General features: G+C 42.1%; 1 protein-coding gene across 1 annotated transcript; it reads right to left on the reverse strand.

Moving 5' to 3' along the window:
- Window positions 1-16,414: 16,414 nt before the first annotated feature.
- Window positions 16,415-42,943, reverse strand: LOC132397707 (G-protein coupled receptor 83-like). Its single transcript, XM_059976478.1, has 4 exons — window positions 42,557-42,943; window positions 31,768-31,893; window positions 19,009-19,142; window positions 16,415-17,039 (listed from the first exon to the last, which is right to left on the reverse strand). The coding sequence occupies exons 1-4, from the start codon at window positions 42,941-42,943 to the stop codon at window positions 16,415-16,417; spliced, it is 1,272 nt and encodes a 423-aa protein (XP_059832461.1).
- Between the last annotated feature and the right edge of the window lie 29,146 nt (window positions 42,944-72,089).

Raw genomic sequence — 72,089 nt, forward strand, 5'->3', positions numbered from 1 at the left:
TGGGGCACAAAACTGCTCAGAATACTGCAGTGCTTTATAAAGACTCAACATTTCATCCTTGCTCTTATATTATAGTCTTTTTGAAATGAATGCTGATATTGCATTTGCCTTCCTCACCACAAACTGCATCTGCAAATTAACCTTTAGGGAAAATTGGACTGGTCAAAGAACACTGAGGCTGTCTACAAGAAGGGTCAGATTCGTCTCTACTTCCTGAGGAGACTGAGGTCCTTTAACATCTGCCGGACGATGCTGAGGATGTTCTACGAGTCTGTGGTGGCCAGTGCTATCATGTTTGCTGTTGTGTGCTGGGGTAGCAGGCTGAGGGTGGCAGACACCAACAGAATAAACAAACTCATTCGTAAGGTCAGTGATGTTGTGGGTGTGGAACTGTACTCTCTGACGGCGGTGTCTGAAAAGAGGATGCTGTCCAAGTTGCATGCCATCTTGGACAATGTCTCCCATCCACTCCATAATGTACTGGTTAGGCACAGGAGTACATTCAGCCAGAGACTCATTCCACTGAGATGCAACACTGAGCGTCATAGGAAGTCATTCCTACCTGTTGCCATCAAACTTCACAACTCCTCCCTCGGACTGTCAGATACCCTGAGCCAATAGGCTGATCCTAGACTTATTTCCACCAGGCATGACTAACTTATTATTATTATTTAATTATTTATGGTTTTATATTGCTATATTTCTGCACTATTCTTGGTTGGTGCAGCTGTAACAAAACCCAATTTCCCTCAGGATCAATAAAGATGTCTGTCTGTCTGATTCATTCTCTTGCAGGGATTTAGCAGAAAAACAAGGGATACAATGGAATTTACCGAAATGCTGTACATAAACACTCAAAAACTAACAACCACCATGCAAAAGAAGAGGCCATGCAGGGGGTAGTTCAAAGGAGATGTGAGAGGTCTGTTTTTCACAGAGAGAGGCGGTAGGTGCCTGAAATGTGCTGTTCATGTCATGGGGAATTAGAGGCAGATACACTAGGGACTTCTAAAGGATGATTAGATAGGCACAGGAATGTGAGGAAAATGAAAGGATATGGACATTGTAATGGCAGAAGAGTTTAATTACTGATGTAGTTGGTTTAGCACAACATTGTGGGTTGAATGGCCTGTTCTTGTCATGTACTCTTCTACTGAATGTTCTACTTTTATGTTCTAATGCTTTAAAAATAATATGGAATACATGAGTTGTAAAGAGATATTCAGAGATCTGTCATCAGCACTCAGCAAACTGGAGCTATCATTTTTCAAGGCAGTCTGAAATCCATTTCAGAGGTCCATTTGGACATCAAATAGCCAGAAATGAGTCACGTTCTGGAGTCTTGTTTTACTTACTGCAATTAGTGAAAATACATTAAGAGTAAGGATTAATTTATGGATTCCAGAGTCAGCAGGAGGTCCTGTTGATGCCCTTCAGCTGAAGTTTTAGGAATCATGGGAAGGATATCTCATCTGAATGCAGTCCTTGCTTGCTCGTCTGCCGTGTGTGTATCTTTGGCATTGAGCAGTAGGATGACAAATCCACTGTGGTTTGGTTATTTTCTTTAGTCTCTCCACCCACCTGAAAAATCTGTAAAGTGCCTCAATTCAGAGAATGTCAAAACACTGTAGATTGATATGTGAAAGAACTTTGTGACAGGAACAATGCTTGGAACTGTCATATCTGGGATTGATTCAGCTCTTGCTAAATTCTCAGAGAGAGATCCTGCTCCACGTCTAAGCAGCCAGCATACCCTGAAGCTAGAAAAAGAGATGGCACCAAACTATCTGAGTGCAATTAAGGGATTAAATTTTGAGTCTAAGTAAATGCATTCAGAAAAGCTGGAGTTAACATGTCTCTTGATTTGTAGGGAACACCCAACTCTTGTTAGTCACTCAAATCAACCAACATAGTTTCATCATGAGTGCAGTGGTGATGTGGTGTTGCACAATGTCTTTGCAAAGTTTGCCAACAAATTTCAGAGAATGTTTTCACCCCTCTTCACCTCATCCTTGCAACATATGCTATCCACCCCATGCTATATTCTAACCTCACCCGAAATGCATCTATTTTCAACTTCTTGAGGTATGTTTGAAGATTCTAGGGTATTCTTAATTGACACATTGGTAGCTATCTTATATTTATATCACCTATTACATCTCTTTTACATTCAGTTTACTCTTTAGGATTTTTGAGAATCCATCATCATTATGTGCCATGTCATATGACATGGATGATCAAGATCTCCCTGACCATGGTTGTCCGTGGCAATTTTTTCTACAGAAGGGCCTTCTTCTGGGCAGTATATTTACAAAACAGGTGACCCCAGCCATTATCAATACTCTTCAGAGATTGTCTGCCTGGTGACAGTGGTTGCATAACCAGGTCTTGTGATGTGCACCAGCTGCTCATATGGCCATTCACTATCTGCTCCCATAGGTTTACGTGACCCTGACTGGGGGGGGGGGCGGGTAAACAGGTGCTACACTTTGCTCAAGGGTGACCTGCAGGTTAATGGAGGGAAAGAATAGTTTCACCTCCTTTGGTAGAGATGTATCTCTATCCCATCACCCAATTAGTGGAGTCATAAAGCAAAGAGACTGGCCCTTTGGCCCAAATGGACCATGTCAACCAAGATTCCCATCTATGTTCATCCCATTTGAATGTAGTTGCCCCTTTCCTCTCCATGTGCTACTCAATGTACCTTTCAAATGTTGTAAGGTACTGTAACCACTTCCTCTGGCAGCTCATTAAATATACTGACCATTATCTGGAATGAAAAAGTTGCCTCTCAGGTTCCTATTAAATCTTCTCCCCCTCCCTTACCTAAAGCCTGCACCTTCTAGTTTGATGACCCAATGCTGGAAAAAATGACGTTGTACATTGAAAGTTTGAGGTAAATTTCTGATTCTCATAATTGTCTGTGTACACTTTGATAAGATTATTCCTCATTCCTTTAAAAAAGTCCCAACCTACTCAACCTCTCTTCATAAGCCTATCCCTCAAGTCTGGAAACATCCTCATAAATCTCCTCTGCACTCTTTTTAACTCAATGGTATCTTCCTTATAGCATAGTGGCAAAAGCTGAACACAATATTCCAAGTATGGCTTTTCTGTATACCTTTAAATATTCAGTATGTCATGTGAGTCATTACCTTCAATGTATTACTGCACCAGCCACTACTTCATTCGAGATGTATGTTGGTAGCAATATTTTTGTTATGTGTCTGAACATCAGCAACAAACAAAACATGGACACTGCCATGATCATGCGTTCGCTGAGTTGTTGCTGAATGGATTAAGAGGGCCATAATAATGGTAGAACAGCGATTATGTCAGGCATTGGATGTGACAGTGAGCTTGCCAGATATTGCTGGTTACCAGTAGGGAATGGGTGGAAGTGGTCTGAAGGGTGTGCAATATCATCTAGGTCAGGACTTCCCAGCCTTTTTTATGCATGGACCAATACCATGAAGTAAGGAGACCGTGGACCCCAGGTTGGGAAACCCTGATCTACGTCCTGGGGGACGACCTGGAACAGAGTAATACAGCAATAGGTGAGGATGGGAGGCTGAATAAGTTGCACCTGCTGCTGGACCAAGGACAGATTCGATGTTGGTGGTCCTACGAACTCTGAACTATGGATGAAGGTGGCAAAGCTCCCAGATCTAGTGAGTCAGGTTCAGTTCTGACCTCTGGCACCATCTGTGCAGAGTTTGCACTTTCTTCCTGCTTGGATTTCCCTGAGATGCTTGTGTGAGTTGGTGGCAGCTGTGGTTCAAAGAGGTATAATTTTAGAGTTTTGCTGCACAGAAACAGACGCTTCAACCCAACTTATCCATGCTAACCAAGTTGGCTTCTGGAACTAGTTCTATGTTTTCCTCATATCCCTCCAAACCTTTCCTAACCACATATGTGTTCAAATGTATTTTTAAACTTATAAGCATCTCTGGTAGTTTGTTCCAGAAACCTATCATCCTCTATGTGAAAAAACTGCCCCTTTAAATCTCCATTCAATGCAGGTTGGCACTTGATTGGTATACTGGACGTTGGACTACCTGACTGGCAGACTACAGATAGTGTGGCTTCAGAGCTGTGTGTCAGACATGGCTATAGGCAGCAATGGGGCCCCACAGGGGGTTGTATTGATTCCTTTTCTGTTTACCCTGTATACCTTGGACTTTAATTACAACACTGAGTCATGTCAACTGCAGAAATTCTCTGATGATTCAGCAATAGGAGGGAGGATGGGAGGATGAATACAGGCCCTGGTGGAGGACTTTGTCAAATGGTGCAAGCTGAATCATCTGCAGCTCACCATCAGTAAGACAAAGGAGACGGTGATGGACTTTAGGAAGACCAAGTCTGCACTGCCTTCTGGTAATGACATCAACATGGGTGATGCCAATAGGGTCAATACACTGATTAGAAAGGCTGGCTCTGTTATAGGAGTCAAACTGGACACAGTGGAGGGTGTGGTAGAACAAAGGACCCTACGGAAAATCCTGGCAATTCTGGACAATGTTTCTCACCCTCTGCTGCCACCTTGGCTGAACAGAGAAGCGCTTTCCGTAATAGACAAGACAACTGCACTGCTCCAACAAGTGCTACATGAGACCATTCTAACCCTCAGCCCTTAGGCTCTTTAATGAGTCAACTTATAGCCGGAGAAGTGATGACCCCCTCCTGTTAGACTGTTTGAGGTAGTTTTTTAAAATTTTTTTTACTTTTCTTCTAACATTTGTATATCTGTGCACTTGTAATGCTACAGTGACCCTGTAATCACCCTTGGGATCAATAAGGTAACTATCTATCTCCCCTCTCACTCCTTATGCTTTTGCCTTCTAGTTGTAGACTCCGTGCCCCACGTGATTTTATATACTCCTATCAGGTCATCTCCCAGGAGAAAAAGCCCCATCTTATCCTGAACTCAAGTTGCTTTTATGTAGGTGAATGACAGAATCTGAGGAGAGATGATGGGAATGTAGGGAGAACAAAGTAAAATCGGTGTAGGATTAATGTGAATGGGTGCTTGATGGTTACTGCTATCTCAGGTGGGCTGAAGGCCCTGTTACTTTTCTTTAGAGATACAGCACAGTAATAGGCCCTTCCAGCCCAACGAGCCCCAATTACACAAATGTGACCATGTTACTGCACTGTCTGAAGCTAGGACTCTTGTTCTCTTAGGAGGAAGAACAGTTAAGGGGCATTTTAATCAGAGATTTTTTAATATTACAAATTTGGCACATGTAGCAAACATCAGGAAGGAAAAGGTGATGAATATGTCACAGACAGCAAACATCAGAATCAGGTTTAATATTGCTGGCATATGTTGTATAATTTGTCAGCTTAGTGACAGCAGTGCAGTGCAATACATGATAATATAGAAAAGAAAGTAAATCAATTACAGTAAGTAAATATTTGTATATTAAATAGCTGCATGAAAGTGCAAAAATACAAATAATATTAAAATAAATGAGGTTGTGTCTATGAATTCAATGTTCACTTAGGAATCGGATGGCAGAGGGTGAGAAGCTGTTCCTGAATTACTGAGTGTGTGCCTTTAAGCTTCTATACTTCCTTTTTGATGGTAACAATGAAAAGAGGGGATATTCTGGGTGATGGGGGTCCTTCTTAATGGACACCACCTTTCTGAGACACTGCTCCTTGAAGATGTTTTGGATACTACAGAGGCTAGATGGAACTGACTAATTTTACAACTTTTTTAGCTTTTTTTGATCATGTGCAGTAGCTGGCCATCCCCTCCCTCCCATCTCACTCCCACAGTGATACAGCCTGCCAGAACATGGTACATCTGTAGAAGTTTTTGTGTGTTTTAGGCTGACAAAACAAATCTCCTCCAACTTCTAATGAAATATAGCCACTGTCATGCCTTCTTTTTGCTGCATTAATATGTCGGGACCAGGTTAGGTCCTCAGAGATCTTGACACCCAGGAGCATGAAATGCTCATTCTCTCCACTTCTGATCCCTCTACGACAACTAGTTCATATTCTCTGATCTTACTCTTTCTGAAGTCCACAATCAGCTTCTGACATTGAGTGTGAGGTTGTTGCTGCTACACCATTCAATGAGTTGGTATATTTCGCTCCTGTATGCCCTCTCGTCTCCATCTGAGATTCTGCCTGCAATGGTTGCATCTTCAAATGGCTTTTGAGCTATACTTAGCCACACAGACATGGGCATTGAGAGAGTAGAGCAGTAAGCACCAGTATTGATTGTCAGGGAAGAGGAGCTATTATTATCAATCCACATAGATTGTGGTCTTGTGGTTAGGAAGTCAAGAGTCCAATTGCAGAGGGACATTGCCCAGGTTCTGTAGCTTTTCGATCAAGACTGTGGGATTGATGGTGTTTAACGCTGAGCTAACTTGATGAATATGTAGTCAGGCTTAGGAGACTAGGTGAATGGCACATTATTGGTCCGTGTGGGAGAGCTCAGTCTGCAGACTATGGAATGGGAGAACCCTGACTAGAAGTACCGTATTTGTTGTTGCTGGAATCAATGTTCCATGGAGCATGCAAAATACCCACAAGAACACAGGTGGCACTAAAAGTGAGATATAGTTTCATGCAGAACCTGGTTCTGAAGTACAACCGTACAAGCCACAGAAATGGCAACAGTGGAGCCGAGACACGAACAGCACTCCAGCACAGAAACATCTAGTCCGTGCTGAACTATTATTCTGCTTAGTCCCATCAACCTGCACCTGTGCTACAGCCCTCCCTACCCCTCCCATCCTTGTACTTATCCTAATTTCTGTTAAATAGTGAAATAGAATTTGTATCCACCACTTCCACTGGCAGCGTGTTCCACACTCTCAAACACCTCCTCAGTGAAGAAGTTCCCCACATGTTCCCCTTAAACACCTCATTTCTCACCCTTAACCCATGCCCTCTAGTTCTAGCCTTACCCGACTGCAGAGAAAAAAAGCCTGCTTGCATTTACCCCCATTGATACCATTCATAATTTTATGTACCTATAACAAATCTCCCTTTTCTTTTCTTATGCTCTAAGGCCCAAGAAAAAGAATAAAGATGTGGACTCAGAATGCCCAGTAAAAATGGCCCAGTTCCAGAAGAGTCACCAGTGAGGACATATTACACTTAAGTCTAAGCTCTTGAAGAAAGCAACTACCTGCAAATCCACAAACATGGGAAAAGCTGCAGATGCTGGAAATCGAAAGTGTCACACACAAAATCCTGGAGGAACTGATCGGGCCAGGCAGCCTCTATGGAAAAGAGTAAACAGTCGACGTTTCAGGCCGAGACGCTTCTTCAGGTCTTCTACAGTCTTGAAGGAGGATCTTGGCCCAAAGGGAAGACTGTTTACCCTTTTCCATAGATACTGCCCGGCTTGCTGATTTCTTCAAGCATTTTGTGTGTGTTACCTGAAAAGCCAGGAGCCTTTGTTTGTCTCTAATACAAGGAGTAATGGCATGAGTTCACCATACATTGTAAAATCAGACAACAAATTGGGAGACTGGCACTCTGAACAGTATTTATTACACATCCAGAGGATGATCAAAGTAAATTTAATTATCAAAGTACATACATGTCAGCATATATAACCCTGAGATTCATTCATTAGACATCAGATTTGTATCCATCTCATTTACTGAGAGGAAAATTATAACTATCTATCATAAACACAAGACGCTCTGAAATGCTGGAAATTCAGAGCAACAAACACAAATATAATGTTGTGTTATTTGTTCAGGGTGCATATTTAAAGGCAAAATGGTCTTGAAACTATATTCCAGTGATTCTCAGTTGTGCAGGTGGAAAATCATGGATTTAGTTGCCTGACATAGTTATGAGCCAAGAATTTGGTCCAATAATCATGGACAACAGTAGGTCATTTAGATTAGGTAAAAATTAGTTTGAGAGGACCAGAGCTTCTGATATTGAGGATATTCGGGACCAATCAGTGGTTTGAAGTGCATGACTCAGAGAAATCATCTATTAACACAGTTTAACGAAATCTGCTACACTCTCCAACAACTGGGGTTCAACTGAGCATTTCAAAGTTGAGTTAATATCTTTTTGGCAGGTGGGGGAAAAAGGATGGCATGACTAAGTCAGATAAATAGAGACATAGGTACATGTCACCGGTAATGTAACATCTTCAGCTGAATAATTTGCCCCTCCTCCTCTGTTTACATTGTCATTGTGAACATTACTCATCATGCCCACAATTTAAATTAATTTTGGACTATAAGACATTGGAGCAAAATTAGGCTATTTGGCCCATTGAGTCTGCTCTGCCATTTGATCATGGCTGATCCATTTCCCTCTCAACTCCATTCTCCTGCCTTCTCCTCATAATCTTTCAAGAACCTATCAGCCTTCCCCTTTAATACAAACAATGACCTGGCCTCTATAGCCGCCTGTGGTAGTGAATTCCACAGATTCACTACCATCTGGCTAAAAAAATTCCTTCTCATCTCCATTCTAAATGAATATCCTTCTAATCTGAGGTTATGCCTTCTGGTCCTAGACACCCCTCCCCACTACAGGAAATATTCTCTCCACATCTTATGGGACTATAGCCTTCCATACGCCTACCTTCCATGTACCTATCCAAACTTCTCTTCAACATTGAAATCGAGCTCACATACACCACTTGTGCTGGCAGGTCATTGTACACTCTCAAGATCTTCTGAATGAAGAAGTTTCCTCTCACAGTCCCCTTAAATGTTTTACCATTCACCCTTAACCCATGACCTTTGGTTGTAGTCCCACCCAACTTCAGTGTAAAAAGCTAATCTATACCGGTCATAATTTTGTATACCTCTATCAAATCTCCTCTCAATTTTCTATGTTCTAAGGAATACAGTCCAAACTTATTCAATCTTTCCTTTAAAAGTAAGTCCTCCAGACCTGGTAACATCCTTGTAAATTTTCTTTTACTCTTTTAACCTTGTTTATATCTTTCCTGCTTAGGTGACTGAAACTGCACACAATACTCCAAACTAGATTATACCAATGTCATAGTCTATATGACTTCAACATAACATCCCATCTCCTGTACTCAAAACATTAATTTATGAAGGCCAATGTGCCAAAAGCTTTCTTTACAACCCTATCTACATGTGACACCACTTACAATGAATTATATATTTGTATTCCCAGATCCGTTTGTTCTACAGCACTCCTCACACTTGTCTGTATTCAATTCCATGTGACATTTTTTCAGCCCATCTTCCCAGTTGATGCAGATCCCTTCAAAAGCCATGATATCCTTTCTCACTGTCCACTACACTCCCAAACACTGATGTCACCCTCACTGACCTACGATTTTCTGGGTTATGTTTAGAGCTTTTCTTAAACAGCAGAACAACATTGGCTATCCTCCAGTCCTCTGGTACTTCGCATGTCACAAAGGATGATCTAAATATCTCTGCTAGGACCCTGGACATTTCTGCACTTGCCTCCCGTAGGGTCCAGGGGAACACCTGGTCAGGCCCTGGGGACTTGTCTACCCTGATACGCCTCAGGAAAGCAAACATCTCCTCCTCTGCAATCTGTACAGGGTCCATGAATTTGACGCTGCTTTGCCTCACTTCTGTAGACTCCGTGTCCATCTCCTGAGTAAATTATGCTGCAACAAATTCATCTAAGATCTCACTCATCTGCTTTGGCACCACACCTGAATTACCATTCTGGTCTTCCAGAGAACCAATTGTCCTTTTGATCTTAACATATCTGTAGAATCCCTTAGGATTCTGTTTCACCATGTCTGCTAGAGCAACTTCATGCCTTCTTTTAGCCCTCCTGATTTCTTTCTTTAGTATTCTCTTGCATTTCCTATACTCCATAATCACCTCATTTCTTCATACCTGCCTATACCTGCTATGCACCTCCCTTTTCTCTCCTAACCAGGCCCTCAGTATCTCTTGAAAGTCAAGATTCCTGCACTTATTATCTTTATTCTGACAGGCACACACAAGCTTTGTACTCTCAAAATTTTGCATTTGAAGGACACCCTCTTACCAAGTACACTTTGCCAGAAAACAACCTGTCCCAATCCTTACTTGCCAGATAACTTCTGATACAACCAAAACTAGCCTTTCTCCAATTTAGAATCTCAACCCGCGACCAGCCTATATTTTTGCATATTTACTTTGAAGCTAATGACATTGTGGTCAGTAGATGCAAATTGTTCTCGTACACGTACTCCTGTCACCTGCCTCGTCTCATTTCCTAATAGCAGATCCAGTATTGCACTCTCTCCAGTTGGGACTTATACATATTGATGAATGAAACTTTCCTGAACACATTTGATAAACTCTATCCCATCTGTTCCTCTACAGTATGGGATTCCCGGTCAATATGTGGAAAGTTAAAATCACCTACTATAACAACTTATGCTTCTTGTTAGTCTGCGATCTCTTGACAAATTTGTTCCTCTAAATCCTTAGGACTTTTGGATGGCCTGTAATATAGCCCCATTAACATGGTCATACCTTTCTTATTTCTCAGTTCTACCCAAAATACTTCACTAAACGAGTTCTCCAGTCTGTCCTAATGGAGCATTGCTCTGACATTTTCCCTGAGTAATGACACCACCCTTCCTCCTTTAATCCCTCCTGCACTGTCAAGTCTAAAACAACAGAAGCCTAGAATATTGAGCTGCCAGTCCGGTCCCTCCTGCAACCAAGTTTCACTAATGGTTACAACGTCATAATTCCAGGTGTTGACCCATACTCTGAACTCATCCGCCTTTCCTACGATAATTCTTGCACTGAAATTTACACAACTCGGGACACTAATCGCACCATGCTCAACTTTTTCATTCCTGACTCTGTCTGAGGTCTTTCAACATTTGTCTCGACTAACTGTTCTGGCACACTAGCTCCCATCACCCTGCAACTCTAGTTTAAACCCCACCGTGCAGAATTAACAAGCCTTCCTACTAGGATATTAGTCCCTCTCCAGTTCAGGTGTAAACTGTCCCTTCTGTACAGGTCCCACCTTCCCTGGAACATATGCCCTCCCTCCAACACCAACTCCTTAGCCACCTGTTAAACTGTATAATCTTCCTAGTTCTGGCTTCACTAGCACTTGATGTGGGTAGCAATCCTGAGTTCACAGTCCTGGAGGTCCTGCCCTTTAACATGGCACCTAACTCCCCGAACTCCCTCTGTAGAACCTCGTCACTGGTCCTACCCATGTCATTGGTACCTACATGGACCACGACCTCTGACTGTTCACCCTTCCACTTAAGAATGCAGCCCAAGCCCTCACCTGCCACCCCACCAGCTTCTGTGTCCAGCACATAATTCTCCAAAACTTCTGCCACCACCAAGCACAGGGATTCACCACCACAGTTTTTCGCAGGGATTGCTCCATACTCGACTTCCTTGTCCATTCATTTCTCCTTCCTGGCACTTATCCTTGCAAGCAGAATTAGTGCTACACCTGCCCTTACACCTCCTCCCTCATTGCCACCCAGGGGCCTAGGTAGTCCTTTAAGGTGAGGCAACACTTCACCTGTGAGTCTGTTGGGGTCAGGTACTGTGTTCGGTGCTCCCGGTGTGGCTTCCTGTACATTGGTGAGACCTGATGTAGATTGGGAGACAGCTTCACCAAGCATGCACGCTCTGTCCACCAGAACAAGCAGGATCTCCCAGTGGCCATCCATTTTAATTCCACTTCTCATTCCCATTCCAATATGTCTGTCCACGGTCTCTTCTACTGTCGTGAAGAGGCCATACTTAGGTTTGAGGAACAACACCTTATATTCCATCCGGGTAGTCTCCAACCTGATGGCATGAACATCAATTTATCAAACTTATGGTAATGGCCCCCACCCACCTCCCCCCTTCTCCATTTCCAATCCCCTTTTCCCTCTCTCACCTCATCTTCTTGCTTACCCATTGCTTCCCTCTGCTTCTTCTCCCCCCTTTTTCTTTAGTATAGCATAGTATAGCCCTTTTTATGGTAAAGTAACGCACTTATGTCGATAGAATGGATTACTTTAGTTGAGCATTTAATAACTAGTTAGTATGGACAACATTTTGGGCTGCAGGGCTTGCTCCTGTGCTGTGTAGTTCTCTGTTCTGAAGAAGCAGATAATTGAAGGCAAAGCTGAGATTGGTAGTTGGGGTTGAAGTGATGCCATAATGGTTCAGATACTGCCCACGCATATGCACTCACCACGGTCTTGAACTGTTTCAGATATCAAAATGATGCAAGGGTAAGTGTCTGGAAAGTTAAAACTTGTGGGTGTTCTGCAGAACTGCCAGATCGGTGCGTAGATCAGAGCAAGCTGCTGAATATTTCACCCCTCTGGAACTGTGCACCCAGCTGCTGCCCCTCTGGAACTGTGTGCCCACCTGGTAGCTCCCCTCTGGAACTGTATGCCCAGCTACTAGCTCCCCTTATCCTCACGTGGCTAACCATCTATTCAGCATCTTAAATAACCATCGTATCCTCTGGCCCTCCTCAAACCCAATCAATGCTATTAGTGTATTGCACAATGAAGTACACCCAATTCTGAGCTTTTACGTAGCTCATCCAAGTTAAAAATACTGCATAAGCAAAATGTTACACTATGACTTCTTGATGTAACAGAACATAGAAGAAATAACTGATAAGGAATGAATGCAAGAGAACAAGGGGAAATCCTCTAGGTAATACGATGACATGCTTTTTCCCCTTCAAGCTGGATCTAGAAGTTATTGGTTTAGGGTGAAAGATGAAATAGTTGCTGGGACCATGAGAAGGAATTTCTTCCCTCAGAGGATGATGTAAGCGTGAACAAGCTGCCAGCGGAAGTAATAGATGTGAGTTCAATTGTAATGTTTAAACAAAGTTTGGATATGAATGGGAGGGTTTTGGTGCGATATGCTGGTAGATAGAACTAAGGATATGGACCAATATGTCTTTGGACTGTAGGAGGAAACCAGAGCACTCAGAGGAAACCTGTGCAGTCACAGAGACTCCTTACAGACAGCGGTATGAATTGAACCTGATTCTCTACTACGGTACCACCCCATTGTAAACCACTTTAACTACATTGTTTGTATGAAAAGTGCTCAATAAATAAGTTGTTAGTATTATAGGCTGTCAAATTTTACACCATCTTTAGACTTGCTAGACATTATTGACCTTTTCAGCAGTGGTTTCCTAGAAGCCTCTGAGTGAAGAATCATCTCCGTTACAGCAATGTTTTCATCACCTAGTGATTAAACTGAGATTTCCTTTACTTTTTTTCATCTCAGTTCCATAGAATAAACACCCACTAACCATCTTCATTGGAATTCTTTGTGTTGTTTCAGGGATTGAAACGGCTGGTACTGATTAATTATAATAATTGAGTCTGAATCTTTGCAGATCACCCATGCAATTTATTACAATGGATGTTAAATTAACATATTGAATAATCAATCTGCAGATATAGAACCAGAGCACTCATGTATAATCATGCTGAGGTGTTTTAGAAAAGCCTGTGAATCCTTTAATAACATTTCCAATCTCCTATTAAGAATAAAACTATGGTGTCAGTTATCCCCATCTTCAACATACTCTCAAGGTAGCTAAAACTAATCCTATGAATGGCAGGGGCAGATTGACCTTCCTTAAACCTCTTGGACCTTTGAACAAATGACCCCCCCCCCCCCCACTAAGATTACTAGGTGGCATGATAGCATAGTGGTAGGTGCAACAGTGCTACAGTGCCGGCAATTTGGGTTCAGTTCCTGCCGTTGTCTGTAATGAGATTGTATACTCTTCCTCGTGACCACATGGGCTTCTTCTGAGTATTCTAGGTTCCGCCCATGTTCTAAAGATGTACGAGTTAGTAGGTTAATAGGGCAGCATGGTCTTGTTGTCCCAGAAAGGCCTGTTATCATCCTTTATCTCTAAATAAAAATAAAACTATGCCTCGCCAGTCTTACAAAGCCAGAAGTGGGTCAGCCATTTGGGACCGAGCAAAGGAAATCCCTTCGTACAAACGGTTGTGAATACTTGCAATTTTCTACCTGCCTCCCCAGTAATATGGATGCTCATTTGCTGAGCATATTCACAGCTGATAGCAATGAACTTCTTCAACACCAAGCAACATGGGTATCAGAGATGTGACCTTAAGGTAAAGAATCAACTTTGATTTCATTAAATGACTGTACATGTACTTAGCTAGAGTAACAATGTATTAGGTGGGATAGCTCAAGGCTTTATGCTATAACCCTCAGTTCTAAATTTATATGAAATACAAAGCACAAAATTACATCCCAAATTGAGCAAACTCACAAGTGCTTGAGCTTGGCTACATGCAGCTTGAAAAAAGAGAAGTCCCAATATTTCTTATATCTTCAAATTAAATCAGTTTATAAATGATATTTATCACTTCAGCTTAGGAAATAATAACACTATAAAATTACTAAGATATGAATTTGGAAACATTTTGAATATAAAACATGACACATTGGAAAAATTAAATCCTTGCCCCTCCTCTTTGAAACTATGAGAGCACGCCTGAAAAGCTTTCTGCTGTCTTGCAGCGTCATGTGGTTTGTGGAAAAATGGTACTTATTGTAGATAGATTCCGTACCTGTCTGTCTAACAGTCTTGTGGACTGTAGGGTGAGCAAGGAATAAGAATCAGCAAGGCAAAGAGGTAAGGGAAGAATGCTCAATAGTAACTGGCAGCAGGGAGAGCGAGAGGACTAGAAGTGGACAGCACAAAGTGAAGAGGTGCTGGGTGTTGAGCCAGCACACGCGATGGGTAGGATGCACTGTTGTGGAAATGGCAGACTGGGAGTGGATACAGAAGCGTTGTGCTCGGGCTGACATGAAAGGGAGATGTGGCTTAGACGGGCTTGAAAGGGAAACGACAGGGTGGAGCTCAAGGAGGCATGGTAGGTTGGTGGCCGAGCAGACTGTGTAGGGTGAACAGGGGACAGGGAGAGACGGGGCGGAAGGGACAAACAAGCAATGAATGCACTACAGTAAGTGGCCACAGGGTGATTAAAAGTAGGCTGTAAAAAGTGAACAGAGATAAGGCAGTGCTTTCGGGGTAGAGCAAGTGTGACCTTTGGTGGGAGGGGAATTGGAATGCCAGACTGGGTGTAGCTCGGGCAAATGTGAAAGGGAGGTCAGTGTGTGGCTTATAAGTGGTCCTGATAGGAAGATGGCAGGCTGGCTCTCAAGCACACATGAATGGAAAAAGGCAGGGTTAGGCTCAAGTGGATCTGATAGGGTGATAGCCTGGCAGACCGTATAGGATGAACCTGGAGCAGAGATAGACAGAGTGATGGGGGCATCTAAGTAAGGAATGAAAAATAGCAGTTGTTTAAAAAATACACAAAAAACCTAAATGTTTTATGAAGGCTAAAACAAATGATGTCCACCATCCAGAGACATAGATAAACTGCATCTCCAAATAATCAATAGATCCTGATGTTAGTAATAATGTAGTTGCAATATATGCTTTTACTGAGAGGTAGAGCCATGTTTAACAAATAAATAATTTAATTACGTTGCATACTCCATCATGTTTAATTGACTCCACAATAGTATTTTTAATTTTAGCCCTGCAACTTTGCCAAATCTATACATTAGCAAAGATAGTACAAGGCTAAGTAATACATTTATATGATAAGCACAAGAGATTACTTTCATATGCTGGAAGTTCAGAGTAACAAACACGAAACGCTGGAGGAACTCAGCAGGTCAGGCAGCATATACATATGGAAGGGAATAAACAGTTTGGGCTGAGACCCTTCATCAGGATTGCAATTTATATATTAGTATGCTCTTCGTACAAATTACTGACAATAACAGCATCAATTCAGATTTTCAATAAGTAAGCTTACAATACCAACATAATTCTGACAAGAAGCACTGGTTCATCTAATAGCCCATTTTACTCTGCGGAAAGTGAGGAATTTCTTGGAATTAATTGAGGAATACATAAAAAAATCCTTTAACAAATTTCCCACAATGTCCCTGAAAACTGGTCATTCTTAAATGGTTGCCAGTCTTTATTATGACCTTCACAGTAAGTGATGCAGTGATCTTGGGTTTATGCTGCGTTATCAGTAATCCATTGGCTTGCAACGTTAAACTCAAATTTGAAACACTGCGTTTTTATAAACATGGACACAAGGCAGCTGACTGATCATTCAACATCTTATTTTTATTTCTACCACAAATGCCACCCAAGGAAGAAACTCTGGTGTCCTTACCAAATTCAGTTTCTGACTGAGCAAGCTTGTGTCAAACAATTGTAGAAACCCATACCAACCTTCTCAGTGCTACTGAACTGCTGCCAAAATATTGGCCTTGCCAGCAATGTTCTCATCCTAAGAATTAGCTTTATAAGCCTGAGAGACCCTTGGACATTTTCTGGTTGTAGAACAATAGTAGTTACAGTGTCTTCGATTCTCTATTTAACCGACTGTCACAATGGGTTCCACAATGGAAATATCAGTCCTTGCGGAGTTTGTGTTGGTGCTAAACCGTGGATTCCGAGTTTCACTGGTCCTCTTGTGGCTTCTCCCATCATTCCATGCCTGCCTGTAGGGAGGGGGGCTGTAGGCAAGTGGCTGCACGTGGGTGGCCCTCCTCCTCCTGCACATACTCAACAAGGATTTGAATTCTGATCGGAAATTTGCGTTCAGCCAGCAGTAGATGAAGGGGTTGTAACATGTACTGCTCATGGCAAACCAGTGGAAGGTGAAGTACAAGGCGTTGTTGGTGTTGATGGCCTTGCTGGAGATGAGCACCAAGTAGCAGTTCAAGGGAAACCAACAGACAGCAAACACCACCACCACCAGCATCAGCATCTTCAGCATCATCTTTTTCTTACGTCTGTGGGCAAAGTATTGCTCCACAGTGATGTCCCCAATGGCATTCCGCAACCACAGCTTCTTTGCCACTGCAGTGTATGCCACGGTTATGATCAGGAGTGGCAGAACATAGAGGAGAATAAAAGTGGACAAGTCCATATACTTCCAATACAAATCTGCTGGCTGTGGGAAATTGTGGAGACACAAGCTTCGCACTCGCTCCTTCCTGGAACACAGAATGTACAAGTGATTTATTGTGCTGATGATTTCACACAGGGAGCAGACTTTCTTTGATTGTTGTGGAAATTGGACTTTATTACATTGGCCAGACAAGGAACATCACCTCTACTACTCATTCAGAAATTCTCCAGTGGAAATGAAGGTCAGGTTGAGAGTGCATTGAACCATCTCTCTAATGTCAGCTACTCTACAATAAATACCTACCCAGTTGTGCACTTTTAAAACTATCTACTGTTCTACATAGAGTGCAACACAATTGGAAAGACTACTTACGTTGAGTTGTAGTCATTGCTATTCACAATCATTCAGAGGTCAATTAATAATTACTTCCCGATAGAGTCATAGAGCATTTCAGCACAGAAACCAGATCTTTAGCCCCATTAATCTATTATTCTGTCTAGCTTCATCAACCCACACCTGGGCCATAGCCCTCCATTTCGCTTCCATCTATGTACTGATCCCAACTTCTCACAAGTGTTGAAATTGAACCTGGATCCATCACTTCTGCTAACAGCTTGTTCCATACCCTTACCGAGGTCTGAGTGAAAGAGTTCCCCCCAGGTGCCCTTTCACCTTTCACACTTAACCTATGGCCTCTAGCCCTCACCTCCCCCAATCTCAGTGGGAAAAGCCTGATTGCATTTACCCTACCTATAACCCTCACGATTTGGTATACCTCTGTTAAATCTCTCCTCATTCCCCTATGCTCCAGAGATATAGTCCTAATCTATTAAAACTTTCCTTACAACTCAGGTCCTCAAGTCCCAGCAACATCCTTGTAAAATTTCCTCTATACTCTTTCAAACTTTCTGATATCTTTCCTGTAGGTAGATGAACAGAACTGCACACAATACTCCAAATTTGGCCCTACCAATGTCCTATATAACTTCAACATAACATTCCAAATCCTGTAGACAATATTTTGATTTGTGAAGGGTAATGTTCAAAAAATTCTTTTACACTTATTTACCAGTGATAGCACTTTTAAGGAATTATGGATCTGTATTTCCAAATTCCTTTGTTCTACCGCTGTTCCAATTTACCTTTTTAACCAATGGTAATCTCAACAGGTGTTGAGATCTATCAGCATTAATTAGGTCACAACTTGCAGCTATCTGAATGGCTCTATGGTGTGGTTTTGTATGATTAGGTCAATCACACAATTTGGCAATGAAGCCAAGACCTTCATCTCTCATTGAATAATTTGTTGAGGCATCAGCAACGCTTGTTCCTGAAGAATCACTTCAACTCATTATTACCTAAATCCATTTTCAGCTGGCAAAGGAAAATGCTCATTTAAGCTTTACACAGGAATTGAAAGTCAACCGACAAATGAAATATCGCAATCTGATTTATTGTCACTGACTTAGAATGTAAAGTTGGTTGCTTTGTAGCAACAGTACAGTGCAAAGTTTCACGCAACCATGCCACTTTGATCTGGCCCACACCTTCATTGACCAGGTTCAACACTTGCCTTTGTCGAATCTTGCCCCTCCTGACATAGGACATCAGGTTTGTGAGGGTCTAGCGAGGGTTAATCGGGGTGTGTTTAGGGTTTGTGGGACTGAAGCCAGGGTTAATCGGGAAATGCCAAGGGTTTGTGGGGGTGTGTGCCCCATTTGGACCTTAGGATTAGGTTTGAGTGTTGGGCTGGTGGATGTATACGTTTGGCTGGGAGAGGTTAGGCTGCAGAGTTTTGAGTGGTGATGTATGAACTGCTATGGTGGATAGGCTGGTATGGGGAAGCCAGGCTAATCTGGCCCATGCCTTTCATTGTCGTGGTACGACACCACTTGGTTCAACGAACCAAGTGTGCACTGGGACACATCGTCAGTAATGCATCCTCGGATCGTCAGGTGTTTCGGGCCTTTCATCATTAGACACCCTCCCTGAGAGAGGAGATAATATACAATGATGGAAACCTTCCTTGTTTGGTAGTTTGATTTTTGTCTCACCTGTATTCAACTTTAAACAACTTCTGGTAGATTGCATGTGGAAGAGAGAAACCTGTAGCCATGATCCAAATGATGATGATGCAGAGGACTCCTTTAGCCTTAGACATCCTCGGCTTCAAGGGATGCATGATAACCTGTGTAAAGCAATAATAAACCATATCAGTGGGTGTCCCATAAAACCTGGCTACACATGCAATATTATGCAGAGACTCTTTCTATAGAGGAAGTGTTATACCAAAGAATACATGACATTGACAATGATTAGTCAGTCCATCAAAATCCATGTTAACTTTGGCAAAGAACAACTAATCAGTCCTATTCTCTGTAAAGTCTAAGGAAGAGAATAGGACCACCTAGGAGAGTACCACCTCTGAAATGTCCTGATAGAATTCATTTTCCTTTGGGTCTAACTCCTCACTTTCTCCCCCTTGTATTTTGCCCGTCACTTTGAATCTGTAGTCCTCAAATCATTCATCAATGGGGGCAGTGTATGCCCTTGTGTGTATCCATCTGATTTCCTGATACGCACCAATGTTCCAAGGAGAAGAGATTCTGATTCCACAATCTAACCTTGCTGCTAAAATTCCCCCTCTTTTGAACCATTCACTCCCAGTAGGATGTTCTCATCTTCCCTCAAGCCGGGCACTAAACTCCAGCGGTGATTTTTCAGCAGGTCAGCACACCTTCATCAATGCTGCTCACGATGCTTCCAGGATCCCTTACGTTTCCACTTCCCTCCCCTGGTTCAGATCCTTTTATCACACTTGAATCAAAACATACCATGAAATGTGCCATATGCATTAACAACCAACACCATCTAAGAACACCTCTTCTATTCCTTGCTCTGGTGTCTCACCTCTTCTCACCTGCCTATCATCTCCCTCTGGGTCCCCTCCTCTTACAGCCAACCCTTCTCTCCTATCAAATTCCTTCCTCTCCAGTCCTTATCCTTCCTACCCACCCAGCTTCACCTATCACCTTCTAGCTATGCTCCTTCCCCCTTTTATTCTGGTATCTGCCCCGTTCCTTTCCAGTCCTGAGGAAGGGACTGAAACGTTCATTTCCATAGACCGGCTGAAATTCTCCAGCATTTAGCGTGGGTGACTATCTGAGAATGTGGTTCTGGCAGCAGCCTGAACCTGTCAAATCTACCCAGGGAACCCCCCTGTGTTGGAGCATAGACCCCAAGTTGCATTTCTTCATATGCCAGATGAAGTGTGCAAAGACTGCTGATGTAGGTGGCATTGTTGGATAGTGACAAGTAGTATAATCTAGCTGCAATTTATTCCTCTAGGCTCCAGGCACTAGAGAAGATTGCAAATTACTCACAAACATCTTCTCTAGTAGGTAATCATGAAGTTGCTTTGGAAAAGAAAAATTTAGGAAGGTACTTCAGAAAGGAAAGCATTCAGCAAGAAAATTGTGTTGTTCACAGCTGCAATTCTAATGGATCCATTTAGTTTTTTACTCAGCACAAGTTACTAATAAATTAGAACTTGAATTTCCTAAAATACAGGTTTATTCCTAATTTCTAAAGATATATGTTCCCAATACTCTGCTTGCAATACTGCACAGTATATTATTGTAAATACAAGACCATGTTTAACATAAAAGTATATTGGTTTAATTCAAGGTGAAATAGTAATGTTGAACATGGTCATCATAAATTTGTCATCCACTTCCCACTTGGAAGCCTCTTTGCAATGAATTTCATTATTTGAAATAAATTTTTAAAAATGTGAACTTTTGGCAAGTGAAGGTGGTTTGATTTTCAGTGAATTACTTCTCATCAGAACAGCACCCTCTGGGATGTGTGTATTATACTTAATGAGTCTATAAACTGATGAAGAGTTTTAAAGGAACTTTTATGTATAAAATAAGAATGGCCTTTTGGTGGGTTTTATAACTGTAACCATTAAAAGTAACGTTTCTGATTAGAAATTGATGAAGGCTCAGATTTGAATCAGAATCAGGTTTATTTTAACCAGAGTTAAAAATCATAGGTCATGAAATTTGCTTTTTTTTTAAAAAAAAATGGCATTACAGGGCAAAATATAACATTTATTATAAGATTACAAAATGTAAATAGTGTAATGAAGTTGTGTTCATTGACCGTTCAGAAATATGATGGTGGAGAGGAAGAAGCTATTGCCAAGACATTGAGTGTGTCTTCAGGCTCAGATACCTTCTGCCTGATGGTAACAATGTGAAGAGGTTATGTCCCAAATGCTGGGAGTCATTAAGTGATGCTTCAAGAAGTTGGCATCGATAATTCTGGAAGATGTCTTCTATGCTGGGGAGGGTTGGGGCATGATAGGGATGGCCTGTGCAGTCTCTCAATTCCCCGCATTGAAGACTCCACACCAATCAGTCAGATGATGAGGTGCAATCAGTCAAGAATGATCTCCACTATACATATAACAATTACAGCACAGAAACAGGCCATCTCGGCCCTTCTAGTCTGTGCTGAATGCTTATTCTCACCTAGACCCACTAACCTGAACTCAGCCAATAACCCTCCATTCCTTTCCTGTCCATATACATATATAATTTTTTTTTTCAATGGCAGTATCGAACCTGCCTCTACCACTTCAACTGGAAGCTCATTCCACACAGCTAACACTCTGAGTAAAGTTGTTCCTGCTCGTGTTACCCCTAAACTTCTGCCCCTTAACTATCAACTCATGTCCTCTTGTTTGAATCTCCCTTACTCTCAATAGAAAAAGCCTATCCACGTCCACTCTATCTAGACCCCTCATAATTTTAAATACCTCTATCAAGTCCCCCATCAACCTTCTATGCTCCAAAGAATGAAGACTTAACTTGTTCAATCTTTCTCTGTAACTTAGGTGCTGAAACCCAGGTAACATTCTAGTAAATCTCCTCTGTACTCTCTACTTTGTTGACATCGTTCCTATAATTCAGTGACCAGAACTGTACACAATACTCCAAATTTGGCCTCACTAATGTCTTGTACAGTTTTAACATTACATCCCAACTCCTATACTCAATGCTCTGATTGATCAAGGCAGCATACCAAAAGTTTTCTTCACCACCCTATCCACATGAGATTCCATCTTCAGGGAACTATGAACCATTATTCCTAGATCACTCTGCTCTACTGCATTCCTCAATGCCCTACCATTTACCATGTATGTCCTATTTTGATTAGTCCTAGCAAAATGTAGCACCTCACACTTATGAGCATTAAACTCCATCTGCCATCTTTCAGCCCACTGTTCTAACTGGCCTAAATCTCTCTACAAGCTTAGAAAACCTACTTCATTATCCACAATGCCGCCTATCTTAGCATCATCTGCATACTTACTATTCTAATTTACTATCCCATCATCCAGATCATTAATGTATATGACAAACAACATTAGACCCAGTACAGATCCCTGAGGCACACCACTAGTCACTGGCCTCCAACCTGACAAACAGTTATCCACCACTACTCTCCGGCATCTCCCATCCAGCCACTGTTGAATCCATTTTACTACTTCAATATTAACACCTAACGACTGAACCTTCCTAACTAACCTTCCATGTGGAACCTTGTCAAAGGCCTTACTGAAGTCCATATAGACAACATCCACTGCTTTACCCTCATCAACTTTCCTCGTAACTTCTTCAAAAAATTCAATAAGATTTGTCAAACATGACGTTCCATGCACAAATCCATGTTGACTGTTCCTAATCAGACCCTGTCTATCCAGATAATTATATACACCATCTCTAAGAATACTTTCCATTAATTTACCCACCACTGATGTCAAACTTACAGGCCAATAATTGCTAGGTTTACTCTTAGAACCCTTTTTAAATAATGGAACCACATGAGCAATATGCCAATCCTCCGGCACCATCCCCGCTTGTAATGACATTTGAAATATTTCTGTCAGAGCCCCTGATATTTCTACACTAACTTCCCTCAAGGTCCTAGGGAACATCCTGTCAGGACCAGGAGACTTATCCACTTTTACATTCTTTAAAAGTGCCAGTACTTCCTTTTCTTTAATCATCATAGCTTCCATAACTACCCTACTTGCTTCCCTTACCTTACACAATTCAATATCCTTCTCCTTAGTGAATACCGAAGAAAAGAAATTGTTCAAAATCTCTCCCATCTCTTTCGGCTCCACACATAGCTGTCCACTCTGATTCTTTAAGGGACCAATTTTATCCCTCACTATCCTTTTGCTATTAATATAACTGTAGAATCCCTTTGGATTTATTTTCACCTTACTTGCTAAAGCAACCTCATATCTTCTTTTAGTTTTTCTAATTTCTTTAAGATTTTTTTTACATTCTTTATATTTCTTGAGTACCTCATTTACTCCATGCCACCAATATTTATTGTAGATATCTCTTTTTCTGAACCAAGTTTCCAATATCCCTTGAAAACCATGGCTCTCTCAAACTTTTAAACTTTCCTTTCAACCTAACAGGAACATAAAGATTCTGTACCCTCAAACTTTCACCTTTAAATGACCTCCATTTCTCTATTACATCCTTCCCATAAAACAAATTGTCCAAATCCACTCCTAAACCCTTTCACATCTCCTCAAAGTTAACCTTTCTGCAATCAAAAATCTCAACTTAGGGTCCAGTCCTATCCTTCTCCATAATTATATTGAAACTAATGTCATTGTGATCACTGGACCCAAAGTGCTCCCCAACACATACCTCCATCACCTGACCTATCTCATTCCCTAACAGGAGATCCAACACTGCCCCTTCTCTAGTTGGTACCTCTATGTATTACTGCAAAAAACTATCCTGCACACATTTTACAAACTCCAAACCATCCAGCCCTTTTACAGAATGGGTTTCCCAGTCTATGTGTGGAAAATTAAAATTTCCCACAATCACAACCTTGTGCTTACTACAAATATCTGCTATCTCCTTACAAATTTGCTCCTCCAATTCCTGCTCCCCATTAGGTGGTCTACAATACACCCCTACAAGTGTTACTACACCTTTCCCATTCCTCAATTCCACCCAAATTGCCTCCCTAGATGAGCCCTCTAATCTATCCTGCCAGAGCACTGCTGGAATATTTTCTCTGACAAGCAATGCAACACCTCCACCTCTTGCCCCTCCGATTCTATCACACCTGAAGCAATGAAATCCAGGAATATTTAGTTGCCAATCACACCCCTCCTGCAACCATGTTTCACTAATAGCTACAACATCATGTTTCCAGGTATCAATCCATGCTTTAAGCTTATCCATCTTTCTTACAATTCTCCTAGCATTAAAATAAATGCATTTAAGAAATTCTCCACCCCTGACTGTTTATCTCTAATGGTGCAAACAACTTTACTAATCTTCTTTTTCTTCCTTCTCCCCTACATCTTCTGTCTAAGCGCTCCCCTTCTCTATCACCTGCCTATCCTTCCTTAGACACTGTCTACAAGCTTTCTCTATTTGTGAACTAACCTCCTCTCTCCTAGTCTCTTCAATTTGATTCCCACCCCCCAACCATTCGAGTTTAAACTCTCCCCAATAGCCTTAGCAAATCTCCCAGCCAAGATATTGGTTCCCCTAGGATTCAAGTGCAACCCGTCCTTTTTGTACAGGTCACACCCACCCCAAAAGATGTCCTAATGATCCAGAAACTTGAATCTCTGCCCCTTGCTCCAATCCGTCTGCCACGCATCTATCCGCCACCTCATTCCATTCCTACTCTCACTGTCACGTGGTACAGACAGTAATCCCGAGATTACTACCTTTGCGGTCCTTCTTCTCAACTCCCTTCCTAACTCCCTATATTCTCCTTTCAGGACCTCTTCCCTTTTCCTATGTATGTCATTGGTACCTATACGTACCACGACCTCTGGCCCCTCACCCTCCCACTTCAGGATATCTTGGAAGTGATCAGAAACATCCCAAATCCTGGCACCAGGGAGACAAACTACCATCCGGGTCTCCTGACTGTGTCCACAGAATTGCCTATCTGACCCCCTAACTATCGAGTCCCCTATCACTACTGCCTTCCTCTTCCTTTCTCTACCCTTCTGAGCTACAGGACCGGACTCTGTGTTGGAGGCACTGTTGCTTCCCTCAGGTAGGCTATCCCCCGCAACAGTACTCAAACAGGAGTACTTATTGTCAAGGGGTACAGCCACTGGGGTACTCTCTAGTACCCGACTCTTCCCCTTCCCTCTCCTGGCTGTGACCACCTTGTCTGCCTCCCGGGGCCCTAGTGTGACCACCTGCCTGTAACTCCTCTCTATCAACTCCTCTCTCCCTGACCAGATGAAGGTCATTGAGCTGCAGCTCCAGTTCTCTAACCCGGTCCCTTGGAGCTGCAGCTCGATGCACCTGGCGCAGATATGGATGTCTGGGAGGCTAGGAGAGTCCAGGACCTCCCACATCCAACACCGAGAACAACAAGCTGCCCTCACACTCATAAATCTTTTGGTTGCATACCAAATCTCTTTAAAATCCTAAAGTAGTGCCTTCTTCATTCCTGCATCAGGATAGATCTAGTCACAAACAAGAGAAAATCTGCAGATACTGGAAATCCAAGCAGCATAAAATGCTGGAGGAATTAAGCAGGCCAGGCAGCATCTGTGCTGAATACCTGCTGAGTTCCTCCAGCATTTTTTGTGTTGTCAGGATAGATCTGAGAAACAGACACCCAGGAACTGGAAGCTGTTCACTCATTCCACCACTGACCCCTCAATGAGGACTCGTGTTATTCTAACTTGCCCCTTCCTGAAGGCCACAATCAATTCCTTGATCTTGTTGATGTTGAATTCAAGGTTGTTGTGACAGCAGTCTACTAGATGATCTATCTCACTCCTATACAGCTTACATTCTTGTTGCTATCTGAGATTCTGCCAACAGTGCTGCCATAGGCCAATTTATAGATGGCATTTAAGCTGTGCCTAGCCACAGGCATGAGTGTAGAGTAGAGCAGTGAGTTACACTCACATCTTTGAGATGTACCTAGTTGATGATAAGGAGATATTATTATTTATCGGATTACAGAGAGAGCTATAGCGGCCCAAGTTTTGAAGCCTGTTGATTAGGCGATGGTGTTAAACACCAAGTTGTAATTTTAAACTGCCATCTGTCATATGTTTTGCTGTTCTTTAGGTTCTCCGAAGCCAAAAGGGGAACCAGTGAGATTGACTGAATTGTAGACCTACTGCAGTGGTAGAGGAATTGCAGCAGATCTAGGTCCTTGTTTAGGCAGGAGTTAATTCTAGCCATGACCAAACACTCAAAGAATTTCATCACAGTAGATGTGAGTGCTGCGAGGTGATGGTCATTGAGGCAGCTCACTCTGCCCTTATGTACTGGTACGATTGATGCCCTTTTGAATCATACGGGAGTTTCCAACTACTGAAGAGAGGTTGAAAATGTCCTTGAACACTCCAGTCATCCTGTTGGCACAGAATTTCATTACCCGGCCAGGTATTTCATCAGCGACTGATGCACTGCAAGGGTTCAGCCTCTTGGAGGATGTATGGACATAAGCCTTCAAGACAGACCACGGGATCACCAGATGTTGTGCATAATGACAGTATCTGGAGGTTTGCTCTGAGAAATTACGTCTTGAGAAATGAACAATGCGAGTTATCCATTGTACATCAAGGGGAGTCAAACTATCTTTAACAGGCCTGTTCCGAGCTGCCTGCCTCATTTGTTTGGGAATGATATCAGGCACCTCGAGATAATAAAAACACAAAAATACAACTGCAGATGCTGTGGATCAAAAAATACGTACACAACGCTGGAAGAACTCAGCAGGTCAGGCAGCATCTGTGAGAAAAGAGTAGCCAACGTTTTGGGCCGAGACCCTTCATCAGGAATGGGGGGAGGGGGGGAAGAGAGGGCCAAAGCCCAGTAATAGAGATAGGGGAGGGGGTAGGGCCTAGAGGCACCAGGTGGAAAACCAATCAGAGGAAAGATAAAGGGGGGAGGGGAGGCGATAAGCATGAAAGAACTGTAGAGATAAAGAAGCAGAAAGTTGAAAGGGGAGAGAGGCAGAGAGGGTCCTGGGATAGGGGAAGAGCGAGGGGGAGGGAATTACCAGAAATTGGAGAATTCAATGTCGCGTACCTACGCTCTGTCTGTCACAATAGACAGGACCTCCCGGTTGCCACCCACATCAACTCTGCCTTTCATTCCCATCTAGATATGTCCATACGTGGCCTCCTCTACTGCCACGATGAGGCCAAACTCAGGTTGGAGGAGCAACACCTCATCTACCGTCTGGGTGGCCTCCGACCTTGTGGTATGAACATTGAATTCCCCAATTTCCGGTAATTCCCTCCCTGTCCCCCTGCCCCTATCCCAGGACCCTCTCTGCCTCTCTCCCCTTTCAACATTCTGCTTCTTTATTTCTACAGTTCTTTCATGCTTATCTCCTCCCCCTCCCCCCTTTATCTTTCCTCTGATTGGTTTTCCACCTGGCGCCTCTAGGCCCTACCCCCTCCCCTATCTCTATTACTGGGCTTTGGCCCTTTCTTCCCCCCATCCCTGATGAAGGGTCTCAGCCCGAAATGTTGGCTACTCTTTTCTCACAGATGCTGCCTGACCTGCTGAGTTCTTCCAGCATTGTGTACGTATACCTCGAGATAATAACTAGCCAGAACCCATTATGGGCAGGAGCACTCTGAAGCACTTCTCCTCAGCTTAAATAAATGGGTTATTGTTCTCACTATTTTAGTGAATTTTGTATCATTCTTAGAGGATCTAACAAAGCAAGATTAGCTTCAGTTATCTGTCACACACACATCACAACATTTCTAACAAGATGGCACCAGTGACCAATGGCAACATCTTGCAGACAGCTGACAAAACTGCTGGATACTGTTCTTCAAAATACATTTCTACTGAACTGGGATCGATTGCAGCCTGTAATTTCCCTTTTAAGAATGTTTTTGGGCTGACTAAACGACCTGCTGCTTCTGTGATCTCTTGAGGGATTCGGTGTGGGGAGCAGCTACGGCTGTTGGAGGGATGCAAGGTGCATCGATTGCTAACAGCAGAATACAAACCTGTGGTCAGCTCCTTTACTCCGTGCCAATTAAAGTGTTGAGCAAGATCAGAATTGACAAGGACGAACGAGAGCAGAAACTGAGTGAATGCTCTGTTCAGTCTGCCTGTGTTTGTCTGGTCTCCCCCTCAGCTGCAGTAGTTTTGGGTCCCACACTACAAGGTGTGATTGTCTAGGCAACTTGCAGCCCAGGACTGCGGACTCACTTTTGATTACAATTTGATGCTTAATGTCCTTAGTGCTGAAAGCACTTTACCATTTGCCCAATTTGATCATGGCATTTCATTGCAGAATTATATCTACAGCTGTGGCTTGAAGCCATTGACACAGCACAGAACTGACCGACTCAGTGTCTGTGGTCACAGCTATCAGCTCCTGGACTGGCTTTACTTGCCTCAGTGGCTCATGGCTGTGGACTCACTTCTGGTTACTCTACGGTTTAATGTTTAATAGTTCGCGTGTTATTTGTTAGCTTTTTTGCTGTTTGTGCAATTTGTTCTTTTTTTTGCACATTTGATGGTCTTGAGTGGGAGTTTTCTTTAAATGGGTTCTAAGGTGTTTCTTTATTTTGTGTGGGAAGATGAATCTCAAGATTACCTGGGGAACACTAGGTAATTTCTAAAGTACATGTTTGGCACAGCAGTGTGGGCCGAAGGGCCTGTATTGTGCTGTAGGTTTTCTATGTTCCTGTTGTAAACTGTATACATACTTTGAAAATAAATGTACTTTGAACATCAGTGAAATACATCATTTGCATCAATGACCACCACAATCAGAGAATTGTACTGGGAATAGCCCACAGTGTCACTGTTTCCAGCACCAACACAGGATGCCTACAATTAAATAATTCTAACTTGTACATCTTTGGAATGTGGGAGGAAACTTGAGCATCCAGAGAAAACCCACACAGTCAAAGGAAGAACATCCAAATTGCCTACAGAGAGGGTTAGGAATTTTATCCCAAGTGCAATGTATGGTGCAAGGCATTATGCTAGTAGATATGATTCTATGCCACCCTGGAGGAATTAATGGAATATTCCTAAGAAACTAGGAACAGTTCATCTAGCCTCAAGCCTGCTTCACCATTCAATGCGATCATCCAAATTCAGCACTCTGTTCATACCTTCTCCCCACATCCCTCTATGTCTAAATGCTGGGAGAATATGAATCTAGTAAAGGAAGAAGAGCTGAGAAATCAGGTCTACTATTTGAGATAACACTGAGAAATTTCTTAACTAGAGAAGGTTGTGAATCAGAATTTGATATTCCCAAAGCTTCTGGATGCCCCATCGCTGAATATCGGAGCCAAGATCAAGATGTTTGAGGCTTAAGTGATTCCGCAAGTAGATCAGATAGAAGCAGCCATTCAAGGATCAGTGATTTTACTGAATTGCAGAATCAGACAGGTTATAAAATGGCGCCATCTGTCATTTCTCATGTTATATTTCAATCACATAATTTACAACAAATCTGTAGTAAATATTGACCTGGACTGCTTGCTATTACGTGTCTTTAAAATAGATCAATCATAGAAAAATTTCCAGTATACAACATGGTCACAGGCTCTTCCGGCTCAATGGATTTATGCCACCCAATTTCAATTTAGTGATCAATTAACCTACTAAGCCATAGTCTTCAGACAATGGGAGTAAACCTAGGCGGTTATGGGGAGAACATACAAGATTCTTCTAGACAGCGGCGGAATTGATCCTGAGTTGCTGATGCTGTAATAGTTTTTCACTAACCACTATGCTGCCGTGTTTTGCGGCAAAACTTTGTAAATATTATCAGTCCATGTATGGCACCAACTCTCATCCACAAAGATAATTTATGTTGGAAATGGAACAGCTGAATATGTGGGAAACATGTCCTTTCAATATGGATGTCTGAGCAGAACTGATATCCTGTCTCATGCCATCCTGAAAACTTTCTATGTTACAAACTATTTGGTTAATCCACCTTTGGAAATTTTTCCTATGACAATATAAGCCCATGTGTGAAAGTAACAAATAGTAAATTTACATTAGCATGCAAGTCTGTCTGAGCATTCACAGGCATAACCAGGTAATACAGACAGAATTACAACCCCAAATAGTTGGAACTAACAAGTAGTCTTGCCACAACCTCACTGCTGGTGGATCTTCCAGATCTCAACTGTCTACAAAGTGAAGGTCTATCTAATATACAAAAATCATTCTTATCAATGGAGACCTTAACAGGAAATACTGAATATGAAGAGAGAAGTTTAATATAATCCTTTTAGGAATTGTATAGATATATCCAGTAATACATCAAAATAGTTTTATTAAGGTTGTTATAGCCAGGGTGGTAATGGGAACAAGCTCCCACTACCTATTAAATGCTCCAATAGCCTCTGACAATCAAGTCCAGCTCCTGGCCTTCATGTGTGGTTTAGCTACTAAGCCCGGTGGAACAGTTTCTACTGACAGGAGGTGGTGCAAAGGAGGGTTACTGGGACCTTAAGGACAGTTGTTTTGGGCAGATGGGGCTTTTCAGCCATGGTTGGCAGCTCATCTAAGAGAAGGAAAACTGATCTCAAACCTCTGCTGCCTTGTGGATGTACCCACGTGTGGGGAAGGCTCAGAAGTAAATTGAGGGGGAAAAATCCAGAGCTGGAGTCCCAAAGGCAGTCCCACATTGAGTTCAGTGCTGGCTGGCAACTCCTACGACACTGCTGCTATCAAATTCTATTGAGTTCATCAGATGCACGGAGAGGGGGAGCTTGTTACATGAGCAACAGCTTGCTCTCCATGTTGTACTGCCCAGGCTTGCGTATCTAGACAGCTGGGCTGCAGTATCCATGGTTAACCCTGACCGACGGGGGCCATCACTCACATCAAAACAAGATTGTTTTTAGTTTCATAGAAAACTACAGATTTCCCTAGTAAAACACACAAAATGCAGGAGGAACTCAGCATGTCAGGCAGCCCCTATGGAAGTGAATAAACAATTGGCACTTCAGGCTGAGACCCTCCTTCAGGAAGAATTTCTGACCTGTTGAGGGCACTAATAACCCGGAAACAGATGGCCCCACATTCAGTGTTGGTTTGGAAACATCTATTTGTTGATAACATTTAATGGTTAGCCAGCAGGGTGTAATAACAGCCAAAGAAAGGATTGACTTTGGCTAAAAAGCTGCTTTGAGTAGTTATATCCCCCATAAACAAGAGAAAATCTGCAGATGCTGGAAATCCGAGCAACACAATCAAAATGCTGGAGGAACTCAGCAGGCCAGGCAGCATCTATGGAAAACCCTTTGGCATGACTGGAGAAAGAAAGCTGAGGAGATTTGGAAGGTGGGATGAGGGGGTTGATTGGAAAGGTGGATTGGAAATCTACTTCACAATTTTTTTTCTCTCCAGTCCTGCCAAAGGGTTTTGGCCGGAAACATTAACTGTACTTTTTTCCATAGATGCTGCCTGGCCTGCTGAGTTCCTTGAGCATTTTGTATTTATTCCGCCATGTTCAATCCTGGGACCAGAGTGACATTGTGATGTGGCACTTGCAAACAGAATGTAGCAGTGTGCTGAGAGCAAGCTTTTAACTGCACAAGAAACATTTATTAAGTCTTACTGCATTGCAGGAAACATTTGAAAAAACCTTTATACTTGGGTATCTTTTTGTTTGAATCCTATAATATAGTGAGTCGTTTCCCACAATAGTTCCCAATTAGGTGCAGAAGGTTTCGCGTTTTGTTGCCTTTCCTGTGGATACTGTACCTGGTGCCGGTCCAGAGCAATAGCAGTGAGGGTCAGGACAGAAACGTGCACAGAACAGTACTGAGCAAAGCGACTAACATGACACATCAACTTGCCGAACACCCAGTTGCTATTCACAAAACGGACCTGCAAGGGGAAAAAAAGGAATAAATGTCAATAAAATTATAATATATATTCATTTCCTGCAGATAATTAATGAACCTTTCAACATTAAGAGTAGAGGAACTGCTTGCTATACTGCATATGTTGCCTACTCTCAAATTGACCATAAATTATGAACATAGTTAAATTCAACTTCCTTCACTGGTTATGTGCAACATAATTCCACTCAGTAGGTTTGGGAGGGGCTGTATTCAACCACTTTTAGGTAGCTGCTTGTGCCCCAATTTTAACAGCTACTTAAAAGTGGTTGAATACAGCCCCTCCCAAACCTGCTGCATGCTTGGAGAAACACAGGTGATTGTAGTTTACTTATTTTTATTTCAACTTAATGTGTCCAACAGCAATTAATCCAATTAGCCTGTAGAGCAGGGAAAGTGGGTGAGTGTACCAACACTATTGTAGGAATATACCACCTTTCCAATCAACTTTACAGTTCAATTCTTCTCAAATGGTAGGCTGTTCATGTAGATAATCCATATAAAGGTGTATTCAGCAGATCATGTAGCTTGAAGTATTTCAAGTGAAGTCCTACACTTGATCAATGCACTTAGTCACCAAATATGTTCACAAAAAATGCCCCAGGAATGTGAATGCTACAGCTCCACAGACTTTGTCATTATAGATTACAGATTTTATGATATGCTGAGGTGCTTATGGAGTACAAAACATGCAAGAGAACACTTCGGAAATCAGGAAGGCTGAAAGAAAGTATGAAGTTGCTCTAGAAGACAAAACAAAGGAGAATTAAAAGACCACAAGATCACAAGGTAAAAGAGCAGAATTGGGCCATCTGGCCCTTCAAGAATTCTCCACCATTTCATCATGGTTGACCTAATTTTCCTCTCAGTCTCCTAAGGAATTCTACAGTTAGAGCAAAAGAATTAGTAAGGTATAGAATTGGTCCTCTGGAGGATCAGAATGGTAATCCATATATGGAGCCAAAACAAATTAGGGAGATCTTCAGTAATTTTTTTTTGCATCTGTATTTACTCAGGAGGCAGAAATGGAGTTTAGAGAAGTGGGGCAAAGTGGCATCAACTTCAAGGACCCTGTACAGATGACAGAGGAGGTGTTTGCTATCCTGAGGCAAATCAAGGTGGATAAATTCTCAGGGCCTGACAAGGTATTCCCTCAGACCCTACGGGAGGCAAGTGCAGACATTTCCAGGGCCCTAGCAGAAATATTAAAATCATCCTTAGCAACAGGAGAGGTACCAGAGGATTGGAGGGTAGCCAATGTTGTTCCACACTTTAAAAAGTCTCCCTCTAAACATAAATCAGAAAATTGTAGACCCGTGAGTGACAAGTTATCGGAAGGTATTCCAAGGGACCAGACATAAAAGTATTTGAAACATAGGAACATAGAAAATAGGTGCAGGAGTAGGCCATTCGGCCCTTTGAGCCTGCACCACCATTCAGTATGATCATGGCTGATCATTTGGATAGACATGGACTGAAAGGATAGTCAGTATAGTTTGTGTAGTAGGTCACATCTTTTTTTCCAAGGAAGTTATCAGGAAAGTGGATGAAGGAAAGACCATGGATGTTGCCTACATAGAGTTCAGCAAAGCATTTGACAAGGTTCTGCATGGGAGGTTGGTCAAAGTTTTGCCGTTTGGTGTTCAAGCTGAGGTAGTAAATTGGATTAGATATTGGCTTTGTGGGAAAAGCCAGAGAGTGGTAGTAGATGGTCACATCTCTTACTAGAGGCCTGAGACTAGTGGTCATATGGATCAGTGCTGGGTCTGTTGCTGTTTATTATCCAGATTGTTGATATAGATGACAGTGTGTTAACTGGATCAGCAAATTTGTGGATGATACCAAGATTGGTGGTGTAGTGAACCCCAAGGAAGGCCATCATGGCTTGCAAAGAGATCTGCATCAGCTGGAAAAATGGGCTGAAAATGGCGGATGGAATTTAGTGCAGACAAGTGTGAGGTGTTGCACTTTGGCAGCACCAACTAAAGTAGGTCTTACAGTGAATGATAGGGCACTGAGGTACGTGGCAGAAAGAAAGATCTGAGAACACGGGTCCATAATTTGTTGTAAGTGGTGTCAAGGGTAGATAGTGTCATAAAGAAAGCTTTTGGCACATTGGCCTACATAAATCAACGGATTAAGTACAAAGTTGGCTTGCTATGTTGAAGTTGTATATGACCTTGGTGAGGCCTAATTTGGAGTGTTGTGTGCACTTGTGTACCTATAGGAAAGATGTTTGAAAGCATGCAGAGAAAATTTACAAGGATGTTGCCAGGTTGGGAGAAACTGATTTATAAGGAAAGATTGAATAGGTTAGGATTTATCCTTAGAACACAGAAGACTGAAGTGAGATTAGATAGAGGTATTCAAAATTATGAGGGGCATAGATAAGGTAAATGCAAGCAGGCTTTTTCCACTGAGGTTAGATGGGATAACAACCAGAGATCATATGTTTTATGTGAAAGGTGAAAGTGGTGCATGTGAGCTTAATTTCAACATTTAAGAGAAGTTTGTGTAGGTACATGGATAGAAGGGGTTTGGAGGGCTATGGCCCCGGTGCAGGAAAATGGGAGTAGGCTGTTTAAATGGTTTTGGGATAGACTAGGTGGGCAAAAAGGCCTGTTTCCGTGTTGTAGTACTCATGTCTATCTCAAAAAAAAAATCTAATTTACAGAGAGTGAGACATTTCTTCCCCCTCTCCCCATAGTCTTCATTGTGCCATTACATGAATCAACTGTGCATTATTATCCTGGAACCCAATTGAACTCAATTAAATTGATTAACTAGGTCAAAAGCATAATGCTGAAACTTACACTCAGGTGGCAAGTTTTAAGTGAAACCTTGAGCACTCTGTTCCGTCAAAACACAGAAGCGCAGCTCATATTGCAGTTTCACCACCAGACTTGGTAACATTTCCTAGTACTTTGCTGTCACTTTACTGATGGCTTGAGATGCAAACTTGACAGAATGTAAAGCTTACTAAGGTTTGTCACCAAATTAAGTTTAAACTCATTGTTATATAATGACAACTACTTGATGAATATCTAAATGCAAGATAAAAAAACATTGGCTACATTACTTGCTTCCTTAGAACTGGGCATTTGTCATGAAAGCAAGATCATGTTTGGCGTACAGCCAAATTAAATGTCCACGTGTTCCTTCAGCTCACATGATATCCTTCCATATTGGAAAGACACTTGATTTAAGGGGATGAAGAAGCTTGCAAACGATAGGGTTGAAGTGTCTTGTCATTATGCTCCAAGCATGCTAAATGTTTTACTTAATGCATCTTTTTATATGCTCATTGCTTGTTTCTAACCAGCATAGCATGTTTCTAAATAGATTGAACCAGGCACTTCATCTAACTTGTATTTAAACCTCAAACACGAGACCCCCATCATCTTATTTTCACCATGGATGTCCAGTCCCTATACACCTCCATCCCCCACCAGGAAAGTCTCAAAGCTCTCCATTTCTTTTCAGATTCCAGACCCAACCAGTTCCCCTCTACCACCACTCTCTTCTGTCTAGCAGAATTGGTCCTTACTCTTAATGATTTCTCCTTTGGCTCCTCCCACTTGCATCAAACTAAAGGTGTAGCCATGGGCACCCGTATGGGTAACAGTTATGCCTGCCTTTTTGTTGGCTATGTGGAACAGTCCATATTCCAAGCCTATACTGGTATCCGTCCCCCTCTTTTCCTTCACTACATCAGCAACTACATTGGCGCTGCCTCCTACACGCATGCTGAGCTCGTTGAGTTCATTAACTTTGCTTCAAACTTTCACCCTGCCCTCAAATTTACCTGGTCCATTTCCGACACCTCCCTCCCCTTCCTTGATCTCTGTCTCTATCTCTGGAGACAGCTTATCTAATGGATGTCTACTATAAGCCCACAGACTCTCACAGCTACCTGGACTTCCTCTTCCCACCCTGTTACCTATAAAAACACAATCCCCTTCTCTCAATTCCTCCGTCTCTGCCACATCTGCTTTCAGAATGAGGCTTTTCATTCCATGACGGAGATCTTCCCTTTTTAAAGAAAAGGGCTTCCCTTCCTCCACCATCAACTCTGCCCTTAAACACATCTCTCCCATTTCATGCATATCTGCTCTCACCCCATCCACCTGCCACCCCACTAGGGATAGGGTTCCTCTTGTCCTCACCTACCACCCCACCAGCCTCCCGGTCCAACATATAATTCTCCGTAACTTCCGCCATTTCCAACGGGATCCCTCCACCAAGCACATCTTTTCCCCCACCTCAACTTTCTGCTTTCCGCAGGATTTGTCCCTACATGACTCCCTTGTCCATTCGTCCCCCCCATCCCTTCCCACCAATCTCCCTCCTGGCACTTATCCTTGTAAGCAGAACAAATGCTACACCTGCCCTTACACTTCCTCCCTCACCACCATTTAGGGGCTCAGACAGTCCTTTCAGGTGAGATGACACTTCACCTGTTCAGTGCTCCCGGTGTGGCCTTCTATATATTGGTGAGACCCGACACAGACTGAGAGACCGTTTCACTGAACACCTATGCTCTGTCCACCAGAGGAAGCAGGATCTCCAAGTGGCTGCACATTTTAATTCCACATCCCATTCCCATTCTAATATGTCAATCCATGGCCTCCTCTACTGTTGAGATGAAGCCAAGTTCCTCTCGACTGTCGAGAGGAACAACACCTTGTATTCTGTCTAGGTAGCCTCCAACATGATGGCATGAACATTGATATCTCTAACTTCCATTAATGCCCCTCCTCCCCTTCTTACCCCATCCCTAATTTTTCATTTTTAAAACTTTTGTTTTATTTCTCTCTTTCCCTCTCACAATAACTCCTTGCTTGCTTTCCCTCTTCCTCTGGTGCTCCCCTCCCCCTTTCCATCTTCCAAGGCCTTCCATCCTATGATACTCCCCCTTCTCCAGCCTTGTATCCCGTTTGCCAAACAACTTCCCAGCTCTTAGCTTCATCCCTCCCCCTCCTGTCTAATCCTATCATTTTGGATCTCCCCCTCCCCCTCCCACTTTCAAACCTCTTACTATCTTTTCTTTCAGTTAGTCCTGACGAAGGGTCTCGACTCAAAACTTCAACTGTACTTCTTCCTATAGATGCTGCCTGGCCTGCTGCATTCCACCAGCATTTTGTGTGTGTTGTATTTAAACCCAATATATCCCACTGGAACCTTGAACAGTACAGAACAGTACAGGTACTTCAGTTCACAATACTGTGCTCATCTATCTAAACCTACTCCATAACTGATCTATTCCCTTCCTCTACATAGCCCTTGGCACAGGGGTTCCCAATCATTTTTATGTCATGGACGAATACCATTAAGCAAGGAGTCCATGAACCCCAGGTTGGGAACTCTTGACTTATCCCATTTATTTTTCTTTCATCCGTGCACATCTCCAAGAGCCTCTTAAATGTCCACAACTCATCAGCCTCTACTACTTCTGGCAGTGCATTCCAGGAACTTATGTTAAAAACCCTAAACCTTTCTCACCTACCTTAAGAAGATGCCCTCTTGTGTTAGCCATTGCCTGCCTGGGAAAAGGCACTAACAGTACACTTTACCTATGCCTCTTATGATCTTCTACACCTCTATCAAGTTGGCACTCATCCTCCTTTACTCCAAACAAAACTCCAGTTTGCTCAAGCTTTCCATACAAGATCTCCTCTTTAAAACTTCCGGTAAACCCTCTCTAAACCTTCCACATCCTTCCGAAGGTGAACAAGCTGAACACAATACTTGAAGTGTGGTCTCACCAGAGTTTTATAGAGCCACAACATGGCTCTTGAGCTCAATCACCCAACGATTAAAAGCCAACACACCATATGCTTTCTTCACCATCGTATAAACTTGCATGGCAATTTTAAGGGACCCATGTGCTTGTACTCCTTCTGCCCCTCCACATTAAGAAACCTTCTAATAACCATATTTCCTGCCTCATGTTCAATCTTCCAAATTATATTACTCCCCACGTCTCTGGATTGAACACCAGCTGCCACATCGGCTCAATGAGAGATGGTAGAAGGGGTGGGTGGGTTTAAGAGAATACAAGATACACACTCCAGCACAATGATATTAGGGGTTCATCTTCCTAATTAACTAACCCAATTTGATCTGGACCTTAACTGGAGAGAAACAGGGCTAGTGATGTCACCCATTTGGAAAGGAACTGTAGTGGTTCCTGAAGTAGTGGTTCCAATTTACTGCAACTTTGACACATCAGTTCATTAAAGTGGATAATGACATCAGATAAAAATCATAAACAAGAATGTTTCTGATTGCCCTTTCACCTCTTTTCCACCCCTGCCCATAACATCCCTCTGGTGCCCGTCCTCTTTCCCTTTCTTCCATGATCCACTGTCCTCACCTATCAGATTACTTCTTTTGCTCTGCACCTCTTCTACCTATCACCTCCCAGCTTCTTAATTCATCCCCTTCCTCCTCCTCTGGTTAAATCTATCACCTGCTAGCTTTTACCTCTCCCTCTTCCTCCACCTTATTCTGGCTTCTTTCCCCCTTCCTTTCCAGTCCTGATGAAGGGATTGGCCTGTCTACTGTTTATTCTTCATCATAAATGCTGCCTGACCTCCAGCATTTTGTATTTGTTACTCAGTAAAAATCAGTTGACTGGCCAGCATAATAAAGCACACAGATCAGAGGCAACACCAAATTGTGGATCAATTGTAAGATCAGCCAGTAACATTTTCAATTATCAATGCATTTTCATGTACAATTCTCAAAGCTGTAATTTGCATTGTCTTTTCAGGTGACTTGTAAATAAATGGAAATCCAGGACAGTTATGATTTTAAACTGATATGCCCTGTCTATATTACTGTTGACCGTCTATATTACTGTCTCAGGTGAAGTGGTCATAAAAGAGTACCTGAAGCTTTAATTAAAATGTTCATTATCAATGACATGCCAAACAGTTAATTCAATTGAGGATTGCAGCCTTGAGCATATTATCCGAATTTCAAATTAAATTAAGGTTGCCAAACAAAGGACATGTCCTCTGGAGCGGACACAGAATTAGGATCCAGCAGGTCAGGGTTCCGTCAGCAGTTATATACTCTTACAGAGGAGAGATACTTAATGAGTGGCACGAAAATTAATGGGTTATTCCCTTGGTAGCAATAATTCAAGTCCTAATATTTTACTGTGCATATTCACATTGTTAGGAATGCTAGTTTTTTTTTGAAGCACGTTCATGCAGAGAGAACTGGGCAAAGCTATTAAATTCATGCAGATTCATGGGGTCTGTTAAACCCCAAGGCAAGTAGTGTGATAATTATAACACAGCTGCCTGCTTCCCCACCCCACTCCCCCGACTACAAACACAGGAGTAAGGAGCCTGTAACACTCTTGCAGTGCAAGCAGCCCAGTTCAGTTCCTGCTGCTCAGTCCTGAGTGGCCATTTCCTTATTTTGAACCATGGTCCCGATACATTCACCTGGGGAAATAATCTTTCTGTATCTACCCCATCAAGTTTCAGTGAGATCACCACCTTGGGTGACCTGGTAGAACAGTGGATTGTATAATGGTAGTATAATGCCACTGACTTGGGTTCAATCCCACAACATTCTGTAAGGAGTTTATACATTCTCCTGGTGACTACATGGGGTTTCCTCTGGGTGCTCCAGCTTTCTTCCACATTCCAAAAACGAATAGGTCAATACATAGGTTAATTGATTTCATGGTGTCATTTGTTGGGGCTTAAGGTCCTGCTACTATGTGTAAATAAATCAAAGTATTATTGACAGGCATCTAATTCCTTACTATTGATCCTGCTATGGCAGTTAACCTAACAGAATCTTTGCCAAGACTGGAGAAGTTACATTCAAAATAATTCAATAAATTAAGTAGAGACTGAGAGGATACCTGATCGAAGTTTGAAGATTGAAAAGCATAGATAAAGTAGTATCTTTCTCCCCAAGATAAAGATGCTGAATACTAGGTGTGTATTTAAGGTAAGAGTGAGTTAAGCTCAAAAGAGATGTGCAGGTCAAGTTTTCTTTTAAAAATAGAGAGATGGGTACCTGGAATGCCAGGGAGGAACTAGAGGCAAACACAATAGTGGTGCATAAGAGGCTTTTTGATAGGTACATGAATGTGTAGAGAATGGGGGAGATAGAGACATTGTGTAGATAGAAGGAATTAAATTCATTCAGCACAATATCATTTGCTTAAAGTCCTATTCCAGTGCTGCAATGTCCATGTTCTAAATCTGAAATATATGTTCAAAACTTGAAATATATTACAACAACATCAGTCTCAGTAACCATAAATATGTTCAATTATTATGAAGGGTCATCTAGCTCATTAATGTCCTTCAGTGGGAGGAATCTGTCAACCTTTCCCAGTCTGACCGATGTGAATCAGAGTCATCAGCTTAATTGCCTTTAGTTCAAGGGTGATCAGGGATGGATAAAAAATGTTGGCATTGCCATTGTAATCTTCATTCAGCAAATAAATGCCAAAGGAATGATTAGGATTTCCAATCATTTGGGCAACAGCATTTCAAAAAATTTTAGTGGATCATCCCCAACCCTCACCACCGGGGTCACATCTGAACTCAAACATGAATTGTGAAGAGGGTATTTCTACTCGTGGGAGAATGCAAGATTGGGGGCACTACATCAGAATACAAGGATGTCCCTTTAGAACAGAGATGAGGAGGATTTTCTTTAGCCAGAGGGTTACGATTCTGTGGATTTCATTGACTCAGGCAGGTGTGGAAGCCAAGTCATTGGGTACATTTAAAGCAGGGATTAACAAGTTCTTGATTAGTAAAGACATCAAAGGTTACAGGGAGAAGGCAGGAGAATGAGTTAGAGAGATAATAAATCAGCCTTTATGGAATGGCAGAGAAGACTCAATGGGCCGAATGGCCTAATTCTGCTCCAATATCTTATGGAATTATGTCAAAGTTAATATAGTGGCTTATTTCCCATCAGCAGGTGAATGCAGACACATCACTGCGAGTTGGCTACCATATTCAGCGGAATCAACACCACCTGACTGTCACACTATCTGCTAGAATCCACTATTCCTTTGGCCCTGGTTCCCAGCTCGGAACACAGGAATGTTTCCATAAAGTTCCAAGGATAATGGCTAACTTCAATTCTTTGACACTGACTGCCATCCTCACACCTTCCTCACCCACTTGGTGACCCTGCTAGAACTTTCTGCACATTTGTCAAAGGTTAGCAGAAGCAATATAGTATCCTAGAAAAGTACAGTACAAAAACAGGACCTTTGGCCCATCTAGTCCATGCTGAATCATATAAACTGCCTGGTCTGATCGACTTGCTCCCAAACCATAACCATCCATGTACCTATCCAAACTTCTCTTAAACATTGAAATTGAGCTCACATGAACTGGCAGCTTGTTTCACACAATCACGACCCTCTGAGTGAGGAGGTTTCCTTGCATGTTCACCTTAATCTTTATCACTTTCAGTCTTAACTCATGAACTCTAGTTGTAATCCCATGATGTCTAGAAGTAGTCCCACCCAACCTCAGTGGAAAAAGCCTGCTAGCATTTACCTGATCTATACCCATCAATTTTGTATACTTCTATGAAATTTCTTCACATTCTTCTCTGCTCCAAGGAATAAAATCCTAAGCTTTTCAATCTTTCTTATAAATTAGGTCCCCCAGTCCCAGCAACATCCTTGTGAATTTTCTGTGGCAAAATCTTTCTTTTCAACCCTGTCTACCTGTGCCACAATTTTCAATAAATTATGGACCTGTATTTCCAGATCCCTTTGTTCTACCACACTCCACAGTGCCTTACCACTCTCTGCTATTTTTCCAGCTGACCCAGATCACTTTGCAAAATCTGTTAATCTTTCTTACCATCTACTCACCCCCAGTCAAGCAGGTCATCTGCAAACTTGATGACCCAGTTAACCACATTAACCCAAATCATTCATATAGATGACAAACAACAATGGGCCCAGTACCAATCCTCTAGAGGCAACCATCTATTACCACTCTGGCTTCTTCCACAAAGCCAATATCTAATCCAATTTACCACCTCATCTTGAATACCAAGCAAATGAACTTTCCTGTTCAACTTCCCATGTGTTAAATGCCTTGCTAAAGTCCATGTAGACAACATCCATTGCTTTGTCTTCATCAACATTCCTCAATAAACTCAATAAGATTAGTTAAACACAACCTACCATACACAAAACTGTGCTAACTATCCCTAATCAGTGCCTGTCTATGTAAATACTCATATGTCTAGTCCCTTAGAATATCTTCCAATAACTTAATCAATAGCTCCAATATGGCATTTTTATTTTGAAAAAAATACTCTTCTGGTAATTAACAATGACAACTGTACTGAGACTAATCATCCACTGCAATAAACATGAATCTGCTTTTAGAAAAATACTCTGTCAAAATCTTTTCATTGCTTATGAGTATGCTGATTACCGCGTTAGAAAATTCAGGCTTGCAGAATCCCATTTTCTGCCTTCTCAATACGCAGGAGCAATGACGGCCCAAGTCTTTCTTAGCTTTGTTTTTGACCCAAACGCCCAGCAGGAGTTAAACCATATTTCGAATAGGCTTGACCTCAAGATAATTCTTGAGATCTCCACTTTGGTTAAGACAAGAAGCAGGGCTTACCAGTGTGAAGGGGGTGTTGAGAAGGGTGATCATAATATCTGCTACGGCCAGGTTAGCTATGAAGAGGCTGGTTGCGGAATGCATCCGCTTGTTTTTTATCACCACCTGGCAGACGAGGACATTGCCGAAGAGTGAGATGACAATGATGACTGAGTAAGCCACAATCAACAGCGCCTTCACAGTCGGGTTCTTGGACTCGGCTTCATACTTGGTATGATTGTTGAAGATGCCCCAGTCTTCAATGGTCAGGTTGCCCCAGCTGAAGAAGGAAGTGGTGTTGGAGAGGCCATATAGTGCCAAGAAGAAGTCGCTGCCATTGACCTCTTCACCGTTCTTGCGGACGGAGTTGGTTACATAGGACAAGGGAAGCCACAGATAACGGCTCATTGCAATCATTCAAGTTTCACAAACTTACGGGCATCTGGGTCGGTCTTCTAGCCAGCAAGTCTACAGCTATGGAAACCTCGCCGTTTGCAACAGTCTATCTACAAAACCGGCAACACAGTAATTAAGCCCTCAGCCTTTTTTTTTGGTTGGGAACAAGGTTGCGTTAGTTTTATGACCCCCTTATTTCAGCAACATTGCGGCGCAGAGCAGAGTATCATTTATACAAAGCCTGGCAAGCCTCGAAAGGCGGGGTTTCTGAATCAGCCAATCGAATCCTCTCCTTTCAGCCAATCAGATGGCTTCATCATTCCTTTTGCTGTATCAGTTTATCACTGAGACTTGCCCAAGTGGTCCGAAGTTTCAGCACTTCCCAATCATTCGTGGACGAGCCGGCAGAATATTTTTTTCTCTCTCTTTCAAATGCAAAACATTTAAAATTACAGCTCCGTCTCTTACTCAGAGTCGAGTTAATAAGCCGAGACGCCCACACAACCTCTGTCTTTTACAGGAATAAGACACTTGCACATTTAAATCGCACAGTAATTAATCATATGTATTAAAAAAGAACAAAAGGGGGAAACACTAGATTTTTCCAGTTTTATTTTCTCGATTGCAATGATAGATCACCAGGACGTCTATTTCGGAAGCAGGATTGCCAGTATGCTGTTTTGCACTGAGTGGAAGAGCTCTGCAATTTCGTTATCCTCAGCAATGACAGTAGCGCTCTAACAAACTGAATAATGAACAACTACACTTCCCGCCACCGATTGGCCTTACATGTCTCTCCACGGTTACATCGGCTTGACGAGGCAGCTGAAGAGCGCATTTAAGATCTGAAGCATGGTTCCTCAAAGGGTAACGAAGCCACAGACCGCCCAGATACTTAAACCACATGACCAGATGGCCCTGTGTACCCCGTATCCCTACGATGCTTTACCCTATCGGAGAGATATCCCTCTCCTCACTCCTGCTTAAATGCAATTGTGTTTTTCTCCTCAAATCTAACGTGGGATATTCGACGTGAAACGTGAACTCTGTTTCTCTTCCCCGCAGGTGCAGGTTGATCTATTGAGCGCTCCCAGCATTTTCTATTTTTATTTTAGAGTTCCAGCATCTTCCGTTTATTTTATTTTCAATTCACGGTAAGTGCAAATTCTGTCGCTCGTTTGCTAGTGTCTTTGGCTTTGTTAGCAAGCGAGTGGTACCCGATTTAATGTGCACCGCTGTTGGTACACTCTGAGGTGGGTCATTAACGCAGAAAGACTGCACTGAAGACAACAAGAACATAAATAATTCAGACAAACTTTCGGTGACTGCAAAAAAAAAGACAAGTGGTGGCGTTGTGACAGTCCCGCAGAACAGCAGTCTAAAACAAATCCTTCATGACTCATAAGAAAATTGCTGTGCAAACAAGTCACCGACGCTGAAAGACTTAACAAGTATTTGGATGTGTCAGTTGTTCCAGCAAAGATGTAGAAAGCATTTTCAGCTTTGATATCTTTCTTCTAGAGGAGAAAAGACAATCAAAATAAAAGTAGCCAAATTTTGCATTTCACACAGCTTCTGAGTGTACTGATCCATAAAATAATACATTTAATTGGAGCTTTCAAATGATAGAAAATGCTGAAAGCTGTCAGCACATCAGGTCACATTTGTGGAATTGACCATTTTTTTCTCAGCTCAAAAAGCTACACCAGAATCTGAACCATTTGTCTTTGACCTGAAATATTAAGCCTGTTTACCCGTTGTTGCCTGAACTACTCAGTTATTCTAAAAGAATTTCTGTCTTTATTTCCACTACTGTGTACATTTCCAGGGAATGCTGCTAAAAGAAAGTGGCAGCCATCATCAAGGACCCCCACCGTCTCTTCTCACTAAAACCATTGAGCAGGAGGTAAAGAAACCTTGGGTCCCACACCACCAGGTTCAGGAACAGTTATTACCCTTCAACCTGCAAGTTACTGAACCGGCCTGGATAACTTCCCTCACCTCAACAATGAACTATTCCACAACATGCAGACACACTCTCAAGGACTCTACAACTCATGTTATCAATATTATTTATCTACTTGTTTATTTTTATTTGCACAGTTTGTCTTCTTTTGCACATTGATTGTTTGTCAGTTTTGTTTATGTACTGTTTTTCATAAGTTCAATTGGATTTTCCTGTAAATTTCTGCATGAAAATGAATCTCAGGGTAGTCTATAATGAGATATGATGTACTTATGTTGATCATGAATTTATATTAACTTTGAATTTGCTTTGACTTTATTTCAGATTTTCAGCACCTGTAATTTTATGATTTTCATATAATGAGACAGTATCAGTGTAGAGATATTAGTGTGGTAATAGGTTTGAGGGGCAAAATAGTCCAATCATGTTTCACCAATGCAACATCATTCAAAGTTCTTACATTTACTGATACTGATAATAGATTCTTACGATCTCCTTGCAAGAAACTGACTGTGTGTGGGTTTCAAATTAAGTCAAATTAGACTGAGCTACATTTCTTTTTCTGCAGTCCTCAACATTTAAATAGTTTGCTAATGTGCACTAGGCTCAAACCTGAGAAATGATCCAGAAGATCACTGGGCTAACCTGGTGTTTGGCCTTTGGATTGAACCAGTGTGCTTGGAGATCAATATGGGAGATAGATTTTTAATGGAATATGATCTTCTTGATCTCTCAAGACATTTGGAATAATATGCTGCACAGAACAACAATTGCTCAGCTAGCATATATTTGTTAAAAACTAATCAACCTAGTGGCTGATTATAAGAGTATAAATTAAGTTAAACAAAAGTACATGTTGAACAATGTTAATGCTGAATTATATTTGTTCAGAGCTGTGATAATTCATGCTGACAGATTTTTCATTTTGTGCATTTGACTAGACTACATGCACACTTTTACTATAGCGACTGTAAGCAAGGAATTGGACATAAGTTAGCTGAGCCACCATCATTCACGAGTCTTCGCCAAATCAGTTCATCTTCTGATTAAAGATTCCACAAAGTTATTGCTTGCTGGCCAATAGTAAATAGTCTAAATGGAGAGGTTTCATTAAAATGACCCTGGTACTCTTCACATAACATTTCCCAATCAATGACCATTTCCACAGTGAGTCACCATAATCAACATCCATTGACCAGAAATTTAATTTGATCAGCCTATTAAATCGTATGGCTATGGGATCAGATTAACAGTTATATATTGTGTGCTGATGACTCGTTTTTGATTCCTTGAGGTCATTGCAATCCAAAGCACAAGTCAAAAGTGCTTTGAGAAACTTTGTGACAAGATAAGTGAAAATCTAACAAAACTGTTAAATGTTGAACACCATTCAGGGCAAAGCAGTCAGGTTAATCAGGACCCAGTTTTGCTAGCTTACATACTCGATCCCAGCAGCATTGCAGTGTATCCTGTTTAGAAGGTGGACCACAGCAACATGCCAAGGTTTCATTAAAGTATCTCCCACATCCATGTCTGTTATCATCCATGAAGGTAACTTCACTCACCTTATTACTGAACTGATTCCACAGCCTATGGACTCAATTTCAAGGACTCTACAACTCAGTTCTCTGTATGTATGTGTTTATTTATACTTTTTCAGCTCCAGCTGGTAAAATCTGAGTTATGGGCATAGCCAAGCACACTCATTTGCCAATTGCTAGGAACTTCCAGATGATTCTAGTGGTGTTTAGTATTGTGGCTTTCTGGAGCTTTACATGGATATTACTGTGTAGCCCCAATTATTTTCAGGCTAGTATGGCCATAGATGGAGTTTGTCAGCCTGTGAAGGCAGTCCATCTAAGAGAGGGAAAACTCTGATTTCAAACCTCCACTGCCTTGTGGCCATACCCACTCATGGGAAAGGATTTAGGAGTAAACCCTGAGGACAAATCTGGAGCTGGAGCTGGAGTCCCTAAGGCAGTCCGGCATTGTCTTCAACCTCGTTCTGGCAACTCCTGTGATGACACTGGAGCCAAGCTGTATCAGTCCTTGCCCTTCCCTTGGACAACATCAGCGGGCATGAAGAAGAGAGACTTGCTGCCTGGGCAACAGCCGGTTTCCCATACAATTTTGCCCAGGCCTGCGCACTGGAGAAGACCTTCCAGGTGCAGATCCATGGTCTGGTTAGACTAACGGATACCATACAATTGTTTAATGCTATTGTGTAGTGATTTTGGAACATTTGCACATTGGTTGTTTGTCAGTCTGTGGCTTTTCCTTGATTCTATACTATTTCTTTGATTCTGTGAACACCTCCGAGAAAATGAAACCCAGAGCAGCAGGTGCTTGGGGAGATCCCTAGCATCAAGACTCTTGCAAGTCAAACATAATTCCATTTGTTGCCATTCAGAATAGCTTCACCAGACAGCTAGGTGTCATGATGTGTGACAGCTTATGTGGATGGTGAGTACTGGATTTTCCAGCAAGGTCCACATCCCATGAAGGAATATATCAAAAATAACTTACTTGACTATTTCTTTACCTGGTATATATTTTCATTGTTTTAGTTATGTGGGACACAGAGTTCATTTTGCAGCACTCTTTATATTCTATTATATTTAGTAGTGCAACCATCCTTTGCTATGTCCTCTACAGTCAACAGCAAATATATATATTTATCTATACTAACGCATGTACACTTTGAAGCCATTCAAAATCCAAGCTCTTTTTTCATGGTGTTAAATCCATATCAAATGCTTTGATCTACAAAATCATTTTTCTTTGTACTTTTCACTGACCTTGCAATTTGTCATCATAAAGAAATATTATATTGCTAGAAGCATTATCATCCATTTCATACACAAAAATCGCAAAGCATAGAAAATACACTACAAATATTTAATCATCAATCCAACCCCTTCCATTATTGACAATGAGCATGCCATTTGCGGCAATTTTTGCTTTCCATTATAAAAGTCTGCCATTTTGGGAGAACACTCTTCTTAATATTGTCTATTCAATATTTTGAAAAAAAAACTTGAAAAAAGTTGTCCAATAATTAGAAGATGCAAAGGCCGAAAATGTAATTTTACTGAATATATTAATCATCAGCAGGTATTGAACATTTTCTGTACAGAATTTAGAGCAAGTAGTATGTTATTGCCAAGAAATAATTTCCAAGACCTTTTGTGTTTCAATTTATCTCTGTTGAATAAAGAGCTCAATTGACTCATCTAGTTTCACACTCTAAATCGAACAGCAGGTGCAACATTGAACATTTGGCAGACCAGCCTTCTGACTTGACAGGTCTGAAGAAATAGGAATCTTTTGCTTGCCTTTTTTCTTTGAACTTTTAGACTCATTTTGACATGCAAGCCTATAGATGTTCCCCAACTATTGTCTGATACAATAACTAAGTTCAAAAACTTGGGCCGCTGTACCACCCCCTGCAACTGGATCCTTGACTTCTTCACTGGGAGACCTCAGTCAGTGAGGATTGAAAATAACATCCCCTTTTTGCAAAGAGGTGCACCAGTGGTGATCACAAAAAGGGGATACAGTAGAGAAGATAGATTCTTAGGCTGCTCTACTCTCTCTACATCCACCACTGTGCAGCTTGGCAAAGCTCAAACACTACCTACATTTACACAACTATGAACCCAGTGTTTGGATGATGACGATTTGAAAAGGTTGGTGTTAGTGTCCGAGATAATGGATGGGCAGGTTCAGCCTGTGCTTGGCTCTATGTTGAACTAAGGATATGGGGACAGACTCTCTGTGGATCTCAGTTCTGAACACTATTTTCTTCCTGTTTATTGCTTGTTTAATTTTTTCCTCTGCACCTTAGGTGTTTGATGACCTTTTTTTTTGATGGGTTCTTTTCGGTTTGTTTTGTGGCTGCCTGTTAGGAGTCGAAACTCAAGGTTGTGCAATGTATATGTACTTTGATAATAAATAGACTTTTGAACTTATTGTTGGCAGAATTTCAGATGGTGACAAGAAGGCATACAGGAGTGAGATAGTTTAGCTGGTTGCGTGGAGTCACAACAATGACCTTATACTCAACATTAGTAAGACTAAGGAATTTATTGTGGGCTTCAGGAAGGGGAAGTTGAGGGAACACAAGCCAGTCCTCATCTAGTGATCCATAGTGATCTAGTGGAAAGGGTAATCAGTTTTAAGTTCCTGGGTGTCAACATCTTTAAGGACCTATCCTGGGCCCATCATACTGAAGCAAATACAAAGAAAGCACGAAGGTGTCTATATTTCATTATGAGTTTGAGCAGATATTTCACCAAAGACTCTCACAAATTTCTACAGGAGTTCCATGGTTACTTCACAGTCTGGTATTGTGGGGCACTGCAAATTATTGGAAAAAGCTGCAGAAAGTTGCAAAGTCAACCAGCTCCAATATGGGTACTAGCCTCCCCAGCATTGAGGACATCTTCAAAAGGCAGCATCTGTCATTAAGGACCCCCCCCACCCCCCTCACCCAGGACATGCCCTCCTCTCATTGCTACCATCAAGGAGGAGGTACAGGAGCTTGAAGACACACACTCAGCATTTTAGGAACAGCTTCTTTCCCTCCACCATCAGATTTCTGAACAGACAATGAACCCATGTACACTGCCTCACTATTCTTTTCTATTTTTTTCACTCTCTTTTTGCACTAATTATATAATTTAATTTTTACAATTATATTCCTGATTGCAATTTATAATTTATTATTATGTATTGCAATGTACTGCTGCTGCAAGACAGCAAATTTCATGACATACAGAAATGATATTAAACCTGACTCTGATTCTGAAAGTAGCTGGGATCCGAACTAACTGACAGCAGCAGCCAATATATATTTTACAGTCTGTACTTTGCACTTAGAGGCAGAACTCACTGGAATGTGGGGCCCTAATCAGTACGTAAATTCGGCATAAGAAGTGTGGCTAGGGAATTTATAATTATGAAATCATATCTTCAGTCTCTGACTACAACAACCTGGATCAAACCTGGACACAACAGAGTTTTTTAAGAGACTCCTAGATAGATACATGGAGCTTAGAAAAATAGAAGGCTATGGGTAACATGAGTTAATTTTTAAAGTAAGAACACGTTCAGCACAGCATTGTGTTGCTGTAGGTTTCTCTATATTTTATGTAAACAGTGAACCATTTTATCACATCCTGCCCTTAATATAAATTCAATGGTAATATCTTTGAGTAAATCATTCAGTGGTTGATGAATCTGGAACTCAGTTTGTAAATACAACCCAAGAAGGCAAAAATAGAGATCACAAGTAAGAGTGCTTACTTTATAAACCATGTTCTCAATATTTATTTATTGCTTCTTTTTCTTTTTCTTCTTCTTCTTCTTCTTCTTCTTCTTCTTCTTCTTCTTCTTCTTCTTCTTCTTCTTCTTCTTCTTCTTCTTCTTCTTCTTCTTCTTCCTCTTCTTCTTATTATTTATTTATTCGTTTACAGTATGTGGGCATCGCCAGCTAAGCCAGCATTTATTGCCCATCCCTAGATGCCCTTGAGAAGGTGGTGATGAGCTGCCTTCCTGAACCACTTCAGTTCCTGAAGTGTAGGTTCACCCACAGTGTTGTTAGGGAGGGAATTCCATAATTTCGACCCAGCGACAATGAGGGAATGGCAATATGTTTCCAAGTCAGGATGGTGAGTGACTCGGAGGGGGACTTCCGAGTGGTGGTGTTCCCAGGTATCTGCTGTTCTCGTCCTTCTAGATGGTAGTGGTCATGGGTCCAGAGATAAGGGTACAATAACGCTTTCGGACCAATGAGCCCACTCCACCTAATTACACCCATGTGACCAAATAGCCTGCTAACCTCATATCTTTGGAATGTGGGAGGAAACCGGAGCACCCGGAGGAAACCACATGGTCATGGGGAGAATGTACAAACTCTTTACAGACAGCAGCAGAGTTAAACCCGGTCACTGACGCTGTAATGCTGTAATATCATCACACCAACTACTTTGTTACTGTGCCGCCTTCAAAATTAACTCTATTTGTCACCTTCTTTAGAGACAACAGTGGGAAATGAACCCTGATCGCTGATCATGACATTATAAAGTTTTATGCTAACTGTTATTCTACTTTGCCACCTGTTTGTACTACCATGCCACACATTATTAGAGACCTTTAATTGTGGGCACTTATTAAAATGAAGATTACATCTGGGATTTGGAACACTTAATGGTCTGGGTGTTTGGCATTACATTAAGCAGTTTCAGGTTAATCTTCTTAAAACCACTGGGGAGTGGATTGAGAAATTCAGAAAGAGGATTGACACCACAGCAGAGTTGAGAAAATGATCGGCACTTCATGGCGGGCAGGCTAGTGGTGTGGACAGTGGGTTTGAGTGTCGGGCTGGCAAGGATCGAAATCTCTAAGGGTTTAGGATAAAGTTTGCGGAGGCAGCAGAGGGTGTCAGGCAGATGGTCATGGGGGAGGGCTTGAAGGCATTGTTAGTGAAGAGTGAGGGTGTGTAAGAGGTAATTTCTAAGGGTGAAAATTTGAAGGTGCCCATCTGATAGATGGCAGATGTTTCAACCTCTCAGACAGCAGAGCAATTCAGGGTCAACTTGGAGTCATAAGTTGTATGGCACAGAAATAGTCCTTGCAGTTTGCTGGATATCATGTGCTAATCCAGACTGGCTGTGTTCATTACATATCCTTCTATGTGTTTCTCATTCAAGTATCAATCCAGATTCCACTTCACTGCCTCCAACATCTCCTCTGGCAGCCTCTTTCAGTGATACTGGAGTGAGTTTCAATCTGTTAATATGCAATATTGACAATCCAAAGTAGCCATACGAAAAACAATATGATTTCAAACAATTACTCTATGCCCTTCAATGTCACCATGCTTGCTCAGTACATTACATGAGCCAGTCGTCTAAAAGCAGTTATGTGTCAGAAGTAACTTTGCTCCGTGGTCTTCTGCCCTGACCTGAAAATGACCTTTTAAAGCCAATGATTTGGGCACTACTTGTCAATAGGAATTGTTGGAGACAACAAAGTCTTGCATAGTAATGCAACTCTTCCTTGCTGTCATGGTAAAGGAAAAGTGCTCCATGAAAATTAATTCTCCATGTCACAGTTTTAGGTCTCCTTTGGGTATTTTTCCAAGGCCAGTGTTATATGACATATATGATTAGAATGTTGATGTGGCTGCTCAATGCTCAGTTGTACAAGTCAGTGGAATTGCTTCAAAAACTTCAACTAATAGCTGGTTCCATCTATCTACTGCCCGCTGTGTAGAAATGTAGCCCCTTGGGTTCTTATTAAACCTTTCATCTGTAACCTTAAAGTTACGTCTTCTAGTCTTCAATTCCCCAACTCTAGAAAAAAGACTGTGCATCATATCTCTGCCCCTCCTGATTCTACTTATCTCTTTGCAAACACTCAGTGAGTTTCCTACAGTGGATGAAACTAGGACTAGAGAGCTGCCTCAGAATACAAGGATATTCCTTTTGGACAGAGATGAGGAGGAAATTCTTTAGTCAGAGAAGATGAATCTGTGGAATTCATTGCCACAGATGGTTGTGGAGGGCTCATTATTGAGTGTATTTTGTGTAGGTTGATAAGTTATTGATTAGTAATGGCCACAAAGGTAACAGGGAGAAGGCAAGAGATTGAGGCTGAGAGAAAAATTAAATCAAAAAATTGAATGAATAGCCTGTCTGCTGCAGTGCATTATGGTCTTATGATCCACCCCTAGACTCCTATACTCCAAGAAGTAAGTGCCCAGCTTGTCTAATCTTTCCCGATAGATCATCCCCTCAAGTCCCAGCAACATCCCTGTAAATCCTTCTTGCATACTTTCTCGTTCAATCACATTCTTCCCATCGCAGGACACAATTGTACCTAAACGCAATTACTCACCAACATCCTGTACAATTACAACACAACCTCCCAACTTGTAAACTTATTGACCGGACTGAAAGGGGCCAGCAGGCCGAAAGCCTTCCACACTGGCCTGTTCTACCTGTGACTCCACTTTAGGGCAAGTGTTTGTACAATCTGAATAACAATCAATGTTATCAATTTTTAGAATGTGGAAGTTGCAAGTACACTTCTGTTGTTATGGATGAAATTAATGCTAACTATATTGTTGCATCATATTATATCCAGAACAATGTTTAATGACAGGATAATTCAGCATAATCTGCTGCATGATGGGAATCAAAAGAAGCTGTATGACACCAGAAGACACACACTCAATGTTTTAGGAAAATATTCTTCCCCTCAGCCAGCAGATTTCTGAACGGTCGGTGAACCTATACACACACCCTCACTATTTTGCTCTCTTTATGCACTATTTATATACTTTTTGTAACTTATAGTATTTTAATGTATTGAAATGTGTTATAATTACTGTTCTATAGACTTGCTGAGTACGCTCGCAGGAAAATGAATCTCAGTGTTGTGTGTGGTGATGTATAATATATGCATTCTGATAATAGAATTCATTTTGAATTTTGTACTTTGAAAAATAAAATAAAAACAAACATGGAAGTAAAAGAAAGAAGATGCAAGATAAAAACAAGGTTAAATAATTAGTTTTTGAGCTAGTGTTTAAAAATGTCAACTGAGTCTGCATCCCGTATAGTTTTTGTTATTGATTTCCACAGTTTAGGGGTGTAGTTCAAAAAACTGGCCTTCCAATTATCTTTTGAGGGAGATTGTTTATATGTAAGAGACCAGCTAAAGAAAAACTGAGAGCTTGAGTAGGAATATAAACTGAAAATGATTCTGCAATGTACTCTGGTCCCAAACCATTCAGAACTTTACAAACAAACAGGAGATCTTTAAAATCAATTCTAAAAGGTACAGGAAGCCAATGCAGAGTAGCTAGGACTGAAGTGATGTGTTCCCTTATCCTGGTTTTGGCTAAAAGTCTAGCACAGATTTTGTCAGTAGATTGTTTTAGAAAGTCAATAAAAAGTGCATTGCTGTAATCTGTATCTGTAAAGGTGTGAATTAGGTTTTTTGCATCATTACTTGACAAAAACAAATTCACCTTTGCAATATTTCTTGACAGCAGAAATGGTGCTCTGTTCACTTCCTTTATGTGATATTTAAAATACAAATCTGAATCAAAGATAACATCCAGTCTGATTACTTGTGATTTTACAATAAACTAACACCAATGTATGGTAGGTCTTGTCAATGGAGCTTTTCGAGAAAGTTACCAGGGAAGTTGATGAGTGCAAGGCACTGGTTGTCTACATGGATTTTAACTTTTACAAGGTCTTGCATGGGAGGGTGATCAAAAATGTTTAATCTCTTGGTATTTAGGATTAGGTAGTAAATTGGATTAGACATTAGCTTTGCAGAAGAAGATAGAGCATGGTAGTTGATAGTTGTCTCCTTGACTGGAAGTCTGTGACAGGTAGTCTGCCACAGGAACTATTGCTGGGTCCAGACAGACAGACTTTATTGACCCCGAGGGAAATTGGGTTTCGTTACAGTCGCACCAACCAAGAATTGTGTAGAAATATAGCGCTATAAAGCCATAAATAAATAAATAATAAGTAAATTATGCCAAGTGGAAATTAGTCCAGGACCAGCATATAGGGTGTCTGACACTTCAAGGAAAGAGTTGTAAAGTTTGATGGCCACAGGTAGGAATGACTTCCTATGACGCTCAGTGTTACATCTCGGTGGAATGAGTCTCTGGCTGAATGTACTCCTGTGCCTAACCAGTACATTATGGAGTGGATGGGAGACATTGTCCAATATGGCATGCAACTTGGACAGCATCCTCTTTTCAGACACAACCATCAGAGAGTCCAGTTCCACCCCCACAACATCACTGGCCTTACGAATGAGTTTGTTGATTCTGTTGGTGTCTGCTACCCTCAGCCTGCTGCCCCAGCACACAACAGCAAACATGATAGCACTGTTCTCCACAAACTTGTAGAATATCCTCAGCATCGTCCGGCAGATGTTAAAGGACCTTAGTCTCCTCAGGAAATAGAGACGGCTCTGACCCTTCTTGTAGACAGCCTCAGTGTTCTTTGACCAGACCAGTTTATTGTCAATTCATATCCCCAGGTATTTGTAATCCTCCACCATATCCACACTGACCCCTTGGATGGAAACAGGGGTCACCGGTGCCTTAGTCCTCCTCAGGTCCACCACCAGCTCCCTAGACTTTTTCACATTAAGCTGCAGATGATTCTGCTCACACCATGTGACAAAGTTTCCCACCGTAGCCCTGTACTCAGCCTCATCTCCCTTGCTGATACATCCAACTATGGCAGAGTCATCAGAAAACTTCTGAAGATGGCAAGACTCTGTGCAGTAGTTGAAGTCCGAGGTGTAGATGGTGAAGAGAAAGGGAGACAGGACAGTCCCCTGTGGAGCCCCAGTGCTGCTGACCACTCTGTCTGACACACGGTGTTGCAAGTGCATGTACTGTGGTCTGCCAGACAGGTAATCAATAATCCATGACACCAGGGAAGCATCCACCTGCATCACTGTCAGCTTCTCACCCAGTAGAGCAGGGTGGGTGGTGTTGAATGCACTGGAGAAGTCAAAAAACATAACCCTTACAGTGTTTGCATTAGTCCATTGTTGTTTATCATCTATATCAGAATGATAATGTGGTAAAATAGATAAGCAAATTTGCGCATGAGTCCAAGATTGGGAGTGTAGTGGGCAGCAAGGAAGGCATCAAAGCTTGCTGCAGGATGTGAACCAACTGGAACAATAGCCTTAAAAGTGGATGCTAAAATTTAATTTAGACAAGTATGAGATGTTGGAAGGACAAACCATGGTAAGCGTTAGGGCACCAAGGACTGTGGTAGAACAGAGCAATCTCTGAATACAGATTCATAATTCCTTGAATGTGGCATAACACAGATAGATAGGATCATAAGGAGATCTTTTGGCACATCGTTCTTCATAAATCAAAGTACTGAGTACGGGAATTGGGATGTTATGTTGAAGTTGTATAAGACATTGTTGAAGCCTAATTTGGAGTATTGAGACCTGGTCACCTACTAGAGGAAAGATAGCAAATGAAAGAGTGCAAAAAAAACTTGCAAGGATGTTGCCAGGTCTTGAGTCATAAAGTTTGAATAAGTTATTCCCTAGAGGTACAAGAACAAAGGCAGATTTGATGGAGGCATACAACTTTATGAGCGGTATGGATGGTGTAAATGCAGGTCGGTTTTTATCACTGTGGTTGTGTGAGATGAGAATAAGGGGTCATGGGTTAAGGTTGACAGGTGAAATGTATAAGAAGAACAGGAGAGGAAACTTCTTCACTCAAATAGTGGTGAGAGTATGGAACGAGCTGCCACCAGAAGTGGTGGATGTGGGTTTGATTTCAACATTTAAGAGATATTTGGACGGGTATATGGATGGGAGATATATAGACGGTTGTGTTCCAGGTGCAGATTGTTGTGGTTAGGCAGATTAATAGTTTGGCACAAGCTAGATGGGCCAAAGGCTCTGTTTCCGTGTTCTCTAACTCTAAGAATCCATACAGTGAAAAGTTTACTTTGCATACTCTTTACACAGAGCAATTCATTCCACAGTGCACTGATCTAGAATAAAGTAAAACAGTAACAACGTAGAAAAAACATGCAAAAGCTACCGAAAGACAATAAAGTGCAAGATCATAACAAGGTGGACGGACTGTGAGGTCAAGAGTCCATCTCAATCAAGTATGACAGTGGAACCAGAGGAAATAGCAGAGGTACTTAATGAATACTTTACTGAAGTATTCACTACGGAGAAGGATCTTGGTGTTGATAGGGATGACTTACAGTGGACTGAAAATCTTGAGTGTATAGATATTAAGAAAGAGGATACACTGGAAATTTTGGAAAGCATCAAGTTGCATAGGTCACTAGGACTGGATGAGATGTACCCCAGGCTACTGTGGGAGGTGAGGGAGGAGATTGCGGAGTCTCTGGCTATGATCTTTGCATCATCAATGGGGATGGGAGAGGTTCCGGAGGATTGGAGGGTTGCAAATGTTGTTCCCTTATTCAAGAAAAGGAGCAGAGGCAGCCCAAGAAATTACAGACCAGTGAATCTTACTTCAGTGGTTGGTAAGTTGATGGAAAAAGATCCTGAGAGGCAGGTTTTATGAACATTTGGAGAGATATAACATGAATAGGAGTAGTCAGCATGGCTTTGTCAAAGCCAATTTGTGTGTAATGAGCCAGATTGAATTTTCTGAGGATGTAACTAAACACATTGATGAAGGTAGAGCAGTAGATGTAGTGTATGTGGATTTCAGCAAGGCATTTGATAAGGTACCCCATGTAGGGCTTAGTGAGAAAGTAAGGAAGCATGGGATCCAAGGGGACATTGCTTTGTGGATCCAGAATTGGCTTGCCCACAGAAGGCAAAGAGTGGCAGTAGATGGGTCATATTCTGCGTGGAGTTCAGTGACCAGTGGTGTTCCCCAGGGATCTGTTCTGAGACCTTTTCTCTTCGTGCTTTTTATAAATGACCTGGATGAGGAAGTGGAGGGTTGGGTTAGTAAATTTGCTAATGACACAAAGGTTGGGGGTCATGTGGATAGTGTGAGGGCTGTCAGAGGTGACAGTGGGACATTGATAGGTTGCAAAACTGGGCTGAGAAGTGGCAGATGGAGTTCAACCCAGATAAGTGTGAGCTGGTTCATTTTGGTAGGTCAAATACAGTGGCAGAATATAGTATTAATGGTAAGACTCTTGGCAGCGTGAAGGATCAGAGGGATCTTGGGGTCCGAGTCCACAAGTCACTCAAAGGTGCTACGCAGGTTGACTCTGTGGTTAAGAAGGCATATGGTGCATTGACCTTCATCAATTGTGGGATTGAGTTTAGAAGCTGAGAGGTAATGTTGAAGCTATATAGGACCCTGGTCACCCGACGCAGACTCGGAGACCGTTTCGTTGAACACCTACACTCTGTCCGCCAGAGGAAGCAGGATCTCCCAGTGGCCACATGTTTTAATTCCACATCCCATTCCCATTCTGATATGTCTATCCATGGCCTCCTGTACTGTCAAGATGAAGCCACACTCAGGTTGGAGGAACAACACCTTATATACCGGCTGGGTAGCCTCCAACCTGATGGCATGAACACTGACTTATCTAACCTGTTAATGCCCCTCTTCCCTTTCTTACCCCATCCCTGATATATTTAGCTTTCTCCCCCCTCCTTTTTTTTCTTTCTCTCTCTTCCCATCAATCTGCCTGTTTTCCATCTCCCTCTGGTGCTCCCCTCCCCCTTTCTTTCTCCCGAGGCCTCCTGTCCCATGATCCTTTCCCTTCTCCAGCTCTGTATCCCTTTGCCAATCACCTTTCTGGCTCTCAGCTTCACCCCACCCCCTTCGGTCTTCTCCTATCATCTTGCATTCCCCCCACCCCACTTTCAAATCTCTTACTATCTTTCCTTTCAGTTAGTCCTGACGAAGGGTCTTGGCCCGAAACGTCGACAGTGCTTCTCCCTATAGATGCTGCCTGGCCTGCTGCATTCCACCAACATTTTGCGTGTGTTGCTTGAATTTCCAGCATCTGCAGATTTCCTCTTGTTTGTGGGATAGAAGCTGTTCTTGATTCTGATAGGACATGATTCATGCTTCTGTATCTTCTGATTGATGGGAGAGGGGAGAAGACCATTAGACATAGCAGCAGAATAAGGTCAGTTGGCCAATTGAATCTGCTCCAGTATTCCTTCAAGGCGGATTTATTATTCCTCTCAACCCCATTCTCTTGCCTTTTCCCTGTATTCTTTGATGACCCGACTAATCAAGAATTTATCAACTTCCGCTTTAAATATACTTAATGACTTGGCCACCACAGCCAGCTGTGATAAAGAATTCCACAGGTTCACCACCATTGGGCTAAGTAAACTCCTCATCATCTCTGTTCTAACAGGATGTCCCTATATTCTGAGGCTGTAGGCTGTACTGTGTGGTCCTAGACTCACTCAGTATAAGAAAGATCCTCCCATCATCCACTCTATCTAAAGGTGGCATCCGTCGGTCTCGAGAGACCATGGATCTGCGCCTGGAGTTTCCAGGGCGCAGGCCTGGGCAGGGTTGTATGGGAGACCGGCAGTTGCCCAAGCTGCAGGCCTTCCCCTCTCCACGCCACCGATGTTGTCCAAGGGAAGGGCACTAGGACCCATGCAGCTTGGCACTGGTGACGTCGCAGAGCAATGTGTTGTTAAGTGCCTTGTTCAAGGACACAAACATGCTGCCTCAGCTGAGGCTCGAACCAGTGACCTTCAGGCTACTAGTCTGATGCCTTGCCCACTAGGGCACGCGCCAACACCCACTCTATCTAGGAGTTTCAATATTTGATAGGTTTCAAGGAGAAGAGAGAATGCACTTTGAAGCTGTCTGTACTTGTAAAAAGTGCCATACTTGAATCATTTTAAGAGTTGACAGTATGCATTTAGCTTTAGAAGGATCTTGGTCTGAAATGTTAAGTGTTTATGCATTACCATAAATGCTGCCTGACCTGCTGAGTTCTTTCAGCATTTTATATGTGTTGCTTTGGATTTCCAGCACTGGCAGAATTTCTCGTATTATAACTTAGTGCTCTTCAATCAAATACAGCCAGAATGCAAATTTTGTATCTTCACTTATTTTCATGACAATGGCATCTGTCAAGCATTAATTATGCCAGTAAGCCAAGTGTCTTTGTGAGACTAGGAGAGAGGCAGTGATGCATTCCATTTCAATGCCAGCTTCTGTGCTGTATTACTCTATGACTCTATGTCCTATGTCTTGAAAACTTGGCAATTACAAACTTCATACCTGGACAGATATACCATGGAGAGCATTCTGACTGGCTGTATCACTGTCTGGTATGAGGGAGTGTGCTACTGTACAGTATTGAAATGAGCCTCAGAGTGTTGTAAAATTAATCAGTTACATCATGGACACCAGCCTCCATAGTATCCAAGACATCTTCAAGGAGTCAAGCCTCAGAAAACTGACTTCTATCATTAAGGACTCACACCACCCAGGACATGCCCTCTTCTCATTGTTACCATCAGGTAGGAGGTACAGAAGCCTGAAGACACACGCTCGGTGATTCAGGAACAGCTTCTTCCCCTCTGGCATCGGATTTCTGAGTGGACATTGAACCCATGAACACCACCTCAATAGTTTTTTTTAATTTTCTGTTTTTGCACTACTTACCTTAATTTAACCATTGAATATACATTATATTTATATATATTGTATTTAAGATTTTTTTCAATATTTATCTAGTATTACATTGTACTGCTGCTGCAAAGTTAACAAATTTCACGACATGTACTGGTGATATTAAACCTGATTTTGATTCTGATCTCACATTGAGAACAACTTTGATAGCCAAAGGTCTAAAGTTCAAAGTAAGATTTATTATCAGAGTACATACATATCACCAAATACATTCCTAGGTTTCTTTTTCTACCGGCGTAATTAGCAAATCTTGAGCTTAAAAGCTGAGAGGTAATGTTGCAGCTATATAGGACCCTGGTCAGACCCCACTTGGAGTACTCACCTCACTACAGGAAGGATGTGGAAACTATAGATTTACAAGGATGTTGCCTGGATTGGGGAGCATACCTTATAAGAATAGGTTGAGTGAACTCGGCCTTTTCTCCTTGGAGCAACAGAGGATGAGAGGTGACCTGACAGAGGTGTATAAGATGATGAGAGGCATTGATCGTGTGGATAGTCAGAGGCTTCTTCCCAGGGCTGAAATGGCTAACACGAGAGAGCACAGTTTTAAGGTACTTGGAAGTAGCTACAGTGGAGGTGTCAGGGTTAAGTTTATTATGTAGAGAGTGGTGAGAGCATGGAATGGGCTGCTGGCAACGGTGGTGGAGGGGGATACGATAGGTCTTTTAAGAGACTCCTGGATGTACATGGAACTTAGAAAAATAGAGGGCTATGGGTAACCCTAGTTAATTTCTAAAGTAAGTACATGTTAGACTCAGCTTTGTGGGCCAAGGGGCCTGTATTATGCTCTAGGTTTTCTATGTTTCTCTCTATAGAATAGTGATTGTAAACAGAATCAACAGACAATAAACTGTGCAAATGCAAATATAAATAAATAGCAATAAATAACGAGAGCATGAAATAGTAAGATAAAGAGTCCTTAAACTGAGACCATCAGTTGTGGGAGCACAAGAAATAGAATGAGGGTAGTTATCCCCTTTTGTTCAAGAGACTGATGGTTGAAAGGTAGTAAATGTTCTTGACCTGGTGGTGTGAGTCCTGAGGCACTTGTACTTTCTACCTGATGGCAGCAGCGAGAAAAGAGCCTGGCCTGGGTGATGAGGACCTCTGATGACGCATGCTGCTTTTCTACCGCAACATTTCATGTAGATGTGCTCAGTGGTTGGAAGGGTTTGAGCTGTGATGCACTGGGTTGAATCCGTTACCTTTTGTAGGATTTTCTGTTCAAAGGCAATGGCGTTTCCAAACCAGGGCATAATGCAGCCAGTCAGCACACTTTCCTCCACGTATCTACAGAAGTTGGCCAAAGTTTTTGATGACATGCTGAATCATTTAACACAAATTAGTCATAGCATTTAACACACTAAGCAACACTCAAGAATAACTTTGTGCTCACTCACTATGAATAAAAGAAGTTTGGGAGGAAGCCAGAGGGGATCAATTGTACCTGCTTCCTCTCACCACCATGGATATGATGGTACTGTCCACTGTAACTCAGGGTGCAGCACCTGGTGAGGCTGAGCCTGTTCTCCTCCAACAACTTCCATGATTAATGGATTAATCATGAACACTTGTTTCCATCCTACATGTCTCACGACAGCCCAATCCTTTTGCCCTACCACCACCTCCCCCCCAACCCCAATAGCCAAAAACATCCCAGATCAAGGAGAGGGTGCTGAACGCACACTGTTGCTCGATACAACACTACCAGCTATCAGCCTAGCATCTGACAACTTGAACCATTTAGAAGACTTTTAGTTAATGAGATCTGCGTAGTGACTCACTGACGATCTCACACATGCCATTGGGGATAAAGTATACATTTAGAAAGTGGATTGGCAAACCTACAGGAAATACAGAGGATTAATGGGTTACTTTTTCTCTTACTTGCCTGCTGATCATCTGAATGCTTCTGTTCTGCAGTTATACACCAATCAGCAATTGTCAGGAGCGTGATGACATGAGAGCAAGGTTATACTGTATGCTTTATAACTGGCTCAGATGACTCTTGAGTAGTGCAAAGCTTTTCGAGAGAAGTCTGCACTGCACACCATTATTGGAACAGCATATTTAACATGCCAATACATACTGTCTCCATAGAGTACTCTATGGAGAATTCTCTCAGGGCAAGAGAGATCATGGTGCCCCGTGCAAGAGGTACAAAGACCAACTTAAGCAACAGTTCTGTCAGACAAGTATCAAGGTCAACGAGTGGCAGTAGGTGGCTTGTGACAGAGACTACTGGAGAATGCTGATCCATGTAGCAGCCAAAAATATTGAGGAATCCAGAAGAGTGACTGCTGAAGAGGACAGGAGATGCAGGTAGGATCCTACTACACAAGCGCTGCCTCTCAGCAGTTCCCGTGTCCCTACTGTTCCAGAGTTCCAGAATTAGTCTCTACAGTCACCTATGATTGTGTTGTCGCTCCTTCAGACTCTTCAATCCTTCCTGATCTTCACAAGTGAAGAACTAGTCATCATCATCATCATCATTATCACATACCATCTGCTAAGGAATATGTTGTGCACAATGTCAGGAGTTCTGTGGTCAAGGGCAACTGTTTGTTCTTCTTTGGTGGACCACATAATGAAAGAGCTGCCTGGAAACCAGGCAGGTTCCAATGCACATGATCACACATTCAAGATAAGGAAGTACAGCTGCTACATTTCAGCTGTAGGCTGAGTAAATTGTGTGAAGTCAATACTAGCCCATGACCTGGCCAATCCAAATGTTCACACTGCTTCCAGTTTTCTTGCACGACGGACTAATATTTATTTTTCCTTTCTTGGATTAGAGAATATTAATGATCTTTTCCAGACAGCCATGGATGGTTGAGTAAGGTGTAAGCTTAAATTTGTACACAGTCCCAATTCATGAATATTGAATTAATTCCCTCTCCACTTTCTGCAGGGATTGCTCTCTTGTCCATTCGTCACCCTCCGCTAATCTTCCTCCTAGCACTTATCCCTACAAGCAGCCTAAGAACTACACCTGCCCATTCACTACTTCTGTCATCTCCACTCAAGGCCCCAGACTGTCCTTCCAGGAGAGGCAACACTTTACCTGCAAATCTGCTGGGCCTGTCTAATGCAAATGGTGATCCTAATGTGGCCTTCTCCACATTGGTGAAACTACTATAAATTGGGAGACAACTTCATCAAGCACCTCTATGCCATCTGCCAAAAGCAGAACTTCCTGATGGCCAAATGTTTTAATTCTGATTCCCATTCCCTTTCCAACATGTTGGTTTATGGCCTCCTCTTGTGGCAAGAGGAAGGAGCAACATCTTATATTCAGAGTAAGAAGGCTGTGAGTGAACTGCTGATTTTTCGGAGAGAAGCGAGTTTTTTTTACTACTTGGGTTAAAGAGAGGCGAGACTGCACAGGTGTGTGATGTCAGCCAGTAGAACACATAAGGTTTAAAGAGAAGACCACAAATCTAGCTGACAGCGTCGAAGCGGGCAGCAGTGAGAGGCAGCAGAGTGACAGGGCTTTGGCTCAACAGGCTTAGGCGGTAACGGGACGAGGCAATGTAGGAAGTATGTGTGTGAGGCCAGTTTTCTGTGCTAGTTGTCAGGTGTGGTGGGTCCTGGTCTCCCAGCCTCCCAGAAGGCCATATCTGCACCAGGTGTGTCAAGCTGCAGCTCCTGAGGGACCAAATTAGGGAACTGGAGATGAGGCTCGATGACCTTCGCCTAGTCAGGGAGAGCGAGGAGGTGACAGAAAAGAGTTACAGGCAGGTGGTCACACCAGGGCCACGGGAGACAGACAAGTGGGTCACAGTCAGGAGGGGGAAAGGGAAGAGTCAGGTACTAGAGAGTACCCCTGTGACTGTACCCTTGACAATAAGTACTCCTGTTTGAGTACTATTGGTGGGGGGGAGAGGACAGCCTACCTGGGGGAAGAGGCAGTGGCCGTGCCTCTGGCACAGAGTCTGGCCCTGCGGCTCAGAAGGGTAGGAAAGAAAAGAGGAAGGAAGTAGTGATAGGGGACTCTATAGTCAGGGGGTCAGACAGATTATATGGACGCAGGAAAGAAACTCGGTTGGTAGTTTGCCTCCCAGGTGCCTGGGTCCAGGATGTTTCTGTTCGCATCCACGATATCCTGAAGTGGGAGGGAGAACAGCCAGAGGCCGTGGTACATATTGGTACCAATGACATAGGTAGGAAAAGGGAAGCGGTCCCGAGAAAAGACTACAGGGAGTTAGGAAGGGAGAAACAGGACTGCAGAGGTAGTAATCTCGGGATTACTGTCTGTGCCGCATGACAGTGAGACTAGGAATAGGATGAGGTGGAGGATAAATGCGTGGCTGAGGGATTGGTGCAGGGGGCAGGGATTCAGATTTCTGGATCATTGGGACCTCTTTTGGGGCAGGTGTGACCTGTACAAAAAGGACGGGTTGCACTTGAATCCCAGGGACTATCCTAGCGGGAAGGTTTGCTAACTGGAGAGAGTTTAAACTAGAATTCTTAGGGGGTGGGAACCGAACTGAAGAGACTGGGGAAGAAGAGTTTAGCTTACAAATAGAGAAAGCTTGTAGACAGTGCAAGAGGGAGGATAGGGAGGTGATAGAGAAGGGACATGCTCAGACCAAAGGCTTGAGATGTGTCTATTTTAATGCAAGGAATGTTGTGAACAAAGCAGATGAGCTTAGAGTGTGGATCAGTACTTGGAGATATGATGTGGTGGCCATTACAGAGACTTGGATTGCTCAGGAACAGGAATGGTTACTTCAAGTGCTGGGTTTTAGATGTTTCAGAAAGGACAGGGAGGGAGGCAAAAGAGGTGGGGGTGTGGCGCTGATGATCAGGGGTAGTGTCACAGCTGCAGAAAAGGTGGACGTCATGGAGGGTTGTCTGCAGAGTCTCAGTGGGTAGAGGTTAGGAACAGGAAGGGGTCAATAACTTTACCAGGTGTTTTTAAAAGGCCACCTAATAGTACCAGGGATATCAAGGAGAAGTCATGAGTAGGTTGAGTGAACTCGGCCTTTTCTCCTTGAAGCGACGGAGGATGAGAGGTGACCTGATAGAGGTGTACAAGTTGATGAGAGGCATTGATCATGTGGATAGTCAGAGGCTTTTTCCCAGGGCTGAAACGGTTGTCACCAGAGGACACAGGTTTAAAGTGCTGGGGAGTAGGTACAGAGGAGATGTCATTGAAATTCTTCTCTGTTCATACAGCTGGTCAGTGGTCTAGTGGCATCCACACCGAACTTCAAGAGGAGTGGTCCTGGGTTTGAATCTGGCTGGCTCCATGTACAATTTCCAACTGTGCTGAGTTGAGTGTCGACCTAGCATTTTGGCCTTGTGAAAACAGATGAATGCCAAAGAAATGGCAAGGTTGCCACCTGATGTGCCACAAGGCGTGGAAATCATCAATATTGTTCATACTAATCAGATCATGCTGGTCATACAGTTCATTTATTTTACACAGAGAGTAGAGGGTAAAGGAATGCACTGCAGATGTGGTGGTAGAGGCAGATATTCTAGGGTCATTTAAGAAACATAAGCACATGAATGATAGAAATATGGAGGGCTATGTAGAATGGAAGAGCTGGATTGATATTAGATTAGGTTAAAATGTTGACATAACTTCGTGGGCTGAAGGGCCTGTACTGTGCTATATTCCTTGTTCTTTGTGCATTGAGGTAAAACAAGGTATAACAAACTTAATTGAGAATAAAGTGTACAAAAAGGCACAATTTTTTATACGTATACATAGTGGATTTTGGTTAATTGGGCCATTGGTTAATGAAGGCAGCCACTTATTTAGGACAACTCTTAAAGAGCAAAAATTAATCATGAAATTAGTTCTGACTCCCTTTGTTTATTTGGGACACTGCCACTTAATTGGGACAGGGGACTGTGCTAAACAGTTTCTACCTAGCAGAAGCACGTTCTTGTGTGGGCATTAGATGCAATGCTATGCTTAGAGTGAACGGTTTTTAAATAGCACACACACAAAATGCTGGAGGAACTCAGCAGGCCAGACAGCATCAATGGGAAAGACTAAATGGTCGACATTTTGAGCCGAGAACCTTCATCAGGACTGGAGAAAAGTTTCTCCAGTTTTTCGCGTCGGATGTATGACTTTGTGTTCAAAAAGCAGTGATTTTTGTCCTGAAAGCTGGTGAGAAATAAGCAGTAGGATAATTTACAATTGTTTTGTTCACTGCAGTTTCAATTATTCAGGCATAGGGATGGCAGAAATAGCCAGGAGTGAAAAAGAAATGATTTCACTACTTCATCAAATTAGCAACTATGAAGAATTTGAAGGCTTCAACAATTATTTTGAATATTACAATGAAAACGAAGACTGGGATGATGCAAATTTCAATCCTTTGTATGAAAATAGTTCATAGGTGTTGGCGCTGATATTGTTTCTTTACAGTCAATCAAAAGAATGCTGCAGTGTACACTGGATTAGTTCCTCCATCAATACCAATTTGGAATTAATGCACAGTTTTATAGTACTGTAATTGTACTGATAATGTGCTAATTTGTTCTGAATTCCATTTAAATATATAATTTGTTATTCAGTTAAACAGTAGTTGGTCATTTTTGGTTAATTGGGCTAAAATATACTGGCCCATATTTGTCCCAATTAACTGGAATCCACTATACTGGTAAACAAAATTTTGAGGGGTATTGACGACAGTATAAATCCATTTTCCCCTCAGGTTGGGGGAGTTTATAATTAAAGGTTTTATTAAATACTTAACGGGTATCTGAGGGAGATCGTCTTTATTAAAGAATGGTGCAAGTGTGGAATGAGCTACCAGAGGAAGTATGGATACGGGTTAAATTGTAACATTTAAAGGAAGTCTGGATTGGTACATACATAAGAAGGGTATGGAGGGGAATGGTAGATGGGACTAGACAGAGACTAGATAGGCTGAAGGGGCTGTTTCTGTGCTGTGGTGTTCTATGACTCCAAAGTTAACAGCTACAGAGAAACAAACCGAACATCTCCAGGTTATCATTCTCTGTCCACCCAACACAGCATTCACCTGGTCATAATGCTCCAGCTCTGGCTCCAAATCTGTCCAGGAAGGATAGCACTATATGGACATTCCATGTCTGTGGACTTTAATAACCAGTGATAAAGTGGCTCTTGCAGTATCTTGACTATGAGTCTCAGTGGTGTGGCTGGCACCATATTGAACACATGGTGTCAACCCCATCACTAAGGTTGAATTTATGAGCATTGGCATTACATCAGCAGTATGTTGTTGATTAGAATGAGAATTAGATGAGTACTAGAACCTGCTCTGTACATTTGCAGATACTGATAATGTTCCATGCAGTACCTTTCACACTCTAGCAAGTGCAATATGGCTACAAATAAAAATGTTTTGGATAGCAATAGCCAAGAAGTTATGCTACTAGTGGGTATGTTTCTAGGCAATTATCAGAGAAATTGATCAATGGCTTATAAGACCATAAGGCGTAGGAGAACAATTAGGCCACTTTGCCCATCAAGTCTGCTTTGCCATTCCATCATGGCTGATTTATTATCCTTCTCTACCCCATTGGCCTGCTATCTCCCCGTTAGCTTTGATGCCCTGACTAACCAACAAACTATTAACCTCTGCTTTAAACATACCCTATGATTTGGCCTCCCCAGCATTCAGTGGCAATGAATTCCACAGATTCATCACCTGCTGACTAAAGAAATTCCTTCTCATCTCTGTTCTAATCAATGTCCCTCTATTCTGCAGCTATGTCTTTTGGTTCTACTCACCCCCAATGAGAATTATCCTCTCCACATCCATTCTGTCTAGCCCTTTAGATATTGGATTGATTTCAATGAGATCCTCCTCATTCTTCTATGCTCCAGAGAGTACAGGCCCAGAGCCATTGTGCTCCTCATTAATCCTTTCATTCCCAGAATCAGACTGCTTAACAAGATAAAATCCTACGGCATTACAGGAAAAATACTGGAATGAATAGCGGGATGGCTGATGGGCAAGAGGCAGCAAGTGGAAATAAAAAGGGCCATTTCTGGTTGGCTGCTGGTGACTCGTAGCGTTCCTCAGGGGTCAGTACTGGGATTGCCGCTTTTAACATTATTTGTCAATAATTTAGATAATGGAATTGATGGCTTTGTGGCAAAGTTTGTGGATGATATGAATATAGGTGGTGCTGATGAAATAATTAGACAAATTGGAAGAATGGGCAAAAAGTGGGAGATAGAATACAGTGTTAGGAAATGTATGATAATGCATTTTGGTAAAAGGAACAATAGTGCAGACTATTATCTAAATGGGGAGAAAGTTCAAACATCAAGAGGTGCAGAGGGACTTAGGAGTCCTTGTGCAAGACAACCAGAAGGTTAATTTACAGGTTGAGTCTGTGATAAAGAAGGCAAATGCAATGATTTGAATCAGGGGGATTTGAATATAAAAGCAAGGAGATAATGCTGAGCCTTTATTAGATACATCATCTAGAACTAAAGGGCACGACCTCAAAATTGAGGGGCAGCCCTTTATAACAGAGGTAAGGAGGAATCTTTTTTGTCAGAGAGTAGTGAATCTGTGGAATGCTTTGCCACAGGCTGTGATGGAGGCCAAGTCTGTGCATATATTTATGGTAGAAGATGATTGTTTCCTGATCTGTCAGGGCAAGAAAGGATATGGCAATACCGCAGATTAATGGGGTTGAGTGAGATCTGGGATCCAGGATAAACCATGTTGGAATGATGGAACAGACTCGATGGGCTGAATGGCCTAATTCTGTTCCTATGTCTTGTGGTCTAATCATTCTTGTGAACCTCCTCCAGACTCTCTTCCATGCGAGCACATCATTTCTTAGATAGGGGCCTGAAACATCACAATACACCAAGAATGATCTAACCAATGCATTTTAAAGCTTCGGCATTAATTTCTTGATCTTATATTGTAGTACTCTTGAAATGAATGATAACTTAGTATTTGCCTTCCTTACCACTGACTCAACCTACAAGTTAACCTTTCAGAGATTCTTACACATAGACTCTCAAGTCCCTTTGCACCTCTAATGTTTTTGAATTTTCTCCCTATTTAGAAAATAGTTGATACACATATTCCTTTTACCAAAGTTCATGACCATATACCTCCTTACACTATATCCCATCTGCTACTTCTTTACTCAGTTTCCCAATTTATCCAAGTCCTTCTGTACGATCTTTGCTTGGCCAACGCTACCTGCAACTTACTCAACATTTATCTTTTATTGTCTGTAAATGTGACCACAAAGCCATCAATTCCTTCATCAAAATCGATGATATATAACATGAAAAGAAGCTGTCCCAAAACCAACCCATTGGAACATCACTTAAGGCTGGCAGCCAACCAGAGTAGATCTTTATTCTGACTCTTTGCCACATATCAGCCAGCTAATCTTCTGTCCATACTAGTTCTAGAATCTTTCCTGTAATACTATGGGCTCCTATACTGTTAAGCAGCCTCATGTGTGGCACCTTGCCAAAGGTCTTCTGAAAATCCAATTAACCATCCACTGACTCTCATTTATCTATCCTGCCTGTTGTCTCCTCAAGGAGTTCCAACAGAGTTGTCAAACAAGATTTCCCCCTTGAGGAAATTAACTTGCCTTCGGCCTATTTTATGTGGCTCCAAGTATACTGAAACCTAATCTTTAATAAAGGTCTCCAGAATCTTCCCAACCACTGAAGTCAGGCTAACTGGACTATAATTTCCTGTTTTATGCCTCCCTCCCTTATGAAAGAGTGGAAGTATATTTGTAATTTTCCAGTCTTCTGGAACCATTCCAAAATCTAGTGATTCTTGGGGACTTGAATCAAAACCAGAGCATAACTATGAACAAATTATAACAGAATGCACATCATCTTTTTCCCAGGTGAGGTGAGTTAAAAACTAGAGGACAGAGATTTAAAGTGACAGGTGAAAAGATTAAAAGCAAGCTGAGAGCTAACTTCTTCATGCGGTGGTTGGTGTGTATATGGAATGAGGTACTGGAGAATGCAATTGAGGCAGGTACAACAACAAAGTTCAAAAACCATTTGGGTAAGTACACGAGCTTAGAGGGATATATCTCAAAAGCGGGTAAACGACTTGTGTGGTGCAAAGCATGGTCGACACACAAAATGCTGGAGGAGCTCAGCAGATCAGGCAGCATCTATGGAAATGAAGAAAAAGCTGATACTTTGGGCTATGACCCTTCATCAGGTCAGGAAAAAAAAGATGAAAAATCAGACCAAGAAGGTGGGAGAAGGGGAAGAAAAAACACAAGGTGGCAAGTGATAGATGAAACCAGAAGAGGGAAAGCAGTGAGGTAAAGAGTTGGAAGTTGATTGTTGAAAGAGATAAAGCATTGGAGAGAGGGAACCTGATTGGAGAGGGCAGAAGATCATGAAAGAAAGGGAAGTGTAATGTTTCAGTTCTGGGAGAACCACCCACATGGCCCACTGGGAACTGAAGTTCTCTATTATGTACACACATCATAACACATCTTCACCCTTTAAGGAAAAAAAAAACAACACAATACTATGTTCTCATAAACCTGCAAGAAACAATAGTACTTTCCAACAAAGATATTTACATCAAATTCAATTGTAATGAGCAAATATATTCCCTCAATTCACTCATCGACTTTCAATCCATCTCAGTGGAGGTTTAGTGATCCCATTTGGTTTGCTATTTGTTCCTGAAGATGTCTTGTTTTCATTTGTTGCATTATTATTAGTGTCTTTTTGAGAACTCTGATCAACCTGTTCCTTTCTTTCACACCCTTCTTCCTAGATCCTTTCTATTTGTCTCTGATTTATTCTTGTGCAAACATAATTTACTGTTTGTGCCTCATAATGGAGCCCTGAACTGCATCTATGTGATCAGTGAGTCGTTGCACGAGTTCCAACTATGCTGTCTCAATTCTGTTGGCTGTATATCACAGGTAGCAACTTCTCCTGTTGGTTTGTGTTGAACTGGTGTTCTGACATTGGGGATCTTATGGTCACCCCATCTTCCTTTTTAATTTTCCTCTTCAGCTTCAGAAAAGATCATGGAGATACATTTGATTTCCAGTTTTTAACTGGAAGTTGATTAGGGGCAGATTTTGAACCAAAGCTGCACGATGTGGAAGCAAGATTGGCAACTTCTTCATTATAATCATTCTATTCAGCACTGGCATCCTGACTGTCATGCTGGGGTAGTAAGTATGAATGTCTATTGATGGAGTAGTTCTTGTGCTTCTCTTGCATAACCTCTCTGGAACTCTCGTAAATGCTGTTACTGTCACGGTCCGGTCTGTGTTCTCTGGACTTCGGGTCTTCTGGCTGTCTGTTGTTTCAGTTGTGCTTAATCACAGGCACCTGATTCTCATATTGGGGCTGGAATTTAAGAGGCCCTGGGTTTGAGTGTGGTTGCTGGTTTGTCTTGACAGTATTTTGTCTGTACCTCTGTGGGGTAAGTCAGACTGGCTTTGGTGTTACCCTGTGGTTGGATTTGTCCCTTCCTGTCCTTGTCTCTGTTGGGTAAGCCAGGCTGTCTTTGCTGTTAACCTGAGGCTGGACTGTTCCCTTCCCTTCCCCTTCTTTCTGTAGGCCTGGAGGCCTGGAGCCTCGTCTGCTACCCTCTCACCTGGAGCCTTGCTTGCTACCCTTTTGTCTGGAGCCTTGCCTGCTGCCCTCACTCCCTTCTGCCAGAGCAAGACGGGAGCCTTGCTGTGTCCAGATAAGGAACTGTCTTTTGTTGTTTAGAACTGTCTCTTTGTGTCCATGCCTTGGCCATGTAGGTCCGGCTGTTTGCTGCTACCTAGCGTTGGGAACTGTCTTGTCATGTTCAGCTTTCTGTGTACGAGACCTGGCCCTACGTCCTGTTCCAAGGAGGTGACCCGGCTCTGTTTTGCATTCCGGCCCTCCCTCAACCAGTGGTTTGAGATTTTCTTATGCTCTCAGACCTAATATTACCTGTACTCTTTTCAACAAACAGAAGCTGTGCCTTTAGGTGCTGCCTCTTGTGCTTGAA

The sequence above is a fragment of the Hypanus sabinus genome, chromosome 8 (assembly GCF_030144855.1).
Source record: "Hypanus sabinus isolate sHypSab1 chromosome 8, sHypSab1.hap1, whole genome shotgun sequence".
NCBI lineage: Eukaryota > Metazoa > Chordata > Chondrichthyes > Myliobatiformes > Dasyatidae > Hypanus > Hypanus sabinus.

Coding starts and splice junctions, on each gene's coding strand:
- LOC132397707 (XM_059976478.1), bottom strand. CDS start 42,943: ATGAGCCGTTATCTGTGGCTTCCCTTGTCCTATGTAACCAACTCCGTC. Junction 31,894..42,556: donor TCAACACCCCCTTCACACTG/GTAAGCCCTGCT, acceptor TTCCCCTTGCAG/GTCCGTTTTGTGAATAGCAA. Junction 17,040..19,008: donor TTGTTTAAAGTTGAATACAG/GTGAGACAAAAA, acceptor TCTGTGTTCCAG/GAAGGAGCGAGTGCGAAGCT.